The sequence below is a fragment of the Pleurodeles waltl genome, chromosome 3_1 (assembly GCF_031143425.1).
Source record: "Pleurodeles waltl isolate 20211129_DDA chromosome 3_1, aPleWal1.hap1.20221129, whole genome shotgun sequence".
NCBI classification, from domain to species: domain Eukaryota; kingdom Metazoa; phylum Chordata; class Amphibia; order Caudata; family Salamandridae; genus Pleurodeles; species Pleurodeles waltl.
The window spans coordinates 1,419,603,011-1,419,675,099 of record NC_090440.1 but is presented as its reverse complement, the minus strand read 5'-3'; positions in this window follow the sequence as shown (position 1 = coordinate 1,419,675,099).

Below are 72,089 nucleotides of genomic sequence, written 5' to 3'. Positions count from 1 at the left end.
TGGTTTTGGGATGTGTGGGTTGTGTTGGTGGAGTATCTCTGGGTTGTTGGGGTGATGGGTGTGAGGGTAAGGGTGGGAGTATGTGATGGCATGCAGGTGGGGTGGGGGGATAAGGTAGTAAAGATATGACTTCCCAGAGTCCAGTCCTCCTGCTACTCCTGCGAGGCCCTCAGGATGCAGTATTGCCAAGACTTGCTCCTCCCATGTTGTTAGTTGTGGGGGAGGAGGTGGCGGTCCACCGCCAGTCCTCTGTACAGCAATCTGGTGTCTGGACACCATGGAACGCACCTTCCCCCGTAGGTCATTCCACCTCTTCCGGATGTCATCCCTAGTTCTTGGATGCTGTCCCACTGCGTTGACCCTGTCGACGATTCTGCGCCATAGCTCCTTCTTCCTAGCAATGGAGGTGTGCTGCACCTGTGATCCGAATAGTTGTGGTTCTACCTACACCATTTCCTCCACCCTGAGCTCCTTTGTAGAGAACCTGGGGTGTCGTTGAGGTGCCATGATGTGGTGTGGGTGATGTGTGAGGTGGTGTGTGTTGTGATGTGTGAGAGGATGTGTTGTTGTGTGTTGTTTGAGGTGCGTGGATGTTGTGTGAGTGATGAGGTTGTGTGTCTGTGGATGCTGCTGTTGTTTAAGGTAGTGTATCTCTCTGGCCTGCTTTCAATTTCTGGTAGTAAGGGTTTGTGGGTGATGTGGGTGTGTGCTTTATATTGGATTGGGTGTGTGGGTGTGGTCTGTGTATGTGTATCAGGTGTGTGTATTTCGAATTGTCCAATGTGGTTGTGTTTTGTAAATGTGTGTGTATTTTGAGCGCGGTGGTGTGTACCGCCAATGGAATACCGCGGTTGAAAGACTGCTGTGTGGATTTGTGGGTCGTGATAGTGTGGGCGTGTTCCTGTTGGCATGACGGTGTTAGTTTTGTTATCGCCAGTTTATCACTGAACTTTGGTGTGGCGGACTTGTGTGGGTGTCTGGATTATGGCGGATTCCGAGCTGTGGGTCGTAATAGCTGTAGCGGAATTCCGCCGCCGCCTTTGTCTTCAATTTTTCATGAATGGTCGACACAAAACGAAGGGCTTGCTTTTTAGCAGCTACGCGTTTCGACCAAAATGGTCTTCTTCCAAAGCCTCAATCTTAACAAAAGACCCCACCCTATTCCCAGTCTCAAATGCTTTTCCATTATTAAACACAAAAGAAATACTAACAAGTGTCTCCACTACAGGAGATTCAGTCCCCAGCCAGTCCTTATCCAGGACTATTCATTTTTATCTTGATACAGTATAACAAATCTCACTTACCAATTTCTGTCAAATACAACACAAGTAAATTTATGGAAAAATGAATATATCTATATATATATATATATATATATATATATATATATATATATATATATATATATATATATAGTCTAAAATAAAAAGTAAAAAATAACAAATAAAAAATATAAAAATACAGACCCATTATTAAAATAATAATTCACATAACCTGATCCGTTTCAAACCATTTTCCATTTTACCCGAACATTTACTTTCTCTAAATTACATGCTATTACTCCATATCAAACTATTCCTACTGTATCAACAATTGATCAATCCTGATATTGACCTGCTTATTAGGTCGTCGTATTCTGCTATTTCTAATAGTGACATTAAAATTGTACTTTCATTATAATCCTCAGTCCTCAAATCTTGTCCAGCTGTGGGTCGCGTACCTCGGCCAAGTGGCCATTCACCTCCCGGATTTTTATATAAGAGGGGATAACCAACAGAAAGTCAAAATTTATGCTAAATAAATCAAAGCAAGTCATCAAACTAATTTTTAAATTCTAAAAACCCTTCTCTTCCATAAACTAATAACGTCTAGTTAATTTCCAAATCATTGCCCTTAACCTAAATGAACAAAGAGCTCCTCGTCCTTATTGAGACCACATGGGTGTTTACTATTAAGTCGTATTATATACTCAGACTCCATCCTTCTCAGTATTCGCTCCCTATCACCCACTCTTGGTGTTAGTAGTACCCTATCTATTCCAAAGAACAACATATTCTCCACTTTTCCTGCATGTACTAGGTTACAATGACGTGCAACCGGATATGTTATATCATCATGTTTACCGCCACCTACCGCAATTCCTAGATGGCAGCCCGGCGTCATATTTAAGGCATTATGCTAGCCGGCGCTAAGGCCTGGTAAGCATCAAAATAAATGATGCTAACCGGGCAGGGGAGGCGTAGGGAAGACTGGGGGTTGTGCGTCAAAGAATGGGGCTAGTCAGGTTAAAAATATTGACTCTAAAGTGCCTGGTGGCATTTTTGGATGCACAACCCCCATGGACATGACACCTGTCTTAGCAAAGACAGGAGTCATGCCCCCCTGCCCAATGGCCATGCCCAGGGGACTTCTGTCCCTTGGGCATGGCCATTGGGCACAGTGCCATGTAGAGGGGCCCAAGTCAGGCCACCCTATGGCACTTAGAAAAAAAAATTACCTGGACCTACCTTGGATGGGCCCCCCATCCTTGGGTGTCCTCCAGGGGTGTGTGGGGGTGGCAGAGGGTGTCCCTGGGTGCAGGGAAGGGCACCTGTGGACTGCTTCCATGGTCTCTGACCAAGGAAATGATCCCACAGGTCCTCTAATGCCTGCCCTGACCCAGGTGTTAAATAATGGCACTAAACAGGCTTAACGCCATTATTTAAGGCCCTCCTCCTCCCGTGCGTCATTTTTGCACGGAGGGATAAATAAGACCCAAATATCCTATAGTCATTTTTTGCCCGGGAATGCCTACCTTGCATCTCATTGACGCAAGGTAGGATTCCAAGGTAAAATAAATGAAGTTAACTCCTATATTTTGATGCTAGACTGGTCTTATATAAATATGGAGTTAAGTTTGCGCCGGATTTGCATAAAAAAAAAATCTGCAAATCCGTCGCAAACAGAGAATAAATTTGCCCCTCAATCACATCTGCATTCATCTTCATACTGAATCGGTCTCCCTGGGCAGGAAGGGTAGGGTGGCTCTCTCTTTCATTTCAAAGGCCAGTGGCCTGCCATTGCACAAAGGACCGATAACCACCCAAAGGGATCTTGGCAGACAGGACTGGGTCGAAAGGGAAACTTGTGCACTTCAAAACCACTCTTTACTCCACTTTAAAAACTTTTTTTGGGTACATAACTGGGTCTCTGACCCCACCACATCAGACACTTTTGTATCTACACTCTGTCAGAGGAACTGCCTGGCTGCCCTAAGGACTCCTGTGGACTACTTTGCTGAGCAGGACTGGTGCCCTGCTGCTTGCTGGCCTCTGACTTTACCTCTGAAGGACTCAGCCTTCCCCAAATGTGCTCTCCAAGGGCTTGGATTGAGCTTGCCTCCTGTTCTAAAGTCTCAGGGCCAACAAAGACCTCACCTATTAGCTTCAAGCTAGTTCACCGACTTCAGCGACTCCAGCACCAGCTTCAGTGACTCCAGCATCACTGACAATGGCTGACATGGTACCCCTAACTGCTCTGACGCTGTGGTCCTCTCTGCATACAATGACTATGACCCGTAACGCAAGTCTGATGTCTCTGCTATGTCGCTGATGCCATGCAATGTGCTCAGAACATTGAAAAGTCGACTCATCACGTTTTGACCAACTGGATTAATCGACCCCGCTGGGTCACAAGAAACTGAAGTATCACCACCACAACCGGACTGGACCTGCACCTCACCTCCCCTGCCTTGCAGTATGGAACCGATGCCTCACCTCCTCAGACACTGTAAGGGACTGATATGTCACTGGCTCCAGTGGCGCATCATCTCCCTGACTCCGTGTGACGTCTTTGTTTCTTTGTTTTGAAAGGTACTGTGCATGGGGGTCCGTGCGACTCCGTGACAAGCACCTATTGGGAACTACTCCGTCAATGATGCCATTCTAGCCCCAGTTGGAGATTGCTACAGTAGGATTTAACCTTTAAAAATTCATAGCTTTGCTATGTACATTGGATTTTAATTGTTTTGACCTTATTTTATTCAGATAAAAACTATCTATTTTTCTAAACCTGTTTGGTGCATTTTTTAGGTGTTTTCTCTGTTACTGTATGAGTTATTGCACAAGTACCTTACAATTGTCTTCTAAGTTAAGCCTGACTGCTCTGTGCCAAGCTATCAGAGGGTGAGCGCAGGATAATTTGGTTGTGTTGTGACTTACCCTGACCAGGATTGTGGTCCCTACTTGGACAAGGGTGTATACCTCTGCTACCTAGAGACCAAATTTCTAACACTTTCACAGACATGGAGCTGCATGTTTAGCAACTGTCTGTGGCAACAATGCTGGCTCCTGCAGGAGGCAAACAGCCAACTGGAACCACAGCAGCCTTGGGGCTTCCCTTGCAGTTCCATTGCACACTGGGTGCCATGCGGGGTACACAGGACAGATGGCTGGGCCCAGGGGATGAGGTCCCTGGAACCAATACGGTCTGGGGAGAATGGCCATGCGGCCCTCCTTCCCCCCCAAAATAAATATTTTAAGGATGGGATCGGGGGGTTGGGGTCCCCGGGCTGAGGTTGGTGCCTCCCCCTCCATTGAATTGCAATGGGCCCCTGAGGATGGGGTCCCCGAGGTCAAAATCGTCCAGGGGAGCCATGGGGCCCCTTCTCCCCCACACTGGCCCTTCAACGAATGAGGTAGCACTTACTAACTAACCAGTAGAACGTGCTGCAATTGGATCAACATTTTGTGCAAAACCGTGGACTCTTGTTGGATGAACAACCAGATGAGCTTCCATTCTGGACATGATGCTCATTTCATAGAAACTAAATCTCAACAGGAAGGTCTTACCAATATAAATGTACTACGTGCCCCAGTTGAAGCTTGGCGAAGGCAAAGCAAGTGTGTTTACTCTGCGATTCCATATTGAAAAACGATCTGCTTCATGGAGGTGAATGCATCTTTCATTTATTGGCCTACAATCAGACATTTTCACCCCCACTCTCAGACCCACAGACACCCTCTCTTACACCCAGACAAAAACTCTCAAAGTCACTCTCACACTTAGAGACACCGTCTCACACCAATTCTCACACCCAGAGTGACAGGCCCTGCGGCCAACCCTTGGTGCCATCCCACACCGCGCATGGGTGAAGCCCATGTGCTCCAGTGATTGGATTAAAATATAGTAATGAAAATTACTTTACGTAAAAAAATTCACTGAAAAAAACAAATGTTACAGGGATGTTATAGTTAGTTATTTGAATTAAAACAAAACCTTAGAAATTTGCTTAAAAAAACAAAGGGTACAGGGACATTATAGTTAGGTTCTGAATTTACTCACACAAATCCAGAGAAATTCAGCAATTAGAGTTATTTCAAGCAACTTGAGCTTGCAGCCTATAAGTAACTATAACTCGCACCCTCCCCATGCACTGCTAATTACTCCAGGTATTACAGCACTCAAGACAACTTTTAGAACTTCAACAAAAATATCAATGAAACATTTGAAGTCCCATTTTTGAAGAAAAAAATGTGCATGGCAGGGTGCGAGTTCTAGTTACTTTAGGCCGCAAGTTATAGTTACTTGAAATAACTATAACTGCTGAATTTCTCTGGTTTTGTATGAGTAAATTCAGAACCTATAAACTCCTTGTAACTTTTGTTTTTTTTTAAGTGATAACTAGAAATATATATAAATAACAATATATATATATATATATTGATAAATAGACACGACTGGGCCTTTAGTGTGTTTACTACTCTTTTGTTCTTTTGTTACCTAAATGAATGTAGTAACTTTACAAGTGTATTTTTTGAATAGCAATAACCTTACTCATTGGTGTGTGGATGTTGGTAGCAGCACGTTCCTCTCTAAAACCCCCTACTTATTTTTTCCTAAACTTGTCCTATTTAGCAGCAGATACTCCACATTTCCCAACCATTCTCCTAGTCCTTCCCACACTTACTACTAAATAGTAATTTTACATGTGCGGAGATCTCCCCATAGAACGCATTGGAGTGGTGGAGGTGGAGATCTCCTCCCATAGGTTTGTGAAATGCATTTTGTAGTAAGAAATTTGTACTACTGTAGTGCGATTGTGCATGTTATAAAATGTAGCATGTCGACCCAGACCCATAGATTTGTGGATTGCATTTTTTAGTATGTAATCCATACTACTGTAATAATACTTTAAGTGCTACAAAATGTAGTCTGTGGATTGGGTGCTTAGGTTCGTTGAGACCACACACACTTAAGCACTCTATGAGACGGCTTTTTAACTGTACCTGTGAAACATCATGACAGAAGAGAGGCTGGAAAGGGAAATGTTGGCAAACATTGATTGTTGAGGCATTAGAGGCAAAGCCAGAAAACTTAGGCCCATATTTATATTCTGTTTACGCCGGATTTGCGTCATTTCTTTACGCTAATCCAGCTCAAACTTAACTCCATATTTATATTTTGTTGCTAGACATGTCTTGCACCAAAATATTGGAGTTACTGACATTTTTTGCCTGTGGAAAACTACCTTGCGTCAATGAGGTACAAGGTAGGCGTTCTTTTGCAAAAAATGCCTCAAAGGCCCTAGCGCCTTATTTATCCTCCTGTGCAAAAATCACACACGGGAGGAGGAGGGCCTTAAATAATGGCACTAAGCCTGCATAGCGCCATTATTTTACGCCTGGGTATGGGCAGGTGTAAGGGGACCTGGAGGCAGATTTCCATGGTCGGAGACCATGGACATTGCCCACAGGTGCCCTTCCCTGTCCCTAGGGACAACCCCACCCAACCCTACCCACACCAGGAGGTCACCCACGAATGGGGGACCCATCCAAAGGTAAGTCCGGGTAGGTTTTATTTTTGTTCTATCTAACGCCTCTCGGTGGGGCCCTGAGTTGGCCCCCCTGCACGGCACTGGCCCCAATGGCCAGTGCCATTGGTGGGCATGGCTCTTGTCTTTACTAAGACAGGAGCCATGTCCATGGGGCTTGTGTGCCAGGAAATGGCACTACACTGCTTAGAGGCAATTTCTTTTGCCTCTAAACAGTATAGCACCATAATTTGGTGCACAAGCCCCGGTTCCTCCTATGCCTCCCAGGCCCTGTTTGCGTCCTTTTAAAGGATACAAACAGGGCCTTCGCGCCGGTTAGCATTATTCCTTGAATATGGCGCCCGGCTGGTGTCTAGGAATGACCTAGCCAGCGCTATACTTTTTGCTGCAAACCTGCGCTAACGCAGGTTTGCAGCAAAAAGAATAAATCTGCCCCTAAAAGACCAGGAAGCTCAGGGGTTACTATCCTGTTATTAGAAGAAAAACAAGTTAAAGTCCTTGCAAGCACATAAAATATTCAAGCTCATTGACAAATAATGTGTGAGTCATGGCATAACTGGCTACAATAGAAGGTGAACTTAACTTTTACTATAGATGCGGTCCTTAAGGTTAATATTAGTGTTTCTATTTGTTGATGTTGCCAGGGTTAAGTTATGGAAGGTGACAAAAATAACAAATTAAAACTTTAGACTTTAAAAGAAGACTAATATTGATATCTGACTAAAAGTGATTTGCCTTCTTGCCAGTTCCTTGTGAATCATGCAGCAAGTGTTGATGCAGTGCCTACTATAGATTTTCTGCCTGAAGGAAGGTTAAGCACTATGGGCCTGATTACAAGTGGGTCAATTATTTATGGGTTGAGTGTTTTTTAATGTATCAGATAACTATTGGATGTGTTAAATACCTCAGTATTAATTACATTTCGACAGACAAAACCTTCCGGAATTTAACATGCGAAAAGCATACAATATTTTCAGTACCATGTGAATTTTGGTGCATTAAACACCAAAATCTACATGTTATTTCCCACAAACTTGTAATAAATGCTATCTATCACACCATATAAATAACATACCTTATGGAAATGTCTTTTAACAGGTGAAATAAGTAGAACTTGTACTTGTAAGTCTGCTGTTCTGGATCGCCATTGAAAGACTGTCTCATCATGGACATGTCAATGTCAAAATTCATAGGAGGTAATTCATGCTGTTTAAATAAGAAATCTGTTTTATTCCCCTTGGGAGTTTTGCTATTGGTTTACCTAGTTTTTGAATCTCTGCTGTGTGTGGGTTTCCTAAATTGAATTGCACTCACTGTAAGCGTTTGGATCGGATTGATAACCAACAGTGCTTATTTTTTGAAATAAGGTCGAGTGCTGCACAGGTGGGGGAAGAGGGTCTGCCCTTCTGATATTTGAACATTAGCGCAGGTGCAAGCTGAATGAGTTGGACTATTGTCTACCTCAGCCTGGTATCTGCCTACAGATTGGCTATTTCAGGTATGACCATGAACAAATTTAGTGTGGCCTGTGCAGGCCTAATAATTTAATTTGTATAAAAAAAAGAAATATCCCATTTCATTTTGATTATAGTGTCAGTCAGTAGTGCTTTGCTATGAGACTGCCCTACAAGGGTGTAGGCTGCAGTGCTTTACTGTATTCATACTGTAGGTGAAAACTGCGCCAAAACATTACCTTCTTGTTAGAAATGAGGTCTCTGGTTGGCAGTCAGTTCGCAGTCTGTCCAAGCAGGGAACTCACTTTATTCAGGGCAATGAAGGTAAACCCCTACTCACCCACTTGGTATCTTGGCACAAGCAGTCAGGCTTATCTTAAAGGCAATGTGTAAAGTATTTGTACCAACACCTAGAGTAATATAGTGAAAACACTACAAAATGGACACCTCACCAGTTTAGAAAAATAGGTAATATTTATCTAAATCAAACAAGAGCAAAGCACCAAAAATCCAACCTACACAAGTCAAGATACTAATTTTTAAAAGAACAAAAGCCTTACTCCATAGAAAGCATTGAAAACATTGATTTTACACAAAGTACCTGGTTTGCGTCAAAAATAAACCTGCATGGGCGAGCATGCATCGGAAAAAGTCAGCGATGCGTTGATTACTTACTCACAAGTGAGGCTGTTCTCTGGTCGGTCAGTGATCCGTCAGTTTTCTCCCTCACAAGAAATCGATGCGTCTATTTCTGGACAGGGCACATGGGATCCCTGCAGGTTCACAATGACTTTGACTTCTAGCAATGATGCTTGAGAAATCTGGCCACAGGGTGTTGGAAAACCACGATACGTGGGGTTTGCATCATTTTCAGCTGCCGCAAGCAGGTGTTGCTTCATTTCTCTAGCCAGGATGCGTCGATCTCCCAACCGCGATGCAGGTGGAGCATTGATTTCCACCACAAAGTGGGTGGAATTTTTTTTTCAGCCACGTTGCAGGTGGTGCGTCAAAAATTTCCCTGCATGGAGTTCTGTCCATGGATTTCAGTTCTTGTTCTGCCATCTTCACCTTTTAAGGGCCCAGGGACTGGATGGGGCACCACTTGGCAGGGCAGGAGCCTCAGCAGAGAGTCCAGGTGGTGGCAGAGGAAGTCTTTGATGGTCCTGAGACTTCAAAACAGGAGGCAAGCTCAGTTAAAGCCCTTGGAGATTCTTCACAAGCAGGAATATACCACAAAGTCCAGTATTTGTCCTCTTTCAGGCAGAAACAGCAACTGCGTGCCAACCCGGCAATGCACAGTCACAGGCAAAGGGGCAGTTCGCCTCCTCCAGCTCTTCTCCTTGGCAGAGGTTCCTCTTGATTCCAGAAGTAATCTAAAAGTCTGGTATTTAGGGTCTACTACTTTTACTCTGTTCTTCCTTTGAAGCAGGCAAACTTCAAAGGAAAGTCTCTGTTGTTCACAGGATCCTGACATGCCAGGCCTGGCCCCAGACACACACCAGGGGGTTGGAGACTGCATTGTGTGAGGGCAGGCACAGCCCATTCAGGTTTAAGTGACCACTCCTCCCTCCACTCTAGCTCAGAGGGCCGATCAGGATATACATACTATACCCCAGCTCCCTTTGTCTCACTGACTATGGGGAATTCACAAACAACCCAACTGTCAGTCTGACCCAGACAGGGAATCCACAAACAGGCAGAGTCACAGAATGGTTTAAGCAAGAAAATGCCCACTTTCTAAAAGTGGCATTTTCAAACTGACAATTTAAAAGCCAACTTTACCAAAAGATGTATTCTTAAATTGTGAATTCAGAGACACCAAACTCCATTTTTCTATCTGCTCCCAAAGGGAAAATGCACTTAAAAGTTATTTACACTCAGCTCCCATGTTAACCTATGAGAGAGAAAGGCCTTGCAACAGGGAAAACCGAATCTGGCAGTATTTCACTGTTAGGAGATGGAAAACAACAGTACCTGTCCCCCCTTTAACATACACTGCACCCTGCCCATGGGGCTCCCAGGGCCTACCATAGGGGTGCCTTACATGTATAAAAAGGGGAGATTTGGGCCTGGCATGTGGGTACACTTGCAAGGTCGAATTAGCAGTGCAAGACTGCACACACAGACACTGCAGTGGCAGGTCTGAGACATGTTTACAGGGTTCCTCATGTGGGTGGCACAACCAGTGCTGTAGGCCCACTAGTAGCATTTGATTTACAGACCCTAGGCACCTCTAAGATCACTTTCACTAGGGCCGACTAGTAAATCAAACATGGCAATCATGAAAAAGCCAATTACACATATCATTTACACAGGAGCACTTGCACTTTAGCACTGGTCAGCAGTGGTAAAGTGCCCAGAGAACCAAAAACGGCAAAAACAGAGTCCAGCACACAGTCACAACATGGGAAGTAGAGGCAAAAAAGGCAGAGGAGACCACATCAAGGATGCCAGGTCTAACACTTCTTATTGGCTCAACCTGAAGAAGAAAGTAGACTGTCTTCCGATTTTTAAAAAGGTCCTCAGTGCAAATAAAATAGTAATTTGTCCATATTTATGGTCCTTTATAAATGTGTGCTGTTAATTTTCCTGAGTCAGCCCTTGATGAGATTCAGCCTTTGAACTATGTTGCCGGACCACAATAATTACTCTTCTCGCAAGGCAGTAGATCAAAGCCTACTCAGGCAACTGGCTCTGTTGGAGAGGACTAGAATGTTCCAGGGAGAAAAAGATGTTTGGGGAGATACCGGGATGGGCTAACTAACTCATGCTTAGAACAAGATTGGACCTGCCCTTTCTCACAGAAATAAAATAAATAAAAAAAGCAGCCACAACTCTGGCACCACTGAAATGATAGGCTCTATTTTGAAAGTTTTTAAGGAAGAAATCATGTTACTGTGTCATTAAGGGTTTAGCTTAGCTCTTAGTGCTCAAAACCTGAGAGTGGAGGTATGGTGTGGCATCTTTGAACTGGGCAGAAAGGCCCACATTCAAAAACACTCCAGCTCCACTTTTAAACACATGCACAGCTAAGAGACTCAAAAGATGCATTGGAAATTGCAGTAGAAAAGGAGAAATGATCTTGCATGGATGAACCTCTGGTGAGAGTGATGAGCCACTCTGTATTGCACATACACAGTCTCTGCCGCGCCTCTGTCCCTAGGGCCAGGAACAATGTCCTCCTTATTGTAGGAGGCTGGCCTGGCTTGTAGTGGGCACCAGAGGTACTTACACCTTGTGTCAGATCCAGTTATCCCTTATTAGTGTAGAAGAGGTGTTTCTAGCAGCTTAGACTGATAGAAGGTAGCTATGTCAAAGCAGCTTAGGCTGAACTAGGAGACATGCAAAGCTCCTATTATACCACCTATATCATATGCACAATATCATAAGAAAACACAATACACAGAGTTAATAAAAATAAAGGTACTTTATTTTTATGACAATATGCCAAAGGTATCTCAGTGAGTACCCTCAGTAAGAAGGTAATATATATACACAAGATATATCTACACAAACCAAACTTAGGTAAGTAATAGAAAGAAAAGTAATGCAAACAGTGTAGAGTTACAATAGATTGCAATAGGAGCACATAGGTATAGGGGCAACACAAACCATATACTCCAAAAGTGGAATGCGAGCCACGTTATGGACCCCAGACCTATGTGAGCTTGTAGAGGGTTGCTGGGACTGTAAGAAAACAGTGAGGGTTAGAAAAATACCCCACTCCAAGACCCTGAAAAGTAGGAGTAAAGTACACCTACTACCCCAAGAGAGCACAGAAGTTGTGATAGGGGGATTCTGCAGGAAGAACAAACACCAACAGTGCACTGACAACAGATTTCTGGACCTGAGTACCTGTAAGACAAGGGGACCAAGGCCAATAGTTGCGACAGTGTCGAGAGGGGGCAGGAACCCAGGAAATGCCAGCTGAAGGTGCAAGGAAGCTGCCACCAGTTGGAAGAAGCTTGGAGTTCTGCAAGAAAGAAGAGGACTAGGAACTTCTCCTTTGGAAGACGGATGTCCCACGTTGTGATGAAGCTTGAAGAGGTGTTCCCACACAGAAAGACTGCAAACAAGCCTTGCTAGCTGCAAGGGTTGCGGTAAAGGTTTTTGGGTGCTGCTGTGGCCCAGAAGGAATCAGGATGTCGCCTTTTGAAGGAGGAGACAGAGGGGGCATTCAGCAACTCAGAGAGCCCTCACAGAAGCAGGCATCACCCACAGAAGTATGCCAACAGGCATTTAGAAGAAAAGTGAACCAGAGTCCACGTGAAGTCACAAAAGGGAGTCCCACGACGCCGAAGGACAACTCAGAAGGTTGTGCACTGCAGGATGGAGTGCCGGGGACCCAGGCTTGGCTGTGCATGAAGGAAATCCTGGAAGAGTGCACAGGAGCCGGAGCAGCTGCAAATCACGCTGTACACAGCTTTGCAGTCTAGCATGGGGAGGCAAGGACTTACCTCCACCAAACTTGGACTGAAGAGTCACTGGACTGTGGGAGTCACTTGGACAGAGTTGCTGCATTCCAGGGACCACGCTCGTCAGGATGAGAGGGGACCCAGAGGACCAGTTATGCAGTCTTTTGGTGCCTGCGTTAGCAGGGGGAAGATTCCGTTGACCCACGGGACATTTCTTCGGAGCTTCTGGTGCAGAGTGAAGGCAAGCTACCCCCAGAGCATGCACCACCAGGAAACAGTCGAGAAAGCTGGCAGGATTAGGCGCTACAATGTTGCTGGTCGTCTTGCTACTTTGTTGTGGTTTGCAGGAGTCCTGGAGCAGTCAGCGGTTGAAGCTTGGTAGAAGGTGAAGAGGGAGATGCAGAGGAACTCTGGTGAGCTCTTGCATTCATTATCTAAGAATTCCCCAAAGCAGAGACCCTAAATAGCCAGAAAAGGAGGTTTGGCTACCAAGGAAGGAGGATTGGCTACCAAGAGAGGTATGAGCCTATCAGAAGGAGTCTCTGACGTCACCTGCTGGCACTGGCCACTCAGAGCAGTCCAGTGTGCCCCCAACACCTCTGTTTCCAAGATCGCAGAGGTCTGGGACACCCTGGAGGAGCTCTGGGCACCTCCCATGGGAGGTACTGATCAGGGGAGTGGTCACTCCCCTTTCCTTGGTCCAGTTTCACGCCAGAGCAGGGCTGGGGGATCCCTGAAGAGGTGTAGACTGGCTTATGCAGAGATGGGCACCATCTGTGCCCATCAAAGCATTTCCAGAGGCTGGGGGAGGCTACTCCTCCCCAGCCCTTCACACCTATTTCCAAAGGGAGAGGGTGTAACACCCTCTCTCATAGGAAATCCTTTGTTCTGCCTGGACCCCAGGAGGGCAGAAACCTGTCTGAGGGGTTGGCAGCAGCAGCAGCTGCTGTGGAGACCCCGGAAAGGCAGTTTGGCAGTACCCGGGGGATCATGGAATTGTCCCCCCAGTACCAGAATGGAATTGGGGTGACAATTCCATGATCTTAGACATGTTACATTGCCATGTTCGGAGTTACCATTGTGACGCTATACATAGGTAGTGACCTATGTATAGTGCACGCGTGTAATGGTGTCTCCGCACTCATAAAGTCCGGGGAATTTGCCCTGAACGATGTGGGGGCACCTTGGCTAGTGCCAGGGTACCCACACACTAAGTAACTTTGCACCCAACCTTCACCAGGTGAAGGTTAGACATATAGGTGACTTATAAGTTGCTTATGTGCAGTGGTAAATGTCTGTGAAATAACGTGGATGTTATTTCACACAGGCTGCACTGGGAGGCCTGTGTAAGAATTGTCAGAGCTCACTATGGGTGGCAAAAGAAATGCTGCAGCCCATAGGGATCTCCTGGATCCCCAATACCCTGGGTACCTCAGTACCATATACAAGGGAATTAAATGGGTGTACCAGTATGCCAATGTAAATTGGTAACTTTAGTCACTAGCCTGTTAGTGACAAATTTGGAAAGCAGAGAGAGCATAACCACTGAGGTTCTGGTTAACAGAGCCTCAGTGAGACAGTTAGGCATCACACAGGGAACACATACAGGGCACATACTCACGAGCACTGGGGCCCTGCCTGGCAGGGTCCCAGTGACACATAGACTAAAACAACATACATACAGTGAAATATGGGGGTAACATGCAAGGCAAGATGGTACTTTCCTACACTTATCTCATCTGGGGAACAGTAGATGGTAGAATTTCTGAGAACCCTAATGGAGGTGCACTTCTGTGGACTGGTCCTGTTGAAGGCTTCTGTCTCTGAGTGAGACAGCTTGCTTCCTGCTGGAAATGCAGATTCATTGCTATGAAATTGGGGAGTGCAAAAAGGGAATGTAGCCTGGTTTGGGGGTCCATGGGTGCTTTTGAAGAAAGACCCTGTTTCAAAGGAGATAACCAAAAACTCAGACAGGAGGACTGATCCTGGGTATTGCATGGCACCCTGATCCTGGAAGAAGGCCGGTGGTTGCTGGAGCCAGAAATAAGCGTTACAAAACAGGCTGAAGGCAATCTACCTCAGATGGGATTTGATCCAGTGAATAGTAAACAATTAACAGTTGGGTCTGCTTTTGGGAGTTTTCATTATTATGCAGATTAAAACATTCCAGATGCTTTCATCCTTTCAGACCTTTCAGCAGATTTCAACACTGTGATCCACCCAACTCTTCTGTCTAGGTTCTCTGATGTAAAGATACAACATCTGTGCCTTATCTTGTTTTTTCAATTTCTCATATAAAAGACCTTTTTAGAACTCACTTCCACCATGTCTATCTTCCAGCAGACTGTAAACTTGCAGTGTTTCTCATGGGTCCATCTGGTCACCATTCCTGTTCAGTCTACATATAATAAGGGTAGGTTACTTGACTTAGGGGGTCATTCCGACCCTGGCGGTCAAAGACCGCCAGGGCCGAGAATGGAGGAAGCACCGCCAACAGGCTGGCGGTGCTTCCCTGCCCATTCTGACCACGGCGGTAAAGCCGCGGTCAGAAAACCGGGTCCGGCGGTTTCCCGCCGGATTTCCCCCAGCTGGGCAAATCCGCCAGGGCAGCGCTGCAAGCAGCGCTGCCCAGGGGATTCTGACCCCCTTCCCGCCAGCCTGTTTCTGGCGGTTTACACCGCCAGGAAGAGGCTGGCGGGAACGGGTGTCCTGGGGCCCCTGGGGGCCCCTGGACTGCCCATGCCACTGGCATGGGCAGTGCAGGGGCCCCCTAACAGGGCCCCAGCCTGCTTTTCACTGTCTGCCTAGCAGACAGTGAAAAGCGCGACGGGTGCAACTGCACCCATCGCACACCTGCAACACCGCCGGCTCCATTCGGAGCCGGCTTCAATGTTGCAGGCCCCCTTCCCGCTGGGCCGGCCGGCGCTAACATTGTTAGCGCCCGCTGGCCCAGCGGGAAGGTCGGAATGCCGCCAGCGGTCTTTTGACCGCAGAGCGGTCATATGGCGGTTCCCGCAAGGCGGGCGGCGACCGCCGCCCGCCGGGGTCAGAATGACCCCCTTAGTGCCTGATTTAGATATTGGCATACGGGTTACTCTGTCACAACAGTGACGGATATCCTGTCTGCCAAAACCTAAATCCCATTGGAAATAATAGGATTTAGATTTCGGGAGATAGGACATCTGTCACAGTTACCCATCTGCCAATATCTAAATCCGGCCCTTAGACTTTTGAGTTTAGTGTATTTTTGTTCCCTGTCCCCCACTAAACCTCATCTGTTTTAAGATCTACCATTTTGTCCCTCTACCTTGGGCTAAGTGCTCACCCTGTGGCAACTACGATAAATCTCAGTGTAAAGGTTGACTCTTCTATTATTTTGACAAACCAGAAATCTTTTATTATGAAATCCTTGTTTTAATAATTGCATTCTCTGAAACATGTTCTCTGTCTTTTTTCCTTCCTCCCCTAATGTTTAACTGTTGGTTGTCTTTGTGTCAGCTTGCTTGGATTACTGCAACTCAGTGTATTTTAACCTTCCAGAAATTGTGAACCAGATATTTCAGCTAATCCAAAATGATGCTGCCAGTCTGGCAAATAACTTTCATTAAAAGCACAATAACTTACTGCCACTAGCTTTACTGCATTAGTTGTCTGTGAAATAGCAAACGTTTTCTAAATCAATGTGCTTGGTGTGGTGCACAAATCCATTTTTACTTTTTATTGGTCCCCCATTAAACTACAGATTTAAGTGGTATTCTCTCAGCAACTTTCTAAGACCTAAAAACAGGTTTTGTCTGGCTAGTCCTTAGTTTAATCTAAAGACTTTGGTAGTAGGACCTTTTCAATCACAGCAGCCATAAAACAGAATTACTAGGCGCTGTAACTGCACCACAAATCTGGCATGTTGAAATTCAGGAAACTGTTGAAAACTTGGCTATGCTCTGTCCCTCAATTACTATGAGTTGCTTGCTTTGCATCTGATTTCAAAAGCTAGTCTGCCTGCTGATATTGAGTTTCTAGTACCAAGGTATCCTGGTATGGTATATATCGAGCTTTACAAATGCTAAAGTTAAACTAAAATAAACTACAGATCAGGACAGGTCCTGGGAGCTCATCAGAGAGGGGCAGTTAAAAAGAACAGTTGCAATTAAAATTCCATAATTTAGACAACAGGTAGCCTAAAACTATCACTTCAGAGCCATTAGAGCAAAATGCAAAAATAAAAAATCCTGTCCAATTTAGGCAATTAGGCTGGAGGAACTTACCTTGGTTGCAGTTGCTCATGTGAGTTCCTAAGGCTTATGGGCACACCCGTGCATCAACTGGTCCCAGGTGGAACCTGAAAATCACACACAATAAAAAGGCCAATGTAAGCACTCTTGGAGATGTGACTTTTATTTAAAGGTTCTGGGTTGTGTGGATCTTTTCTTTTTCTTTACAAGGGACTGTAATTTTTTTGCAGACGGATTAAAGACAGGTAGAAAAAAGCTCAGATATTACTATATGTTGGCTAATGAAAATTGTATTGACATGCACATTGTTGACTGTACATCATATTTTATTACATTTAAAGGTCATGCTATCTTGAACATTCCAATATATTTTGTACTGCTGTTGATTCTATATTTTACATTTAATCACAGTCGTGAAACCCCGACAAAAAAAGTAGGCTTGACTTTTGATTAATGTGCCACTAATGTTGGTCCAGGTTCTTCGGAGAGTATTCTGTTTTTAGGGTTCTGTGGTTGCTGGTGTGCAGGTCACTAAAGTTGCCTCTAGCACATGAATTCCAGAGTACATTTAAGGGATTACCTGATATGTGGGACCATTCTTTGGTGTGCATGGTGTTGGAGTGTGTCCTTTAAAAGCAATATTAATATGAAAACTTGTAATATATTGTGTGATGAAGCTGCATAGAAAATGTGTTAACATAGAAAATAATGCACACGTTTGAAATGTGCCCACGGGTAGTGGTTACCAAGGTATACGAAGACTAATGAAAAGGCTTGTTAATTCTGAATCTTTTATGCAATAATGTTTGAATTTGTATTAGTATATCATAATTAGGGTTATGTGTTAAGAATTTGCTCCATTAAACAAAAGGGCTTTAACTTAGCAAGGGCTTGGGCCTTGCTGTCTGGCCTCCTATTGAATTGCATTTTCTAACAGGTAGTGTGCTGTTTTTCCTGAAGGACACGAAGTTGTACTTTTCCAGGAGCTATATGTGTGTAGCCGAAGTAAATTCTTTCTCATGAGAACCGGCTTGCTCAAGGCAATGTTCTTGCTAGATGCAACAGTGTAATTCGTAACAGGTGCAAGGTTAACTCTCCTAGGAGAAGACAATGAAGACACTGACTGGAGCGCAAAGTGTAACATTTTCTACCTGACATTCCAACCGTTGAAGACGTCAATAACATGGACCAATCCGTGATATGGGAACTGTGAACTGTGGAAAATTCTAGCAAGGTGCTTGCAAAATTATTGGACAGAGATGATGATGCACCAAACTTTATCCAATGAGGAATTAGAGAATAGTTAGATAGTTTTGTTTTAACGACGTGACCCAAGAAGAAATCATCCCATTTTTTCCATTCTGCCATTTTCCCCGTTCCACTCGAGTCACTTTTCCGGACACTTTTGTCTATTCTCCTGAGTTTACTCTGAGTACTTTAAACTCATCCTCTACCCCATTCTTGCCTGATGCTAACTTCTCCTCTACCCGGAGGAAGTGATCATTCCCTAGCTATGCTATCTTATGCGTCTTGAAAGAGACTTTACTTTGCCTTAATGCTAAAGACTTTGCCCCGTCCTATCTCTGCTGATGGTGAATCGATTGATGTCCTGAGGATGAAGACTGACGCTGCTTGCTGATCTGTTGGATTGGTAACTATCCTATGCAAATTGTGATTGCCTGTTTGCCTTTTCTGTCTAGGTACCAAATGCTATTTTGACAGAGGCCTTAGTTTAGATGTTTTCTAAATTCGTGTTCACTAAATGTTTTACATGAAGCCCAACATGCTAATGCTAATTTGAGGTTAGTTAAGGTGTTCACTAATCCCGTGTGCAAATAGACAAATGATTGAGATCGTGCTTTGTTGATCCATGTACTAATGAGACGCTGCTAACTTGATTCATATTAATGATGTGGATAAATATTGAATGAATATAGTCTATGCTTGATTAAGTTGTGTTCTGATTGCTCATCAGTAGAGTTTTCGGATGAGTTTATTGCTACTGAGATTAATAGACATGATATCAGATTGTAACTAATAGGGAAATAAATATCCTAACACTCAATTAAACTGGTGTGGTTATTCATGACTGAAAGGTCATGGTGTGTTCAAATTTTGATTCTTATTGATTGTTCATTGATTAGTGACTGCCATTACTGATTATTCATTGATACTGTTGGTTGATGATGTAAGTACTTCGTACTGGGAAGTCTCCAAACGTGGTCCAAAGGTTTGTCGACCTAGACGTGTCTCCTTGTAAGTTTACTTATTAAGGCTCTGACGCGCTAACAATGGGATGTTATTCATTGTGTTTCTGAGTTCTGAGTCTTCAGCTAGTAGCACCTCCCCTGAGTAAACGCTGGACTTCCCTGTCTTGCAACCCTGAGAGCCAAGTGCTAAAAAAGATCACTTGGCTTTGAGTTGGGGAGGAGGACAGTACATGGCCCCCCTCGCACCTGTAGTTGAAAACCCCAGTTGCTACTGGTGGTGTTTGCCTTGTAGTTCTCGGACCTGAGTTTCTTACAATGAAATAAAAAATAAAAAAACATTAATTCCTAGCACTGGACTATGACCTTTCGGCAGAGGTTTGCATAGGCATCAACTTACATAACTTGATTTTAAGCACCTGTTTTTTTGACAACACTGTGATTATGTCTCTTTTTTGGTCCAAGAAAATTTGGTGCGTTTTCCAACCCTTTTGTTGGAAAGACGGATGACTCTATTGGACATTCGCTTTGCGGTGGAGGTGGTGAAACTTCGTATGCATTGTCATCTCCTTCAGAGAGAACCAAAATTCACACCTCTGCTCTCCAAGACTTCAAACATTCCGCAAAACAGATGGCGGCTAAAGAAATACAGACATCAACTTGCCACCTTCCTCTTAACACAGTAGGCGCATGCTAATTGTTCCAGTAAGCAGATGGTGAGATCCTAAAATGAGATTCACATGCACATACAGACAAAATCCCTAGAATTGCCTATTATGAGCATTGGGATTAGAAACTCAGTCTCTTGGCCAATTAATTAGCAATTACTGTATTTCAACAACAAACAATGATAAATACAAGCAATCATGTCTTGTACAGGCAATCATTTCTTGTAACCAGCTTCGCCAAGAGAGAACCAAGGATGCAGAGCAACAGGCGGTGAGACTCGACATCCCATGAAGAAGATCACAGTGAGAAAGGCTGATAATTCGGCTCTCGACAGGATAGTAAAACGAGGAGTTATAGCTGTAATATGGGAGTATTGTACAAGGAGCGCTATTTTCAGACGTATATTCCCCCTTAAAATGCCCTTACACTGGTATCTCTCTCATGTCTTATTCATACTGTGATTCAGGTACTTTTCGTATAGTTGCACTGGAGCGGACACTAGGCCCTTGGAAAGAGATAGTGGCTCATATAGGCTCAGATGTGGTCTTCGACGCCTAAGGTCGAATTTCAGAGCTCATCAGTACTTTAAAGGTTTTTTAAAAATATTTAACTCACCTGCATCTTATTTGTAAGTGTATTTTCTAGGGGAAGTGTGTTGGTTTACAGAGTATGTTTGGGATTTGATAAAAGAGGAGGTGAGCAGAGGTTTGGGGACTTACCAGTGAGGGGCTTGTGAACCTTTAAAGTTGTAAGGCAGGAACGAATTAGATCATCCAAGAAGGCAAAGGGAGCGAGCCCAAACTCCACAAGTCAGGCCTGTGTAGGAAGTTCTTCCTAGGGAAGACATTTCTAAGCCTTTCATTCTGATGTTTTACAGACAATTCTGAAAGGACTCCTATAAGATATTCCAATAAGTGCATGATGTACAAAATAGCCTGGCCAAACAAAGGGGTTTCTGGAATGATTCCTCTCTATGCACATACTTTAGATAAGTTTCAAATTAGGGAGCCAAATGATTTACGGGGCAATCGCTCAAACAAATCCCCCCCGCCGTATACAAGAGAACTTTAAAAAAAGAGAGCTGAATGATTTTTAGTCCTCTCTCTCTAAAACTATGACTAAAAGTGCAGAGGTTGGAAACGCAGTTCGAATGATCTGGGTATAGAATATGACTTGTCCTTCCATCATTTTTGTAAAAATTTAGAAAATGGCTCCCTTTCTTTTCCCCTTGTGTCTCTTCTGAGTAGATTATCATCCTTATAATATGACAGTCTAGCACTGCCGGCCGCCACATATGTCAAGGAGGGGGGCAGGGGAACGATGAACGACAGGGTAAACAGTTTTTTTTTTTAAAGAAAAGAAACCACTTACCTTGCGCCGCCTGTCTCCCGTCGCCATCTCCTGCCTCATCGATCCTCTTGTGGTGTCCCAGCATTCTCGTTTGGTGAGAGAATATACGCAGAGTGAGTTGTTAGAGATAACCTGTATGTTTAGGCAGATGCCTGCAGAGCCTTTGTTTAAATGGATGGTGAGTTTGTGGGACACTGGAGCAAAAGATGCACTACAGAATCCTTTTACGTTAGGTCCCATCACAGAAGGAGACCAGTTTGAGCTGGAAATGATAGTACAGGATGATGTAGATGATGTAGTGATGTGGGGCCTATGGCAGAGGCAAGGAAAAAAGAGGGTCCCCTTACTAGGTTGGACAAGAGAAGGAGGGGTTTGCACTAAAGTAGGCAGAGTGCAGGAGTTTACCATCGTGAAGTGGAAATGTATCTGCAGCAGAGTGCAAAACCAGGAACAGCAGGAGTGTCGAAGTTAAAAGAAGATACGCTAGGGGCAGTGGACTTGCAGGCAATGGCGCCTGCACCAGAGCCCTCTGAAATGGAATCCTCACCATTTAAGACAGCCCGCCTTTTGAACGACTCACTGAAGAAGAACAGCAAAATGCATGGTTCACAGATGGTACCGTCCGGTAGTATCAAGGAAAACGACAATGGCAAACAGTCACATTCCAGCCTGCTACAGAAACAATGTTGCTGTGAGGAGGGGATAATGGATCAAGCCAGCTTGCAGAACTGAAGGGGGTAGCAGCAGTGATCGAACACGCCCCCATCGGAGAGAAAACATTTGTGTACACTGACAGTTGGGCCACTTACCAAGGACTAGTAAGCTGGGCCCAACTTGGCGCAAGGATGGATGGAAAATTAAAGGTACCCCCATTTCGGGAGGCGAGCAGCTATGGGAAGAGATGTGGGAGAAAGGGCAAAAATGTCAAATCTATGTGGGACATGTGGATGCCCATTGCCCATCGGATACCTCACTTGCATCTCTATTCAACAACACCGCAGATCAAATGGCCAAAACACGAACGGTGGTCATCAAGGAGGAAGCTGAAGCTGCTTTAGCAAACAGGGCCCATACAACATCCGGACATCTAGGAGAGATTAGCACTTATGCATGGGCACAGCAATGACAAATTCCAGTTACTAAAGAACAAATGCAACAAGCTGTAAAGGAGTGCCCCACATGCAACCAGATTAGACAGATGCCCTTGCAAAAGAAGCCTAGCGGCCATATCAGAAGAGGAACTGTAGCTGCTACGGTGTGGCAATTGGACTATATCGGGCCACTACCAAAAGAAGGAGGAAAAAGCTACGTATTCACCATGGTGGATACCTACTCTGGCCTTATGTTGGGTATGCCCTGTAAGTCTGCAGATCAAAAGTCCACTTTGCGAGGGCTAAACTACCTGATAAAACATTATGGGGCACCTGATGAGATCCAAACACACTTTTGAGGGAAAACAGTGCAGGGCTGGGTGCAGGAACAGGGAATTTGGTGGATTGTGCACCTTAGTTATTATCCACAAGCTGCAGGTATGATTAAGAGATATAACGGATTGGTGAAAGAACAGCTAAAAAAGTTATCAGCACATGACAGAATTGCACAATTGATTTGTGTACAAGCGTACACCCCCCACATTGAAGAAAGATCTGCCCCCCATAACACCCATAGAGGTGAGGGAGGATTTGGAAGCACAGGAAGAAAAGTATGGGTGAACCATCCAGGGAAAAAGCCAGAGGCAGGAGAGATATTGAGTCAAGGGGTGGGGAGTACGTATATTGTACTTTTAAAGAACTCTAATGTACTTGTATTTGTACCTGCAGTGAGACTTACCCCACAGTCATAAATGATGACATCTGCGTTGATGACGTGGTTCCTGTTTGCGATCATTGGGTCCAACCGAATGTAGCAGAGAATGTCGTTACGGACCTTCATGCCACTTGTGCACCTCAAGCCGCTAACCTAACTGATGACCAGGGAAATGTTTCACTTTGCAACGTGAAGGTACCTGGAGGCAAGTGGATGGCTGCCAAATCTGTTACCTGGAAAGTAACTTTACAGCAAATCCGACATGCCAACGGACTGAGCGAGTTGCAGGGGATGCCAGCAATAGTCCAGGCTTTGAGTTATATGCTAAACATGATATGTAAATATTGTGATACCATTGTACCTTTTACACCAGCACAGGCATACCCGTGTAAACCTTATGATTGCTCTGACAAACAAATTATTTTACCAGGACATATGGTGGTTGTTACAATGAACAATGGAACCAAAAGAGTTCGATACTCCAAACCACCAGTCTTAATGTTTTATGTAACCGAAAGACACATGGTCAGCAACTTAGGCAACGTTTCCATAGTTCGATATAGAATAGGATGTAAGCAAGCTCTGCATGCAAGCATAATTAATCGTATTCTGTTACAGATAAATATTGCCAAGTGGAATGCCTCAAAGTATTATCCATTATGTGCACCATGGACACCACAGTTATGGCCCTTGCCAAAGTTACGCATTAGAAGAGATCTAGGGTCCTTGATAGCTGGGGCCACCGGAATTGGGGTAGGGGCCCTGAATTCTTTTGATGTTGAAGCCATTAGAAATAAGCTGTCTTCTACAGGATATAGTACAGGAGAGGCCATAAAAGTAATTTCTCAAGAGGGGCCCACACACTGACAAGAAGTACAAAAAGTGGATTGATCAAACAAATCACAAGGTAGATGCCACTAGATGTGCAGATTGGTCCAAGGGGTGGGTATGTACCCACACTGGACGGGTGCTAGATCCATGTTTCCGCACAATACCAGGAGAATGTGAATGGTTACCTTATCCTATTAATGGCAGAGACTTATATCAGATAGGGACAGAAAGCATATGTTATGTCACTAATCATCCCTTACTTATTAACAGATTTATACAAACCACTGGAGAGCAAGTAATGTGTATGTGCAATATTAGCAGCATTTTTGACATAAGCACTCACATCTTGTACCGACCGACTAAGTTCACCATAAACACATTACAGACGCAAATGCGAGCGCAGTTAGAGTGGAACATCTCGCTTGTTGTTAAGCTACCCAGATTAGAGGCAATCAGACACTACGCACAAGTTACCTTTGCTAAATTTGATATGGCAGCTAAATACACCAAGTATACAGCCATACAGACGACCATAAACGCTAAACAGCTTATGCACACTGCTTCATGCATCCAGCAAATAACTGAGCATCATTGGTATGACATCTTCTTAGGCTGGGCACTAGGAGCTATGAAGACGCTAAATATAGTGTTCCATCGGCTAATTGATTATTTGTGTTACGCTAATGACTATACTATGTAGACTATATGCACAAAACAGCTTTATACTAAGATGCAGGTGCTTAGAATAACGCTGACAAGTATTCGTAGCAACCTAGCTAGCGGAATGTCAAAGTAAATGATATCTGTTTCGCATGCATCGCGCTCATCTAAGGGGTGGAGTGATCAGTATAGGGAAAGGTGCGGAAGACATTGTGACCAAAAGGGTTAATTAGCTTGAGCAGTGTAGATGAGCGGGATGCCTGCTGAAACCCCCAAACAACGCGGAAAAGTTAATGATATTATTTTCAAGCTTGTTTGTGTAGGAGACTCCATCTCAACCTTGAGAACGAGAGTACAGGGAGAAGATGGAATGAAAACAAAGGCTGGGGAAGGGCAGAGCAGCCAAGAGACAAGTGCTTTTAACATAGCTAGAAAATGCCAGAACGAGATAGAATCCAAGCTTCGAGTTATTTAAGCACTGAAGTGCAGGTGAGGGATTTGAAGCTCGCAGATGGGGTTGTGAAAGCTGACATCTTCAGACCCAGTGCTGCCTCCCTGTTTGCTGTTCAGAGACCGTGATGCTTGAGAGGGGGAGAGGTCCAAGCGGGCGGTAGAGGGCTTCCCAGCATTTTGTGAACTAAGTTAAGTTCCACACAGGGATGAAAGGCCTTTGTTTCTCTGCTCTATTATTATGATTGATTATTATGCCTGCACTGTGTTTATAATCTGAAATATTCAGCTTGTTTATATTTTGCTTTCTGAACATCGTAGTGTGAGCTTGCTGCGGTAATTGAAACATGCATTTTGGTGTGCAGTAAATCAAAGCTTATCTGAAGTATTCAACTCAATTATATTTTGCATCCTGAACATCGTAGTGTGATGCATTTTGGTATACAGTTAATCAAAGCTTACATTTGTCAATGAACTCTTTGCTTATATATATGCATAGATGCTCTTTGTAGTGTACTCATATATAGATAGATACTTTTCATTGCTATTCTTATTCTACTATTGTTGACGTGCTAAATGCCTACATTTACCTGAAATTCTAGTAAAGCTAAATTGTGTTTATAATTGGCGTGTGGTCCTTCATTGAGCGTCCTTATTGACTTATACCGAACAGGTGCCAACCAGTCACCTGGATAAGACAGATGTGCACTCAAAAAATGGCAACAATGGGAAAATCCAAGAGAAGTCATTTTAAAGCTTCTGATTCCTGTGTGAACATGATGTTTTTTTTTTGCTGATGACCCAGACAAGAGATACATTTATTGTCTCTAATAAGGTCACAAAGACTTTAAGATCTGCAGGACTTTCTCTGCTAAGACTCTCGGCCTAACAGCAGACTTCTGAAATGGATTAAGACATCTGATCACCCACATAAAGGGAAGAATCTGAGACCAGTTTAATCAAATCTGGTGTGAGGAAAGAAGGAAAAGAACAACCTGATGCAACTGAATCATCAAAGTTCAAACTTAAGCCAAAAAACCTTACTCCATTGAACCTGGTGGAACGAGCACAAAAAGTCTGTAAACAAGTCTGCAGGCACATATCCTGATAAAGAGTCAAGAAAAAGGCATTCCCCAACTTTTCTGCCTCCACCATCATCTCTGCTGATGACTAACCCAGCAAGCTAACCCGCCAATGATAAAACTGTCAACAGTACACTACTGTTTGCAACACTAACATTGATGACAAAATCATCAATTTTACTGTCAATAACTTCACTGACCATGACTCCACTATGAGTGGAGCATCTCCAACTAAAATTCCTTCTCATCCTTGAGATAAGCTTCTGAACACTAAAATGGAAAATAAATTTGATTTAGAGAACTACTTAGGCACATCCTGTAATCCTGGACAAGTGAAAATTAAATGCAGGACAAAGAATAGAAGCAAGACCATTCCGCACAACCACAGCTTGAAGCCCTCCAAACACATTTCCCTCCACAGCACTGGGAAGAAAGTAAATAGTATGATCACTACTTTGATCCTTATGAATAAATACATGAGAACTATAAGCTGGGATCTATGGTGAAGGAGATCTTATGAAAGACTTATAACACATGACAGATGATGGTGTACAATATACATGAATTCTATCAGGTTCACAATGATTTCCCACACTGGCTGCAGCCACATCAGGCAACAAGTTCTCCTGGACCTGCACCAAGAGCATCTATACAGGAACGGGATCACCATCTGCCTCAAAAACCATGTCAGCCAGAGCAGCAATTCATAGATGTACCTCAAGCACCAATCGAGGGTGATGTGTCTGATGATGAATATGCCAATGTGATTGGTGGTGAAATACCCTATCAAATGTACCAAGTGGCGATAAGTGAAATTATTGCATCCTCCTTGTCTCAAATTCAACAACACTTCTGCCTTGGATTCACCTCCAGAATATATCAGTATGTTTCATTCTCTGGCGGATAGGCCGGTGAAGAGGCTTGACTTGCCAGTTACTGGGATGGAAACCGACTGTTTCTTTGACAAATTTAAGAAACCGCCAGAAAATCAGTCAAAGCGATTTCTTGGGTGGACCACATCTGGCAAGCAGAAATAAAACTAATGCAGACACCAGCCACAGTGGCAGCAGTGATACCTCAAATAGATAAATTCAAAATTCTTGTAAATTCACCTCTTTGCCTCCTTGGGCTCCCTTATGCACACTCATTGATCATGAAGGAACCCAATGAGACTATGAATGTCCCACCACTGGATCAGCACGGCCACAGAATGAACATGGAAAAATTATTTTCCTCTGTGGCTGTTGTGTCTAACTGATGTAACCGACAGATGTGGTCAGTTGTAGCCCTATATCTGGACCTATTGCCTCAAGATAAAAAGCGAGAGAAGAATGCTGATCTCCATGAGGGAGAGAAAGCATCAACTGTACTCATAGACTTTGCAATGGACACATCAAATTTTGGTTTTAGACCACTCACTGGAGGAAGTAAAGTAACAGAAGATTCCTGACATGATGCTGTCATGCATAGTGTTAATACTATTATGCACACTGCACATGAACAAAAACAACTGTGCAAGAAGAGCTGAAACATGCAGTGGACTCAAACGTCCCGCTCCACCCCAGACATGAAAGCCATAACTCCAAAAATTAAGCAAGAGCTCCCCTGGTGGGCATCAAGGAATAATAAAAGTTCAGGACACACACTCCTTCAACCACAGTTTCAGCTTGTGGTGAACTCAGATGCCTTAATCGATTAACTGGAAACTCACCTACAAGAACTGTCTGGCAAAGGACTGTGAGTGCCACAAGAAAAACATTTACAGATAAACATGCTCAAACTCAGAGGGGTCAGAAGAGCACTACAATTCTTTCTCCTTCATACCCACAACTCAGAGGTGGTGTTACAAACAGACAGCACAACTACAATGCTTTATATAAACAAGCAGGGTGAGACGCATTCTTGAATTCTGTCATCAGAAGCTCAAAGATTATGGTACTGAGCAATTTACAATGGAATAATGTTTGCAGCGGTACATCCCCTGGGCCAAAGCTATGATCAAGAAGATTACCTTAATAGAATGCTACAAGACTGTCAACAGTCAGTATTGATGGACAGTGCCTTGTGGGAAATACTCTGGAAATATTCTGGATCTGGGGAAGACCAAAATAGACCTCTTCTCTATAAGTGACACCAAGAAATGCCACTATCATGCAAGTAGGCACTCACTGCCAAACTTGTGGGGTAATGTTTTTTTGATAGGATAGTGCAGAATGTTTGCTATTACTTTTACAATGATTCCTCTTTTGCCAAAAAGTGGTTGACAATTAAAAGGACAACCCTTTAGGCTAATCCTCATAGCCCCTACCTGGACAAGAAAATACTGGTCTTAGATCTGCTTCAACTAGCACAGGATCCACCCAGATTGCTTGAGTCAAGACAGGCTATTCTATCTAGATGCCACGGCAGGATCCTTCACCACCATCAGCAGTTTCTCAAATTAGTGGCTTGGCTCCTGAGTTCCATCAACCGTGAAAATATATATATATATACAGAGGATTGTAAAAGTATCCTGGCACAAGCCAGAGCTGTTTCTACAAGCAGAACATACGTTGAGAATTGCAAAATATTTTGGGTGTGGTGTCAGGCTAAAAGATTAGATGCTTTTCATATACAGGCCTGTCAAATACTCTCTCCTGAAACTGGATATGTGGGGACTCAAACATACCACCATTAAAGTTCATCTGGAAGTCAATTCACAGTTTAAAGGACACATAATAAGCATCCATATGGTCAAGCAGGATTTGAAAATGGTTTCTATATGGCCTATTCAGAGTGTTCTTTCCATCTAGGATACTGTCAACAGTTGAACACAGTTCTTTCACAGTTGATGCCAGATCCATTCAAACCAAGTCACACATCATGCCTAAAATACTGGAAACTCAATTTCTCCTGGCCATAACATCAGTGAGATGAGTTAGTGAAATCCATGCCTTTAACATCATGGCAAACAGTTCTGAAATGGCAAGGTAATAATTTTAAGAACTAATCCCAAATTCATATCTAAAGTACCAACAGAATTTCATTGTAGTAAACTGGTAATCCTTCAGTAAACAACAAAGCCAACTGAGAGAGCTCTGCATTCACTGGAACTCAGACAATTGGTCTCATTACAAGACTGGCAGTCCTGCGAACGCTAGCCTCATGGTGGCGATCGGACCCCTGTGGCTGTGGTGGTCCAACTGCCACATTACAAGATTGGCGGGTGGACCCACCTAATGGCTGCCATTCCCGTCATGACCAAGGACCCGACTGAGTAACAACAGTCGGGCTTGTAACCACCCATGGTGTGGCTGATTACAACCCCTCTTTCAGAGCGTGCCATGAAAAGGCTTGTGATAGGCCAATGCTGCGGGCCACAGGGGGCCCCTGCACTGCCCATGGCTGTGGGCAGTGCAGCCCCCCCGCCAGGCCACTCAGAATGTGCACTGACTGATTTGCAGACAGTGCATATTCTGAGGGTGCTGGAGTGTTAGGATATTGGCCTCAGCTCCCTTAACAGAGCAGAGGCCAATATCCTAACACTGTTCCCGCTGGGCAGCCCAGCGGGGACATTCTAATGTACTCGGGGAGAATTTCACTGACATGGTGGTGGTATTCTCCTCTTGAGGTTTGGCGGTCTAGTGATGGGACTGCCAATCTCATAATGAGGCCCTTTATGTCAGGAACTAAGGGCCATATGTACGAACACATTTTCCCATTGACACAGAATGGGAAAAACCCTTTGCTACATCTGGCCCTAAGTGAGTTAGGAAATCCAATCTGCTTCTAGTATCCCTCTCTAGATCATGTAGTAGATTCCCAGTCACAAACAGGAAATGTAAAAATAGGTAGATGCAAGGATGGCTTTCTGTCACAGTAAGACCTCTTACACACACGTTTAAAATCTACTCCATGGGTAGCATAGCATTTGCGTCAGCACTGTTTGCAGGAGTGCCTACAGTAGACATTTGCTGAGACACAACATGAGGAAACAGACACAGTTTCCCATGACACTATTGCTTGGAAGCAGTTGCAGGCAAAATTGCTGAAGTGGGACAGGTGTCATCTGTACATCTAAGGTGAGCCTACCCTGTCCCGCCATCCTCTTCTATTGCACATAATGAAATAAAATGTTAAACCTGCTTATTAGTCAGATTCATGCATGTGAATATAAGGAGGATCCAATGCTGGAGAAAAAATGTTACTTAACTATAATAGTGGTTGCCCAGCATTGGTGTCTTTCATAGATTCCCATGAGGCCCAATCCCCTCCCCAAGTAGAGACTCATCTCAAGCATTGCATGAATGTTTCTAAATTTCCACAATTTTGCTAAGAAATTTCAGGTGTGAAGACCTATAGAAGGATGAGGCAGGGCGTACTTTCACTTCATTGGTGGGAGTTGGATCCTTTTCGAATGAGGGAGAGATGTTAACAGAAGATACTGTATATGATACTTCTTTGCAGTCAGTGTCTTGTACTGTTATGTGAAAGTTACTGAGGAACTTCCACTTCGATGTCAGGGAATGATTCAAGCATGTAACTCTATGAAAGACAACAGTGCCAGAGAACCACAGTTACAGGTACCTTATATATTTTTTTACATACTACACTTAATCTTGGGGAACTGTGCCGATGGGTGTTCTGTGAATACTGGGACTTTTGAAAGGATTGCTCAAGTGTAGAATGTACAATAAATTGACTCCGGACTTCATAACTGCAGCTCCAGGAAAGTCTCAAATTCTTACAATGTTTCGAGACTTTGATGGCCATCTTAGCCAATCACATTAAATCTTCCTCTTGTTTCTGAAAATCCTTGCTATGCAAGCAGCTAATACTTCAACATGCTGAGAATCATCACCCTGAAAACCCTCATGCACGCCCTTGTCACAAGCAAGCCGGACTACAGGAACACCCTCTATGATGCAATAACATTTTTAAAAACCTCATCAAAAGGCTTTAGGCCATTCAAAACTCAATGGCCAGAGTCACTCTGAAACTCCCACGCTGCACTCACATCATGCCACATCTAAAGAAGCTACACTTTTTCCATATACACAAACAAACACAATTCAAACTCCTCAACCACAGTATTGAGCCACAACACAACACTGACCCAGCGTACCTCTGCAATTGCATCTGCTTTCACAATCTTTTCAGATACCTCAGCTCATCTAGACTCCTACTTGCACACATCCCATACATATGGAAAACCAGATACGGTGGTCAAACTTTCAACATCGCTCTTGTACTATAGAAAGACCTACCATTATACATAAGAGACTCTTCTATACTGCTAGAATTTCATAGGCAGCTGAAGACCTGGCTTTTGATGGAGTACCACAAGATCCTAGGTTTGGCTAGACTCACACCTGCTCAGTGCCAAGATACCCTCCCAGGTGATAGAGCACTCTACATATCTGTATATCAAGTTGGTGGAGTGAAAATCCTTGCTTCACTGATTACTGATTTATGTTGGATGCACAGTCTTCATTTTTCACAGTTGCTGAAAGACGTTCTTGTTTCAGAATAGTATTCTGGAAATCAAATCAAATGGGAAAAGGAACTCAAACTGTTTTTGAACTTTGACTTTAATAGACAAAGACTTTGGGGACTGTTGCTTTCTTTTGATTTTCAAATTATTTTGGGAAGAAAATAAGGAAATCTCACATCAAGTATTACAAGTTATGATATGTCTATATTATGGGCACTTTTGCAATTCACAGGTAATACATGTAGTTAGATGAGGAGTCAACAAGTGTTGACACATTTTAATGATTTTTCAATGGTGTGACAGGAAGCCCAGAATCCAAGTCAATTAGTGTCAGAAGGTGCATGTGAAGTTAAAGATACTGGCCCTCGTTTCCTTGTATGAGGAGCCTTCGGAGAGGGAAATATGTTTTTGGGATGCTTTGCGGGGCGAGGCGCTACGGAGAGGGAGAGAGGGCTGGACGTACTCTGGCTAATTTGCTGCACAAGCCTTGGGACAGTAGTTATGTAACTGAAATAGATCATTCGAAAGGTGAGCGTGTGATGGGGACAGATGGAGTCATGCAAGTGTTTACCAATTTTTTTTCGGATTTGTACTCTGCGCCCGAACTACTGCAAGCCGAGGTTATATAGGCTTATTTTTCGGAGATTAGCTTACTCTGGTTTGAGGCTGCCCATGGGGCATATTTTGATACAACTTTTACGCTGGAGGAGGTGAAGGCTGTGATCCGAGCCCTGCCTGGAGATAAGTCCCCTGGCCTTGATGGCCTGACCCCAGCGTTCTATAAAGAATACTGTAATATACTAGCACCTCATGTGCTGGAGGTATATGCAGAGGCCATGGAGAATGGAATTCTTCCTGCCTCTCTTCGAGAGGCAATGATCGTTACGATCCCTAAGCCAGGTAAGGACCCCCTAAGCTGTGACTCCTATTGCCCGCTCTCCATGATTAACATCGATAACAAGATCTTGGCCAAGATGATTGCGACGCGGTTGCAGCCGCTGATGACGAGGCTGCTGCTTCCTGATCAGTCTGGGTTTGTTCCAGGGTGGTCCACGGCGCACAATTTGTGGACGTTTTTTTGCAGTTGCTGGATCGATTACTGCTGATGAGGATGCTGCAGCAGTGTTTTTAGACGCCACAAAGGCCTTTGATTCATTGGTATGGGAATATCTGTTTGCACTCTTGGGTAGGGTGGGTTTGAGCTTGCGCTTTGTGAGCTGGATCTGCCTGCTGTACACAGAGCCTGTTGCTCGACTCCATTTGAATGGAGGTATATCCGCCCCGTTTTGGTTGGCTAGGCGGACAGGGATGTCCTTTGTCCCCGTTGCTGTTCACGACAGCGATGGAGCCGCTTGCGGCCTGTTTGCATCAGCGCTATAGTGACAGAGGGCTACCGTTTCGGCAGCGGACCATCTTGATTTCCATGTATGCCAATTACATTGCGTTGTATGTGCGAGAGCTCTGGCAGAATCTGGATGTTTTGCTGGATGAGATTGTACGGTTTGTTGAATTTTAGGGTATAGCGATCAACTGGCCTAAATCTGTGGTACTGCCTCTGTCGTCAGGAACGGTGGTCTTCTTGTCCCAATATCCTATTGCGTGGGCTGATGGCCCGTGAGGTACTTGGTAGTCTGGCTGAGCTGTGACGTTGAGACACTTTGGACGGTACAGTTATGTCCTGGCTGGATGATAGGATAGAGATGTGGCGCTCCTTGCCACTGTCGCTGATAGGACGAATAGCCATTGCCAAAATGATAGTGCTACCCAAAATATTGTACTTGTTTGTAAATCTCCCCCTGGTCCTTACAGCATGCTTTTTGAGGCGTCTCCGCTCTGCCATGATTCGTCTGGTCTGGGCGGGTCGCCAGCCCAGATTTGCATGTGAGAAGTTAACACTTCCGTTTGAACTGGGCGGGCTTGCCGCTCCAGATATGGAGCTTTATTACTACTGTGCACAGGCCCATTTTGCGTATTATTGGATCTGCCCTGTTTGTTATATGCCGCATCTCGCTCCTGAGAATGACGCGGTTTGACTGGATGACCTGATGCAAGTGTTCGGGGGTCCATCTCGGCCTTGACCTCAGGGGTGGACACTGTGGCGTGCACTGTTGGGGCATGGCGGGCACTTTTGAAGCGATCTGGTGTACGTGAGCCTTTTGCGCCGTCGATGGAGGTGGCTGCTGTAGCTGATGAGTGGCTGTTTCGTGACTCGCGGCTGCAGACATATCTTCGCGACTCAGATTTGTCCCTCCTGGGGGACTGGTTTGTGAATGGACGGCTGATCTCTCCGGAGGTGGCACTGAGAGATGGTTCTGATGGTGCCCTGCATCGGCTATATGTGCTGCGTGTATGTGCGATGCTTCGAGCGCGATATTCTGGTCTTCCGGCATCTCCGGAGCTGTGTCGAGCATTGGTGGTCATATGGAGTGCACAGACGCCAAGGAAGCTAGGGCCAGATGTATGATTCTGGCCCATTGCGATTCGGTAATTGCGATTTTTAAGAAATCGCTATTACTGACTTGCAAAGGGCCATGTATCACATTTGCGAATCGGTAATAGCGATTTCTTAAAAATCGCAAATGCAATTACGGAATCGCAAATTGCGATACTGGCCCCATTCGCAGCTATGGGCCTGTTGGCCCACAGATGCAAATTTTTTTTTGCATTTACAAAATTGAACCAGAAATCGCAATTTTGGAAATGCAAAAGGGCAGGGTGCTGGGGGCCTAAGGCCCCCTCTCCTGCACCCTTTTTTTTTACATGTAAAGTACACACATGCCAAAAGGGCATGTGTGCTTTACATGTTACATTTAAAAATGCAGTTTTACTGCATTTTTAATTTTTGCACCAGGTTACCACCTGGTTGCAGACCATGGTATTTTGCATGTGCAAAATACCATTCTGCGAAAAATCGCAATTTACGATTTTTTGCAGAATTGACTTGGGATCTGGATTGCAAAATCCAGGTCGCAACGCAAAAAATCGCAATTTTTGCGATTTCTATTTTGTGGTCTGCGAATGCCTTTGATGCATTGCAGACCACTATTTTGCACTCGCAAACGGCCGATTTTGCCGTTTGCGAGTGCAATTTTTTTTGATACATCTGGCCCCTAGTCACTAAGCTGTAAGGATGCATGCAGGATCAGAGGGATGCGCTTGCAATGTCTGCTAAGGTTAAATGGGAGGCGGATGTGAGAATGGCAATCTCTGATGAGACGTAGAAGAAGTGCTGTGCGCATATGAGGGCACTCTCGCCAAACTATCGTCTGCGATTAATCCACTTCAAGTTTCTGTAGAGCCTTTATTACACCCCCTGGGGCCTGTGTGCTATGGGGTTGAGGGCAGATGCTTCCTGTGAGCGATGTCATGCCCCGGATGCCGACTTTTTTCACTTGGCGTGGCAATGTGGAGAAGTGCATGATTTCTGATTGGAGGTTGCGCAAGTGATTGGTGAGATGACTGGGCTTAAGCTGGCTCCCTCTCCTGTGCTGGTGTTGCTGGGTAGTGTAGACTCAGTTCCGCCGGCTCAGCGGAAACTGGTGGGCATGTTGCTGCTTTTGGCAAAGCGCAGAGTTGCAATTTGTTGAGGTCGCGGCCGTCCTCCTCGGGTCACTGAATAGCTACGTGATGCTGCTTATTGCCGAGAACAGTTTGAGACGTTCTGGGAGTTGGCGCCTCAGGGTTCTAGACCGTGAGATATTTGGGCGTCTTTGTGTGAGTACGTGGAAACTGCTTATTGAGCGACGTGTGCTAGAGTTGATTGACATGCATTTTGGGATGACTGTAAGAAGATGCGAACTGTGGATGGTTGCCAGTGTCGTCGGGCCTGCTCCGGCCGCCTATATTTATGTTGGTTGTCTTTGTTTTTACTCCCCGAATACAAACAGCTGTTGTTCATGGCCCCTACAACTTATCTATTGTGGTTTATTACTTTATAAAATTGCCGAATTCTGTTACACTAGAGTCGGGGTCTTTGGTGATAATGCTGTTATAGAAAGGGGATTGTTGTTCTGGTTGTACTTTCGAATTGTATAAAAAAAAAAAGATATTGGCCCTCATTATGAGATTGGTGGTAAATCACACTTACCGCCACGCTGACTGCTGCCAACTTACCGCCGCCGCCAATATCCGTTCACCATATTATGACGCACACATACCAATCCATCAGTATTCAGCCAAATACACAATCCCGCCAAACCAAGGGTCAGTGATAAAGTGGCGGTATCAAAATCCATACCGTTACGCCAACAGAACAACGGCCATCATATTATGACCCACTAATCACCACGGCGGACATTCAATGGTGTTAAACCATTGGCGGTACATAACGCCGCGCTCAAAATGGACACACACATGCAAAACAACACCACATTGGATAATCCACACAACACACACCTGACACCCATACACACACACCACACCCACACACCCACACCACTATAAAACACACACTCACATTACCCACAGCCCTTTACGATTACAAACCATAGGCACGAGATGGACACCAAGACCACAGACAAAACCAGAGCCACACACTACCAACACCTATACACCACCCACACACCCCACATCACACATCCCAACACATTACTCTACACACCCTCACCTACACACCTCACACAACACCCATGGCACCACAAAGACACCCCTGATTCACAGAGAAGGAGATAAGGGTCATGGTGGAGGAAATCACCAGGGTAGAACCACAGCTATTTGGAGCACAGGTGCAGCAGATATTGATAGCTAGGAAGATGGAGTTATGGCTGAGAATTGTGGACAGGGTCAACGCCGTGGGACAGCACCAAAGAACTAGGGATGAAATCAGGAAGAGGTGGAGGGGGAGGAGCCAAGATGGCGACCGGGAAGGACGCTTAATAAAGCGCTCCGTCTCGGACTCGCCGCTAAATAACAGCGGGCGCCCCAGGGACGCTAATATCCCGGAACGAGGGAGAGACCCGTTTCGGGAGCCTCTCTCCCCTTGCTGGCGGCTCCGGAGGCGTCCGCACGTCCGAGAAGGGAGGCTGATGTCCAACAACGCTGCATCGAGAATCGCGGCCACCATCTTTCCTCGCTGCAAGGCTCGGAGCTCCGTCCTGGAGCCCCAGAGGTGAGGTGGGGGTGTGGCGGCGGGGGGACCCACTTTGCGGGAGGACAGCGGGCCCGCTGCTGAGCCCTGCACCGCCTTGGGCTGCTCCCCTCTCCCCCCCCACCTCTATTGCTGGAGATTCCTCCCCACTGCTGGCGTGGGGGGGAACGGTGAGGCGGAGGATTAACGGATGGGGACCCCTGGGGGTGCCCCCTACGACCCGCAGACCGGCAGCAGGACATGCCCCCCCTCGATCTAGGGGGGCCACAAAGAGAAATCCACAAAGCGCCTCCGGGGCGCAGGTGACTCGGAAGTGGAGGGGGGGTCTGCTCCCTACGCCCCCTGCCTGTATTTGGTGGCTCCAGCAATCTCTGAACGCCCGTGGGCCACGGAGGAAGCGCCCTTTCAAGGAAATTACATCCACCAACCACCCGACACGGGATTTGAACCCTGCATGGCAGCTTAAAACAGAGTGGCGTGCACGCGGCGCTGACGTTGAGGGAGTGGGGGGCCCTCGCCCAGGCCCTGGGTTGCCCCGGCCGGCTGCGGTATTACTGGGGGCGCGCGGGCCTCGCCCCCCTCCCGCCATCCATCTCCCTCCCGCCCGCGATGGCTGAGGGGCCTGGAGGCGGGTAGATTTTGACCGCCTGAGCAAGAATCCACCCCGAAAAATACCAGGTGGGCCGAAATCTAAAGAACTGTAGCGTACACCGGCGTGGACCCGCGAGAACACACAGCCCCCCTCGCCCGTCCAACCCAGGGAACGAGGGAGTCCGCGTGGGTGCAAGAGGAACAGGGGCCCACAAGTAGAGACAAAATGGCCGGTAGATCTAAATCAGCGAGGAGCCAGGACCGGAATGCGCATGGACTAGCGTCTGCAGACCAACAACCCATGCCTACCCTACAGTCGCTGGAATCCACACTTCTGGCACACTCCTCGCAATTCGAGAAAGTGCTTCAAGCAATCATGGACACTAAAATTTCATTGGAGAACAGAATAGACACAGTATCTCAAGACCTGAATATTCTTAGAGCAGACCACAGCAAATTATCCAAAAAAGTGAAGTCAACGGATGAGGCGCTAATCGAACTGAACCCCAAAGTAGCGGACAACCAAAAACAAATTCTCCGCCTAGACCTAGAGGTAAAAACACTGCTGAGAAGAGCAGAGGAGGCGGAGGGCAGGTCCCGCCGTAACAATATACGGTTTCTCGGATTCCCTGAAAGTGCTTTTGTTGGAACACTGGTTAACTAAAGAGGTCCTGAATGGAGCCCCATCGAAATTTTTCTCAGTTGAAAGAGCACACAGGATTCCTGGACGTCCCCAGTGCCGGGCCAGCCCCCAAGACCGCTGATAGCCAGGTTCCTGAACTTTAGAGACCGGGACGCGATACTGCAACAATTCCGCAACAAAGGCCCATTCCAGTACGAGGACTCAACTGTTCACGCCTATCCAGACTTCACTCAAGAAGTGCAAAGACAACGCAACTCCTTCGCCCAAATAAAGCAACGTCTCCGCGAACATGACATAAAGTATGCTTTATTATTCCCCGCCAAATTAAGAGTACTAACAGATGAACGCACCCACGTGTTCACCTCGCCGGAGGACGCCTGGACATGGATGCATGCCAAGGGGATCGCCCATCCCCGTGAAGCAACCGGAGTCGACGAAAACTGGTCAACAGCATCCTCACAGAAACGCTCCAAGAGGCGCCCAAGGGGTCAACCCACGGAGAAACAGGCTGCGGAAGAAAGAGCTAGGGCCTTGAAAGAAACTCCCCTGCTGACACATAACTCTTTCGAGACTCTCAGGACCCCCCAGGAGGGGGGCTCGGAGTCAGACTCGATAAGTTCGGATTCCACATTAACGGAGTCGCTGAGGGGCCCGGAGATCACCCCCCGGTCCGCAGATACACTCTGAACAAGCGTCGCCGACCTGTCCCCGCGGCGGGACCCGCCGCCACAGCTGGAGAGTAGAACTGAACATTGTGTGCTTCACTGGTAGTGGTTGGACACACCGTCTGAACTTATGTATCCTTTTTCTTCTGCACTTAGAAATAACTCCTTTATTCATACTGTGCGCAATCGGCTGCGGTGCGTGGCTGGGGGGGCGGATTGCTGCGTCCTGGGGGCGCCCCACACCACCCGCAGACCGTGTCTGCAGAAGGATGCGAGCCCCTACAATGAGCCGCACCCGGATAGTATTATTGCTCCCCCGCAGATATCCACATGGACATAGGTCAGGTTGCGCCCCCAAGGGGGGCGCAGTTCCTTTGTTAGTTCACAGTTGGGGACGGGATCCAGTTGGGGAGGGAGGGAGGGTAATCACTAGTTTGTACACCACGGGACTGCGCATAACACAGGATACATGGTTGGGAGCGGGGACCGGGCTGCTGCGGCGGTGGGGGATGGGAAAAACTGCCTGGGCCCTGTCGGAGGACAGAAAGCCAGACGTGCCCTCACAAAATAAATATGGCTCAACCTACAGCCTATAACACACACAAATATGACATAGTCACCTGGAATGTCAGGGGACTCGGGAACCATAGCAAAAGGGCCAGGGTGCATGCACGACTTAAACGCCAGGGCACACATATTGCAATCCTACAAGAAACCCACCTGCGGGATCCAGACTTACAAGAACTGCAGAGCAAATGGGGAGGACCGATTGTAGGCACATCTTATTCAACCTTTGCGAGACGGGTCCTTATATGGATAGCAGGGAGCGTCCCATTTCTCCAAACATCATATAGGACAGATCAGGAAGGCAGATATGGGGTGGTGGAGGGTAAATTAAACGGCAAACAATTATCACTTATAGGGGTATATGCTCCCAACACCGCGCTACCCGAGTTCCTGAGCACGCTCACCCCAGCATTATTAGCGAACCCCGGAACACCCACAACATGGGGTGGAGACTTCAACAACACGCCGGACCCGACACTGGACAGGTCTAACCCCCCCACACATCTAGCGGCCAACAGATGCCCCAGGCGCCCATTATCAACATGGGCCAGTGACAAGGGCCTTCATGATATATGGTGTATGAAGCACCCACAACATAGAGAATATTCATTTTACTCAGTACCACACAAAGTGCACACCAGGATAGATTTACTATGGGGAACTCAGGAAATTTGCACAGTAACCAGCGGGATTGAATACCTAGCCAAGACACTATCAGACCACTTGCCGCTTAAAATAACTCTGGACTGGGGCAGGAGGTGTCAAGCGATCCCAACTTGGAGGCTACAAGTGCAAGCACTACAGGACCCAGCATTCACAGACACACTGAGAACAGCACTAAAACAGTTTTGGGAAATAAACGCTGGCACCACAAACTTGAGAGCAGTGGAGTGGGACGCACACAAAGTAGTGATTCGTGGGCACTGTATTGCTACTACATGGGGGGTGAGACGCACACTCCATGCAGAGGTTAGCAAGCAAGAAAAGAAACTAAGAGCACTAGAAAATGCAGTAGCCCGTAACGAAACGCCATACACGTCATTAAAAGATGCGCGTGCAGAATACGCAGCCGCCGACGCCACATTACGCCTTCATGACTACAAATACCACTTGACTAGATTACAAGCGGAAGGCGATAGATCGGGCAGGCTGCTCGCATGGCTCCTACGGGAGGAACGGCAATGCCCTCCAATTGGGGCAATAGGGATAGGTGCAGGCGTACTAGTAACCACACAGGAAAAAATTAACGTGGCGTTCAGGGAATACTACACACAACTCTACACTACACACACATCATGCACTCCCCAACAACTCAGGTCTTTTCTGGCAGAATCCTCTCTGCCCCAACTCACACACACTGACAAAGAGACACTAGAGGCCCCCATCACACTAGGTGAACTCAACCAGGCCCTCGAACAATTACCTAGAAATAAAGCCCCAGGGGCAGACGGTCTGCCATCAGAATATTATTTCACCTTTGCGTCACACCTTAACGCACACCTCCTAAAAGTAATTGAAGAAGCAGAGGTTAACGGAACTCTGCCCCCTACGATGAGAGAAACAATGATAGTGGTCCTTCCGAAACAGGGGCGCGACCCCACTGACGTTAAGTCCTACAGACCCCTGTCTTTGCTAAACCTAGACTGCAAAATACTTGGTAAAATCCTAGCCAACAGGCTAGCTCCTCACATGCACACTTTGGTACACGAGGATCAGAATGGATTTATCCCAAAACGCAATACCTTCCTCAACATTCGTAGGCTGCTGAGCGTAATGGGCGACACCCCCCGAGTGCATATGAGGAAGCGGTGATCTCACTAGACATTGAAAAAGCGTTCGATACACTAGAATGGGACTTTCTGTTTGCCACCATGCAGCGAATGGGTATTGGCCCAAAATTTATAAGCTGGGTGCGCATTCTGTACACTAACCCACAGGCCAGGGTGAAAACAGGGGGAGTCATATCAGAGAGCTTCTTGATTAGCAGGGGAACAAGACAGGGGTGCCCACTATCCCCCCTTTTGTTCGCCCTGGCGATGGAGCCACTGGCCACGCGCGTCCGTGCAAAAAAAGAAGAATGGGGGGTGGAACGGAGCGGCACCTCCCACGCCATATCATTGTACGCAGATGACGCCTTGATATATATATGCAGCACCGAGGAGGTGCTGCCCTCGGTGATGTCACTGCTGTCGGAGTTTGGAGGGATCTCGGCTTGATAGTTAATTGGGGGAAATCCTGCATATTCCCGTTGGTCAGCTGGCCCTCAGCGAGACGAGAGAATACCCCATGAGGCCAATTAAAATGGTGCTTCAACACATTTAAATACCTAGGAGTCAACGTCTACCATAGAGCAGAGGACCTCAGGGATGGCAATCTGGGGAGAGCTGTGACCTCTATAAAGAGCTCAGTGCGGTTCTGGAATAAACTACCACTCTCACCACTGGGAAAGGTTGCCATAGCCAACATGCTGGTACTACCCAGGCTGCTGTATTACTTCGCGGCCCTGCCGATCACTATCCCCAGAAGCTTTTTCAACAGTTTAAATTCTGCACTAGTACAGCTGGTGTGGGGCGAGGGCAGAAGGCGGGTCTCACTCACTACACTACATCACCCGGTGGCGGCGGGTGGACTGGGCGCTCCTAATTTCGAGCTCTACTCCGCGGCCGCACAGCTGCAGTGGATCTTAAATTGGATCCATAGACCCAGCTCAGCGGAAGCTACCTGGCTGAAAACCCGACTTCAGGGAGTCCCCCTACTTGAGTGACTTATGGACAAGCACATCAAAAGCATACGTGTAAACCCACTGATGGCAGCAGCACACGCATGCTGGAAGAAGTAAATCCAAAAAGATGCCAAAAAACTTCCCTACTCACCGCTCCTACCACTAGAAAGGCTCCCAGGATGGGTGGAAGCCGGATCTTATTCGTCCACAACTTGGACGGAAGCAGGCATAAACACAGTGGGAGAATGTTTTGAGGAAGGAAAACTAATGTCCTTCGAAGCCATACAGGCCCTTACAGAGATCAGCCCAGAGCAATTTCTGGCATACCACGCAATAAGCCACGCCATTAGAAACACATGGGCGTCTGGGGACTCCGAACCAAGCACCTCCACTACTCTGCACCATATGCTGACCTGCGATACACAAGTAAAAGCAGTCTCAAATACATATAAACTTCTGAACAAGCCCCCGGAATTAAATTTGCAGAAGGCTTGGGAGAGGTGGAACGCCGTGCTGCCTGCCCCGATCTCAGAGGCAGAATGGCCAAAAGCCCTGAGTCACACACGTGCAGTCTCAAGAAACCCCAGATTCAGATACACGCAGTTTAATTACCTACATCAGACATACTTGGCGCCAGCCAGGATTAAAGGTATGTTTCCCGGGACGGACCCAACTTGCCCCAGATGCAAAACCCCGGCAGCACAGTTTTATCATTTGGTCTGGGAATGACCGCGACTGCGGGGGGAGTGGGCTGGGGTGACCACAGTACTGTCGGAAATGACTGGCCTGGACCTGGACGCGAATCCCAAATCCTGTCTACTTGGCCTCAGGACAAGGACGAAAAGAAGCAAACATATGCACAGATTCGCAGACTTGGCTTATGCAATGTACAAAAGATTGATAGCCATGAACTGGAAGGCCCCCAAGGCACCTGACCTCGGGGCCTGGCTCACTCTCACGCTCCTCTGGGCACGTGCTGGATATCAGGTACTAACGAAATTGGCATGGGGGGGACTGCGGCACTCAGGCTGCGAAGCCTGGGGCACTTTGGTCTCCAAACTAGAGGCAAAGAATGATGAAAGACCCCCTTGAACCGTAGATAGCTGCGACTACCTAGATAGCCGCGGGCTTAGCTCCAGCGACAACGCGACAGTAAACCAGGGGATGCGCATACACCTGCCAACAGTGCCTTGACATTAATATTAACATACCATATTTCCGAGCACACGCAAGTCAAGTAGCACACACAGATCACTACGCCCAACTAACAGATATAGGTTCCACGGAACAACAGGAGACCCCCCCTTCCCCCTCGCCCCCCTCTCCCCGAGTGGGAGCCCCCGCTGCTCGAAAATATAGACCAAACTGCGCGGTCCTGGAGGTGTACGAAAGTTACTAGTTGTTTGTTTAGTTTAATCATCGAGAGTCCAGCAAATTACTGTAGCTGACAACATACTAGTATTGCTGCTAACTGTGTGAATTGAAATGTATGATTCTATCGAAAACTCAATAAAAACATGTTAAAAAAAACAAATCAGGAAGAGGTGGAATGACCTACCAGGAAGATACGTTCCATTGCAGCAAGACAACAACTCGCTGAACAGAGGACTGGCAATGGACCCCCACCTCCTCCCCTACAACTTACAGCATGGGAGGAGCAAGTCTTGGCAATCATGCATCCTGAGGGCCTGGCAGGAGTAGGAGGAGGACTGAACTCTGGTAAGTCAACTCTTTACTACTATCACCCCCCTACCTGCATGCCATCACATACCCCACCCTCACCCTCACTCCCATCACTCCACCACCTCCCACACACCCACCATCACATCTCACTCATTCCAATGCCAGGCCCTGCATGCCATACCAATCCATGGACACCACTCACAGCCCTGCATGGACACCTATCGCTAAAGCATGTATACTAGAGAGAATCAGCTATCCCACCATATGTCAACTTACACAAGTGAAAGCTGCCAGGGCAAATACAAACAAAGAGGGTAAGCCACAGATGCACAATATGTCAGACACAGAAACAATAACACATCATTTACATCCCCACAGGTGCCCCAGCCAATGTCACCGGAGAGGAGGTGCCAGCACTATCCAGTCCGCAACAGAAGAGGCCCACAGTGATGACAGCAACTCTGGTCTTCAGGATCTGGATGACCAACCTGGCCCATCAGGGACCTCTGGACAGCCAGTTACCCAGGCCCAGTCACACACCACCACAGAGCCTCCCCCATCAGGAAACACCACCACAGTACCCACCTAGCGTACCCATACCTATGTCACCAGGACACGTCAATCAGCAGTGTGTCCACCTCTACAGGTACCCCAGGCCACACCTCTCACACAAGACAATCTGGGACCTGTGGTCAGGGGCAGTGGACTCAGAGTTCAGAGGACAGAGGCACAGGCCAACAGGGACACTGGGAGGACTCCTGTGTGCCAGGGGGAGGACAGGCCCAGGGAACCGACTCTCCAGGAGGCACTTGCAGAGATCTTGGGAGCGTTCCCAGAACACGATGGGCCAGATCCTGGACAATGTGCAGGAGAACAGGTGACTGCAGGAGGGACAGTACCAGATGAATAGGGAGGACTTGCAGGCCATCAACACCACCCTGGTCTCCATAGCAGGGATGCTGGCAGACATGGCCAATATAATGAGGGAGGCAGTCACACAACAGCGGGGCCCTGCCACTAGCCAGACATCTGAGCAGCCTTCCACCTCCGCTGCCGCTAGTGGCATAACCCCATCCCATTGCACTTGCCCCTCAGTATTTTAGCACTTCAATAAACACCCTTGCAAAATAAAAGAAGCATGGAGTATGTCAATTTTTTCAAGTATGTATTCATTTAAACAGGTACAAACATTGCAATTCAACTGTACAGAAAATGAGCATACGTAAATGACCTGTAGCTGGCTGCAGTGATCACACCAGGAGCATATGTGAGGTAACATCTGCAAAATGAATTGCCAAATGGTGCAGTAAGTGGGCATAGAAGTGGGAAATAACAGCATGCCAGTGCAACAGAAATTCCAAATAATGTCATTGAAATGTGAAGTAAAACTGTCTTAAGTATGTGTCATTGGAAGTATCGTCTGATGACTGATGTTCTGCTGTCCTCATCCTCATCTTCTCCCTCCTCATCTTCACTGTCCACAGGGTCCACTGTTGCCACACAGGCATCTCCAGCCTTCTCCGCCAGCAGAAAAGGCACATGGGGTCTCAGGGCAAGGTTGTGCAACATGCCTCATGCCACTATTATCTGGCAGATCTTCTTGGGTGAGTAGCACAGGGATCCACCTGTTAGATGGAGGCACCTGAACCTGGCCTTTAGGAGGCCAAAGGTCCTTTCTATTATCCTTCTGGTTCACCCATGTGCCTCATTATAACGTTCTTCTGCCCTTGTCCTGGCATTCCTCACAGGGGTCAGCAGCCATGATAGGTTGGGGTAACCAGAGTCACCTGCAATATTGAGGGACAACATTTAGTCACACACTATCCCATATGGCCCACACCATACCCATACACCAACATAAACTGGGTGCGGACCAGGGCTCACCCATTAGCCACACCCTGTGCCTCTGTAGTTGGGCGATCATATTTGGGATGCTGCTATTCCTCAGGACAAAGGCATCATGCACCAACCCAGGATACTTAGCATTGACGTGGGAGATGTACTGGTCCACCAAGCACACCATCTGTACATTCATAGAGTGGAAACTCTCACGATTTCTGAACACCTGTTCATTTTGACAGGGGGGGGACAAAGGCAATATGTGTTCCATCAATCGCCCCAATTATGTTGGGGATATGACCCATTGCAGAGAACTCGGCCTTCATTGTGGCCAAATCTTTAAACTGGGGAAATACAATGTAGCTGCATATGTGTTTAATCAGGGCAGTCAACACTATGGCCTGCACGTTTGAGAACATTGGCTGTGACATCCCTGCTGCCAAGCCCACTGTCACTTGGAAAGAACCAGTTGCCAGGAAATGGAGCACTGATAAAACTTGCACAAGAGGGGGGATCCGAGTTGGGTGACGATAGCAGATATCAGGTCAGGCTCCAATTGGGCACACAGCTCTGTGATTGTGGCCCTGTCAAGTCTATAGGTGAGGATGATATGCCTTTCTTCCAATGTTGCCAAGTCCACCTGGGGTCTGTACATGGGGGTATGTCTCTGACTCCTATTCATCCGCCGAGGTAGCAATCTATGGGGCAAAAGAGTGAGGAGCCGGTCACAAACTGAAAAATGAGGTTACAATAGAACTTTGCATGCTGTGAACTTGTAATGGGTAAGTGTGAATTGTCCAGTATGTCCAAATTTAACCAGTGACGCAGCAAATATCCAGGGCCTGCCCCCCCCCCCAAAATAGCATCCACCTGTCCTGTGTGGAGGGACAGGTGGAAGTGAGGTAATTCCGCTGACGATGTGCGCTGTTGTGGGAGGCGGTCGTGAACCACTGTGCAGCTCCTCATTGGTTAACATTGGGCCCTATGGGGTACAGTGGCCAATGGTGATGTACGCCGGTGGTGACGGTATGCACCGCCACGGACGTGACTGCAGTTTTCTATCTGATTCCTCACTTGCTACCTGAACTTCAATATGAAAGGGCCTACACTGCATTTGCTGCTGTGACCTGTGTCTGGAACATACCATGGCCCGTGTGACTGGGGAAAGGGCCCCAACCTTCATTTCGGCGGAGTCGGAGAGACTAGTGGATGGGGTCCTACCCCAGTATGGACTGCTGTATGGGCCTCCAGACCAACAGGTGAGTACACTGTCGGCACAATGCATGTGGCATGAATGCATGGAGTGGTGTGTGTGAAGGCCACGTGTAAGGGGGGTTGGGGGACGTCCTCTGGGTGCTGTATTGGTTGTGTGCTGGGCCATGTGTGTGAAAATGGTGATGTGAAGGGGTATGGTGGGCCATAAGTGTAACAGGCAGGACTGTTTGTCTAATACTACTTTCCTGTGTATATTTCCTCTGCAGGTCAGTGCCCATCAAAAGAAGGGTATATGGCGTGCCATCGCCAAGGAGTGCGGACCCTGGGGGTCTGCGGCAGGCGAAGTAGCTACTGTCACAAACAGTGGGAGGACCTGGGGCCCAGCTGGTGATGGCCTCCCAATGAGCAAGGGGTGCCCGTCGAACCCTGACCCCCCCTGATGGCCCATATACTGGAGGTGGCCTATCCAAAGCTAGATGGGCGCTTGACGGCATCACAGAAGCCACAAGGGGGTGAGCACAGTGCCCATCAGTACTACTTACGCCTGGTGGGGTGGATGTGTGTCAGCGGGTGCCCCTAGGCCAGGCCTGACATTGCAGTGCACATCCCCTGGTGGCTAAGGTTCAAAAGGGAAAATCCTGCTACCTAGCTCGTAGGCATCTACTACTAGTCAGGGCTGCATGGGTCCCAGGTGTGCTGCATTTGCCGGTATGTGCCCCTCCCCATCCCTTGGTGACTAGCAATTTCACTGGTAGTGCAATGCATAGTGCTTAGGCCTGTTCCCTATGTGTGAGGGTGCTGTGTACGCCAACGGTGGTGTTGGTGCAGCCATTGACCAAGTGTATCCTTTGTCTCTTCCCCCACCTTCTTGTTTTGTCACCCTGTCCTTATGTGCATTATCATCATCTGGCGGAGGAGCAGAGGCACCAGCAGCCCTCAGGACCCAGAAGGCAGAGTCCACCGACGCTGAGCGCACCAGTGGGACGGAGGGAGAATGGAGCACCACGGCGGAGGCTGGAGGGGACAGTTCTGACACAGATGCCTCCTCCGATGGAAGCTCCCTGGTGGTGGCGGACACCTCTGTGAGCACCCCAGCTACAGGTACAGCCGCCACCCCGTACCAGCACCTCCCTCCCAGCAGCCCCTCATCGAGTTGCCCGTGCCCGATCACCCAGGAGGATGGACATCTCCAACGTCCCAGGCACCTCAGGCCCTGCCCCATGGAGCCCTGCTGCCCTGAGTGAAGAGGCTATTGACCTCCTGAGATCCATCTCTGTAGGGCAGTCAACCATTGTGAATGCCATCCAGGGGCTGGCAGCCCAGATGCAACAGACTAATGCATTTTTGGAGGGCATTGACACTGGCTTGGTGGCCCACCAGAGATCGATCCAGACTCTGGCCTCCTCTCTGATGGCAGCCATTGTTCCTGTTTCCACCCTCCCCCCTCCAACTTCCTCTTCCCAATCCCATTCTCCTCAACCCCAACCTATCCCAAGCACACAGGTAGGCGAGGATGCACACAGGACAACACACTAGTGGTACAGGCAAACACAAGCACCACACTTCATCCCACAGGCACTCACACAAACACCATCCAGATGCAGACATACCAACATCCACAATTTCCACTGTCTTCCCTCCTCCTCCACCTCCCTCCCAGTTCCATCTACACTCCCATGTGCATGCACTACATCATCATCCACTGCCAGCATCACCACCACACGAGCAGAACACACACCTCACTGGCAGACACCTCCACAACAGCCATGCACCCCTCCCCTGTGTCCTCTCCCACTGTGTCTGCCCCCCCCAAGGTACACAAACGAAAGAACTCAGATACCCAACAGCCATCCACCTCACAAAAGCATCCAGCCCATGCACCTGCACTCAAAATCAGCAGACTCCTCCTATAACCTCTCCCTCTCCCTCCACTCCCAAACCTTCTCCCTCTTCCCACCCCAATGTCCCTAAAAAACTGTTCCTATCCACCATTGACCTCTTCCCTCCCTCTCCCCCCATCCTGCACATCTGGGCAGGGTGGGAGGAACCCAGCCAAGCACCTCAGACACCCATTCCGTGGGCCCAGTCTTCACCACATCCACTTGTGATGGAAAAGGATCCTGGGCACATGTCCTAAGGGTGAAGAAGTCTGCACCAGGCAGCCTCAAGGGAAAGGAGCCTCCCACAGCTACCGGAAAGAGCAAGGAGGCTGCCCAAACTGCTGCAGGAAGACAAAAGAGCCTGCCCAGCTGCTGCCAGGAAGACAAAAGAGCCTGCCCCAGCTGCTGCTAGGAAGGCAAAGGATCCTGCCCCAGCTGCTGACAGGAAAACAAAGGAGCCTGCCCAGCAGCTGCCAGGAAGACAAAAGAGCCTGCCCCAGCTGCTGCTAAGAAGGTAAAGGAGCCTGCCCCAGCTGCCAGGAAGACTAAGGAGCCTGCCCACACTGCCAGGAAGAGCAAGGAGCCTACACCAGCAGGCAGGAAGGGCAAGGGGCCTGGGGCAGGAACTGTGACGGAGCCCCCACCACCAACCATGGCTGTGCAGCCATCCGAGGTTGCAGGGGACGGGCAGGTGCCTCCCCCCACCAGCAGCAGCACCACCACCACCACCAGTGAGCAGCAGTCTGAGGTTGCAGGGGATGGGCAGGAGCCTCCCCCACCAGCAGCAGCACCACCACCACCAGTGAGCAGCCGTCTGAGGTTGCAGGGGATGGGCAGGTGCCTCCCCCCACCAGCAGCAGCACCACCACCACCAGTGAGCAGCCTTCCAAGATTGCAGGGGATGGGCAGGAGCCTCCCCCCACCAGCAGCAGCAGCACCACCCACCACCAGTGAGCAGCTGAGTGAGGTTGCAGGGGATGGGCAGGTGCCTCCCCCACCAGCAGCAGCACCACCACCACCAATGAGCAGCCGTCGCCGTCGGCAGACGGTATGTAATCCTGCCTCCATGGGCTTCTGTGGGACCTGCCCCCTGCAAATCCAGTGAGTATGACACCCACCTGAGAGACTGTGACCTTGCACTCCCCAGGATCAAGTGCTCAGGGCATGATGACCCCTCTAGAACCAGTGGAGAGACACCCACCTACACCAGACTCCCCAGGATCAAGAGCACAGGGCACGATGCCCCCTCCAGAACCAGTGGGTAAGACACCCGCCTACCCTAGGTGCCCCAGACTCAAGAGCACAGGGCACGATGCCCCCTCCAGAACCAGTGGGTAAGACACCCACCCACCCCAGACTCCCCAGGATCAAGAGCACATGGCATGTTGCCCCCTCCAGAGCAAGTGGGCAAGTCACCCACTCGAGAGACTGTGGCCTTGAACTCCCCAGCACAAAGCACAGGGCATGTTACCCTCTCCAGAGCAAGTGGGCAAGTCACCCACTTGAGAGACTGTGACCTTGCATTCCCCAGGACCAAGCACAGGGCATGTTGCCCCCTCCAGAGCAAGTGGGCAAGTCACCCACTTGAGAGACTGTGGCCTTGAACTCCCTAGCACCAAGCACAGGGCATGTTGCCCTCTCCAGAGCAAGTGGGCAAGTCACCCACTTGAGAGACTGTGACCTTGCACTCCCCAGGACCAAGCACAGGGCATGTTGCCCGCCTCCAGAACCAGTGGTCTTGTTCCATCTGCCGGCTGAGGTGCCCCCGTCCCCTTTACCCTAAGGTGCCTGCCTATTTCCCAACTGATGCCCTTGCAGTGTTCTCTCCATGTTGAGGCAGGTTCCATATTTGTCCTTGGACTTTGGCCTGTGGCCATGTGGACATTGTACATTGTGGACTGGGCTGTATCCCTTTTTATGTTCATATGTATATATCTTTTATCTTGCCTCACTTGTTTATCTTGATGTGTTTCTCTCATTACATTCACTTATTCAAAATCGTTTTGTCCTTGCATTATTCATCTGAGGTTCTGGGTAAAAATGTTTTAGTAATGCTGCTGATTGTATGGTGTTGGGGGGGTGGAGCGTGTGTGTGTCACTCTCTTTTTCCTCCCTCCCTCCCTTGTGTGCTAGGAGTCTGTACTCACCGTCTCCACACAATAATTTATTTGTACTATGCACTTAGGCCCATATTTATACTCTGCGCCGGATTTGTGTCAATTTGTTTACGCCAATCCGGCGCAAACTTAACTCCATATTTATATTTTGGCGCTAGACATGTCTAGTGCCAAAATATTGGAGTTAACAAAAATGTTTCCCTGCAGAAAACTACCATGCATCAATGAGATGCAAGGTAGGTGTTCCCGGGCAAAAAATGCCTCAAAGGCCCTAGCTCCTTATTTATCCTCCCGTGCAAAAATCACGCGCGGGAGGAGGAGGGCTTAAATAATGGCGCTAAGCCTGCTTAGCTCTATTATTTAATGCCAGGGTGTGGGCAGGCATAAGGGGACCTGGAGACAGATTTCCATGGTCAGAGACCATGGAAATTGCCCACAGGTGCCCTTCCCTGTCCTCAGGGGTACCCCCACCCACCCTTACCCACACCTGGAGGTCACCCACAGATGGGAGACCCATCCAAAGGTAAGTCCAGGTAGGTTTTTTATTTATTTTTTCTATCCATTTTCGCTCGGGCCCCGAATTGGGGCCCCCTGCACGGCACTGGCATCAATGGCCTGGGCATGGCCATTGGGGTGGTGGGCATGGCTCCTGTCTTTAATAAGACAAGAGCCATGTCCATGGGGCTTGTGCGCCAGAAAATGGCACTTCACTGCTTAGAGGCAATTGTTTTTGCCTCTGAGCAGTGTAACGCCATATTTTGGTACACAAGCCCCGGTTCCCCCTACGCCTCCCAGGCCCTGTTTGCGTCCTTTCAAAGGACGCTAACAGGGCCTTAGCTCCAGCTCGCCCGACCGGCGTTTAGGAATGGCGATAGCCAGCAATATACTTTTTGCTGTAAACCTGCGCTAACGCAGGTTTGCGGCTGAAAGTGTAAATCTGCCCCTCAAAGTTTCCAAATAAAATTTACTTCAAATAGACATTGGGGATTATTCTAACTTTGGAGGAGGTGTTAATCCGTCCCAAAAGTGACGGAAAAGTGACGGATTTACCACCAGCCGTATTACGAGTCCATTATATCCTATGGAACTCGTAATACGGCTGGTGGTATATCCGTCACTTTACCGTCACTTTTGGGACGGATTAACACTCCTCCAAAGTTAGAATGACCGCCATTATTTTACAAAAGTAGTCAGACTCACTTACTCTTCAACCTGAAAGCAGCATAACTGAAATACCATGAATTCCAGTTATGTGTAGCCCCCCTGAAGAATCCACGACTGATTCCAACTCCAATATTCTGTGTGTTACAACCCCTGTCAAAAGGTGGATTCGGAATAACATGCCTAGTATCTGTGGTTTCTTTCCTTTCTGTTTCCTCAAGGGAAGCATATAAGAAGAATAGAGTTTATTTTCTAAATTCACTGCATTAAGTCAAATGAGAACGCTGATTATAGCACTAGTGCATTGTCTGGAAATGCAAATTTAATTAGCACTTGCATATGTAATTGTATCCTCAATATAGCAGTGTGTATTCGCTTATCTTGGACTTCAACACCCTGAGGCTCTGCAGATAAGGTGTTCACAGCATATGCAGCCTCCACGTCTTCGCACGCCACGTCTGCACAGGGCATTTCAAGGTCAGCAGGGTTGGGGGCAACCAAATCTGAATGTTAATAATAACCTGGCTATTAGGCGTTAAAATGCCTGCTTGAGATAGAAGGCAGCGCACATGGCTTGTTAAGCAGTCTTTTAAATGTGTAAGTGAATTATCTTCTTGTTCTAAGAAGAATATTGTATATGCTGTGAAAAATGTGTGTAGTTTGATTTTGCGTAATTACGCAGAATTTCAGTAAAATCATGCGAAATTAGGCGTACATCATTAAAATGCTAGGGCCATATTTATACTTTTTGACGCAAAACTGCGCCAACGCAGTTTTGCGCCAAAAAAATTAGCGTCGGCTAACGCCATTCTGAAGCGCCATGCGGGCGCCGTATTTATTGAATGACGTTAGCCGGCGTTAGCCGCCGGCGCTGTCTGGTGTGCGTTAAAAAAAACGCCGTACACCAGGCAGCGCCGGCGTAGGGGGAAAATTGCGTATGGGCGTCCACAAATGGTGCAAGTCAGGCTGAGGCAAAAAAATCGCCTCAACCCGATTTGCGCCATTTTTTTACGACGCCCAACCCCCATAGAAATGACTCCTGTCTTAGCAAAGACAGGAGTCATGCCCCCTTTCCCAATGGCCATGCCCAGGGGACTTCTGTCCCCTGGGCATGGTCATTGGGCATAGTGGCATGTAGGGGGGCACAAATCAGGCCCCCCTATGCCACAAAAAAAAAAAAAAAGAAATACTTACCTGAACTTACCTTAATGTCCCTGGGGTGGGTCCCTCCATCCTTGGGTGTCCTCCTGGGGTGGCCAAGGGTGGCAGGGGGTGTCCCTGGGGGCAGGGGAGGGCACCTCTGGGCTCATTCTGAGCCCACAGGTCCCTTAACACCTGCCCTGACCCAGGCGCTAAAGTCCGGCGCTAATGCGGGTTTTTTAGACCCGCCCACTCCCGGGCATCATTTTTGCCCGGGAGTATAAATACGACGCATATGCATCGGAGTCATTTTTTAAGACGGGAACGCCTACCTTGCACATCATTAACGCAAGGAAGGAGTTCACGCAAAAAAATTACGCTAACTCCATGAACTTTGGCGCTAGACGCGTCTAACGCCAAAGTATAAATATGGAGTTAGTTTTGCGTAGAATTTGCGTCGAAAAAAACGACGCAAATTCGGCGCAAACGGAGTATAAATATGCCCCCTAGTCTGTCATTTAGTGCTATATTATAGCACAACATGTGTTCTCATCTTGCTGTAAAAAGTAGTGCAACCAATACAATTGCCATGAACAACATTTCTGGTTATTTGTATTGCTTCACTCCATAATTTTGTAATAAACAATGGCGTAATGATATGTTCTAGTGTAATGTTGAAATTTCAGGAATATCGCTTCATAAGCAAAAAGTGAAATTCCCCAAATTATATTAATTATACTAACATGCTTCCAATTTTACCCTGGCCTAGTTCTATGCTGGATAAGTCAGGTGGAAAACACTTTGGGGCATATTTTAGAGCCCTTAGCGCCATCTAGGTATCACTTTTTGTGACGCTCCGGTGGCGCAATGCCCTTCGTCGTATTTACAAGGTGGTGTTAAGTAATTTCTTGTGGCTTAACGACACCTTGTAGATACAGCCCCTTCACACGCAGCACTTTGTGTGGAAGCAGCATGCAATGGATGTTTCTGTGAGTGGGTCACAGCAACACTCACTGCATTTTGACACTGCCTCAGAGTTTTTAGTTTTTCTAAACCTGACGCAGCGCCAACATCTAATGCCACCCCAAGGGTGGCATTAGCATAGCACAACTAGGAGAAATGTTTTCATTTCTCCTCGTTTTTTGCTCTTTCTAGCACTTCGCATTTCGCAGCACACATAGAAAGAGCAAATCACCATTTAAGATTGTTTTTGTGCAGGAAGGTGTTCCTTCCTACCCAAAAACTATCTCCCCCTCAACGCAGCCATCCTTGCACCATGGTGCAAGGATTGCTGCATTGGCACCAGCAGCAAATTCAGTGCCGGTGCAGGGGGAAACACAGGGGTGCTCCACATTCTAGGAAATATGTCATGTCGCTGCATTTTGGAAATAGTGTGAGATGCTGCCAAATTTGGCGCAGAGTCACACACCATCATTTTCTATTAAATCTTGCCCTTCAGATCATAAAATCAGATGGGACAGAACACAAATCAAAATTGGGTGTGGCTTCGAGTTAATCATAGATTGGTCACCAGGCTTGTAATGAGTCTCAATGAATTTGAGGAGGGACTGTAAGTCGTGGGCTATGTACCAAGTCATGAAAGTCTTGCAAGAGAATACAGACATTACTAAAGCTGAGGGACGTGCTCCAGGAGCAACTGGAAAATGGACCAGGAAATGGATTTGGGCACATGTCTTTGCAAAGGTCACCAGGGGTTTGTGGAGCACCAAGTTATGGTAGGAGTCACGAAAAATGGGTTGAATAACAAAGGTGGGAGTCACAAGAAAACTTATGACTAACAAAGGTAGATTGTACTTTGGAAAAATGATCTAGCTAGGAGGATTGTCCAGGGATTGGAGGATTCAGCAGAAATGGCTGTGGGAGAGGTAGTTGGACTTTGAGCAATCTCCAAATCACTAAATTGTCATCAGATGGACCAGTCACTGGAACTGAAAGTGATTTTTGAGCTTTAAGGGATCTTTAGTGATTAGATGCATCACAGGGGCTCTGGGATTACAGAATGCTTGGGGCAAGTAGCCAGCGTTTAATGGTAGTATCTTCAGTGAAGAGATTAGAATCAGGGAATTGGAATAGGCATTTTGCAGAAGAGAATCAGATGAGTTTCTAGAGATGGGAGAGGTTTCTAATATCCGGAGGAGTCAATGCCAAGGAAGCACTCTTGGAAAGATAGGATTGGGCATTCAGATGTTGCAGTGATTTAGCTGTAAAAGAATAAATGCAGATGCCCAAAGCTCTGTTCAGATGCTAGGGCCAATGCTATTAAATGTCAGTAGGCTGAATACCAAAGCTGTGTTGTCCTGCATCCACCTCCTACCTCTTTAGTCCGATACCAGACACTCCTTGCCCCAATATCCCACTCTTGCAGGTTCCTGCTTTCCCACTGTTTGAGTTTTTTTCATCTTTCTCTTGTTCCTTCTTTTCCCTTTGTGTATTTTTCATTCTCTCACTCTCTGTAAATGTCCAATGAGAAACAAATGAGTGCCAGACCCTAGTATTGAGTGCTGGTGGCCCCACCAGCAACCACCAGCTCAATCTAAGAATTGAGGAGTTGCCATTTCTTGGAGGAGTCATTGGGATTGAGGAGGTGCTTTTACATGGAAGAGTTGACTGGGCCAGGAAGCACTGCAGGGGTGGAAATGTGCAGCAAGTGCTTATGAGAAAACTTGGAGTTTAAAGAACCAACCTTGGATGGACATAAACACTGGGCTAAGTAAAAATGCTACTTTAGGAGGAGGAACAAGAGCTAGGATATGTAACCAGGTACAGGATGAGTTATGATGTCTCCCCTTTTTCACCTGCCCTTGGTCTTCCCATTAGATGAGACAATCTTCCTTGTACCTTTCTAAGTCATCTGAATATTGCTCATCTGTCTTCCTTGATCTTAGTTAACTTCATTGAGAAGTCTGTGATAATTGATCTCCATAATCATATGGACTTATTCATTTCCAGAACTTGCATTTGGATTTTGTTCTTGGAACAGAATGGGAACAGCCCTTTTGATGCTCTGAAGAGATTATATACAGGTAGCCAACCACATTGCTCAGCCTTCAACATGGAAGATGCTGTGATCCCATTATTCCGCCAGGTTAGGGTTGTACAATGAAGAGGAGTCCTTGATAAGGTACTAGGGGCCACATGTATGTACCTTTTTTCTCGTCGCAAATGGCCTTTTGCGACGAGAATAAAGCATTTTGGTATGTACAGAACCATTTTTGCGATTCAGTAATCTATTTACCGAATTGCAAAAAGGGTTTGTGAGTCGCAATTAGAAAGAGGCGTTCTCTTCCTAATTGCGAGTCGCAGTCCGATGTATGATTGTTTTATGACCGTCAATGCAGTCACAAAACAATCAAATTTAGCACCTGTCTCAAACTGGTGCTAACCCATTCGCAAAAGGGAAGGGGTCCCCTTGGGAACCCTTCCCCTTTGTGAATGCATGCGAAAACATTGGTCCCACGGACAACTGCCTGCTCTGAAGAAATAAAAAGAAAACTTGTAAATTTTTGTTTTTGAAATGCATTCCATTTCCCTTTAAGTAAAACGGGCTGCTTTAAAAAAAAATACTGCTTTATTTAAAGGCAGTCACAGACATGGTGGTCTGCTGACCCCAGCAGGCCACCATCCCTGTGAGTGCCACCATTCCCAATGGGGTCGCAAATTGCGACCTGCCGCATGAACATTCATGAGGTAGGGCATTTGCGACCCCATTGCGAATCGCAAACAGTATGAAGTACACTGTTGTACATACTGTTTTGATACTCGCAATTTGCTACTCGAAAATGAGTCGCAAATTGCGAGTCGCAAAACTCCCGGTTGTACATCTGTCCCTTATTGTCTACCTGACCACACCCCTTGTAAATAGATCTCTTTTCATTGCACAAATCATTGCTTACTTTGGAGCACATCAGGACTCCCGACATAGATATTCATATTTTCAAATTTTACCGTCTACTCTGTGACTTGCCAGTATAACTGTTACTATTTTCACATCGATCATAGACAGTTGTCCGCCTGCCTCATAGGTCATTTAAACAATTGAAATATGGGATCACTGTCCCCATGGCCTAAAACCAGTTAGTTGTTCCTCAGTCAAAATGGCATGGAAGTACTGCTCATGAGAAGATGAGAAAAACTCAGACATTGCAAAATCTCCAGTCCCATTTATTATAGCCACCCCCTCTGAAGATCATACTGAGTAAACAGTAATGTCAGCCTTCCTTTGAGAGGCTCATTTTACCTCCACTGGGGCCAAAAAAGAGTCCCTGGTCTATCGGAGCTCTCTGGGACCTTGGTAAATTCCTCACATTCCACTCAGCCGTGACAGCACAGGTCCATCATTTTTATTAAATATTGTAATTCACATTCAGTGACACCAAAACTGAAAGGCTGACATGGGGGACATCTCTATATTGCTCCATCCGTTATGGGTGACTAAAAAAAAAGCTCATTGATGTTGCTTTGCTTTTGCCTCTGAGGGTAAGATTTACAGACCTTTTGTGTTGAGTTCGTATCAAAAAAGTGACACAAACCTCTGTAAAATGTTCATTGCTGGTTTTCCTTTCCAGAACATAGATAATGCATTAATCTGTGTCAAGGGAACGTTACAAAGGTGGTTCATGGGTGTGTCCATGCTACCACTCGTGCTTTTTGAAGTAAAATCGTATTTACTAACAATAGCAGACAGGATTTTGTATAAAAAAAATACTGGCACTTTGAAACAGGCGTTAGAAAAGAAACACTTTTATGTCTCGTTTCTTTTCCCAATTTAAATGTGTGCTGCGCTGCAAAGCACACATACAAAAAGAAAAAAGCTTGTCTAGGCTTTGGGTTTTGTACTGGAAAGGTACCATTTCAGTGCTAAATCTATGCTAGACTACGCAGACACCCTTGCACTATGTTGCAAAGGTGTGTGTTTGGCGCTCGGCAGCCTGATTATTACATTTATTTTCCTCAAGGTAAGAAACTCTTTGCCGGGGACGAAATATATTGGAAGTTTTAACAAATAAAAAATACACCCTCACAAGTAAACCAAAAACAGTAGCGACATACTGCGGCACTTGTTAGACAAGAAGGAACTTAGAGGCAGACTGCAGCTAGGGATTAAGGCTCCATGGCTGACTGGCACAGATGCCAGCCAGCGCGCCGGGACAAGTCGGAAAGAGAAGACAGCCTCACAAAAAATATTTATCTGACAGTCCCAGAGCACACATGGATGAAGGCTAATTATCTTGGCGCAGTGGGGCTCGCTGTACCACCAGAAACACGTCCCCTGCCAGACTCGAGGGGCTTTTGATAGCAGGGATCAAAGTGAGTTGTGATCGGTGATTACTGTGGTACCGAGGAGAAAAAAAGTTCGCTTAAAGCAGCATTCTCTTGAGGTTGCCAGCGCCGCTGGCTCTCAGGAATTTCAAAGTTAACTTTCTTGTAAAACAGTTTGCTTTTAAAAAGGGGCAGCAGCCAAGAGACTGCCTGCACGAAAAATCCTCTTGGTAATGCACTCCTGCTGTGAAGTCGTGCAGCTGTGTTTTTTTAGGCATACTGGAGATGGATTTTTAGCACAAAGCGCCACGCTCACATGAAGTTCTCCGACTTTCCTCCTCTCATACTGCGGAGTACGACCACTCCTACTAAAACAACATTACCTGGCCTAAATGCACACAAACTTCACAAATCATCTGCAATATGCATAAGCTGAGCAAGCGCAAATTCTACACCACACATACTAAAACGCCGAGAACATACCCAACTGACTTAGGCAAGCTCTGAGATTGCGGGAAAGTCATGGGGAATTTAGAAACACATCATACCTCCAATTTGCATCATTTCGAAAAACACTTTTAAACAATGGTCCCTCGTCCTAGGGCCCCAAAGAGCCTAAACCATCGCTCTGCTACCAGAGCTGTTAACGCGTCCCTTTCTTGATAATTTATTCACTCTGGGACCCGTTTTAGGCCAATGAATCTTTTGACCCTGATTGAAGACACCTTAGGACGGAATAACTAATCAAGATGTCAACCAACAAGTCACTAACGTCATCAATAAGACTCAGAAACCACCATGACCTTTCAGTCATGAATAACCACACCAGTTTAGTACGATTATATGAAGTTTATTCCCTATTGATTACAATTCTACTAGCAAGTTTATTAGTCTCAAAACCATGAAACACATCAGCATTGTCATAATATGGCAATTCGAATAAGATTTCATCAAAGCAAGGGTCACAAACATTAGAACATAGCACGACGTCAACAGAGGTTAACCTTAGCAGAGTATCATTAGCACATCATTCAACAAAGCATTGAACCAGTCATTTATCTAATTGCGTCCGCTTTAGTGAACCCCTTATCTAACCTTGAATTAGCATTGGCATGTTGGGCTTCATGCTAAATAATTTGGTAACACGAATTTGGAAAACATCTAACTATGGTCTCTGTCAAAAGAAGCAGTTGGTACCAGAAAGGAAAGGCAATCAGACAATTACAATTTCATCATCATATAGTTACCCTCCATATTGGGTCCGCATACAGATTCAGTCTTCGTCCTCAGGACATTAGTTTATTCGCCATCAGCCAGGGAATTCAGCAAGAACGGGTAAGAAGGGACACTTCCCTCATAAGGAGGAAAAGTATAAGACGGGCAAGGCAAGGATGGTTTGAAGAACCAAACAGCAAAGTCTCTATGCAGAGTGCCAAAGTGTCTGGGTCATAGCAAAGTTCGCAATGGCATCTCCTCTAGGCTCCTCGTGTCAAAGGTTTTTATCCCTTTTCTGTTGTACAGTCCCCTAATTCTTGATTGGTTAGGGTTGGCACCCCACTATCTTCATCCAATGGGTTTACAGTGTTATTATCAAATTTTGTCACCCCATAACAGTTCTCACGTAGTTTATTGGTTCTTGTGATTGATGTCTCCAGCGGGCAGGATGTCCGGTATGATTTCATACTCTTGTGGTCCTTTTCTCATCTTCAGTCAGTAGGTCCATTGTCTGTACCGGTTCAGGCGACCTTGTACCTGTTACTAGTCTACAGTGTTGCATTCAGCAAAAATGTTTCTTCTAGCAAGTTAAATTTCATGAGAACGGATCTACTATGGTTCCACTCATCCTTTAGCTTTGAAAAAATATGAGTACATGTCCTTCAGCAAGTCAGCACACTGCTCGTTAGAAAAACACATTTAATATGAAAACCGGGCAGCTAGGCCTCAACTCATGCTAACTAAGGCCTAATGATTTATTAGCAAAACTCTCACATATAACTCTTAATATTAGTATAAAATCATATTTCAACATATCATTATATCATTATTAGTCAATTTCATTAATCCCCGTATATATTGGCGGCCACTCCCCGTGGGCACCTTTCAGCACACGTTTAGTAAAAGCGCATTAATAACTTTTCTATGCAGCATTAGTTCATAAACATTTCATGTTAATTTTGAGTATAAGTGCTACGCTCTCTCAGTCCCTCCTCTGATGACACTTGTCATCACACAAAACCTTTCCCTTCACAATCTTTCACTTTCTTAGGCCACGCATTTCAATTTCTTCCTCCCTGTGTGATTTTTCCCAAATTGCTTTGAACATTTTCTCCTTTTTCTTTTCTTCTTTTCTTTTATTGCGTTTTGCCAATTTTCTTTTAATTCTTTTACTAATTTTGCATGATAACCATAGTCCGAATAAACAAGTTAGAACAATCAATATAGCCCCTAATATTTTTGCAAGTACCCCATTCCAAATACTACTAAACCTATTCCCTACCTTAGTAATTCCTATTCCAACCTTTTCCCAAACTCCAGGTTCCTTCAGCTCCCTCAAATCTGCACTATCTCTTGTTAGGTTAGTAAGCATACCTCTAATCTTATTACTATTATTAGGAATGAATGCACAACAATGGCGCTCATTAAGCATTTTACAGACTCCACCACTTTTCACTAAAAGAATGTCTAAAGCAAGCCGGTTTTGAAGAGTCATAGCCCTCTCCGCAATAAGTTCAGTATCCATCAGGAGTATAGCCCCTGTGAAGTTTGTCAGCATGTTATCCACAATAGTAGACAACTTTCAAATCTATATGGAGTTTAAGATAACCCCTACTGAAGAAATTATGGCTCCAAATATGTCACCTACGACAGCAGCCGCTGTCTTTCTCTTTTGTCTAGTATGATGTAATTCAGACATTTTAGGAACTTGCTTTAAGTCATCAATTTGGTAGATCTTTGGGAAAACTATTCCCAAATAACATGTCCGATACCATCCCTTTGGAAGACGGTAATAAGCATTAAGTCCCATATATAATAGATCCCAGGGATCACTGGATCCTGTCCATTTAACATGAACGTCCATTTACTCTGAAACAAAAACACATGGCTGCACTCACTCGTTCCCACAAATAAAGTGTCATTATCAGATTTTGGCCTATATATACAAAGCCTTCCTACTTGTATTGCATCCATAGATAATTTACCCTGTGTCTTTATTGCACTATACGCATAATCATTTGCAAACGTTTGTTTTTCTAATCCCTTTTCTAGCCTTTCTTTTAATGCTTTTCTTCTATCATCAGTGTGATCTAAGAAGCTCTTTTCTACAGGCGTTAGTAAGCAGGTTAGATTATTGCGGTGCGCATATGCTGTTCCAAATTTCAGTGTCTGCTCAAAGAAACCCCTAACTATTTTTATGTTATGTTCCTTAGCTAATTTATTTAGAAACTCAATTACAGGCACAAAAGAAAACACTACATCCAGATTAGAGTAGAAGTATTGAACATGTTCTTGATCATAGAATCTTGTTAATAGAAAACTACAGCTTATTCCATACGTAAGTGGCAGACTATGGTAAGTAACCCCTTCTTGTACTGATGAAGGAATCTTTGTGCACACATAGCAATTCTTTGCATCCATTGTGTCAACATACTCATTCAGCAAGCAATAGAAGACATTACTAGATATTTCCCTTTTTGAATTAGTTGCCTCATGCAAGTACTTTGTATCCTGCTCAAACCTCTCCCATGGTGTTAGAGTAGCAGTCTCAGGAGTTGAAGCATTGTTAATCGCACTCTTGTCCACCAATGGCAATATTGTTTTAAGGGGAATGGACGTGTGGCTCCACTCCCTGACACTCTCAGGACCCCGGAGATCCCATCCCCTGGGGCATATATTTTTTTGAGGAGAAGGGAGTGCTCGGCTGCACTCCCCAAGACTTCATGGCCTCGGGTACTCTATTCCCTGGGGCCCTTATCTTCTTTGAACCCCTTCCCCGTCATTGACGTAACTACATCCGGTGGCGGGGCACTGAGGCGCCATGGACGTCACCATTACGTCCTGCTAGAGGCCCTTGGGGGGAGAGCTAATGGTCCAGGGCAGGGCTGGAAGAGGAATCGCTTCCCCTTCCATCCGACCACCCCTTTCCCCCTATGACATCTCATGACGTCAGCACGCGATTGCGTGCTGACCTCATCAGAGGTCGCCTCCCATCGCGCTGAACAGATTTGGTTCTCCTCGGCACGGGGGCAGGGAAGGTCAGAGAGTCATGAAAAGGGAAGGGAAGCCTTTTCCTTCCATTTTTATGTCTCTGTGAGCATTCCTGCAGCACGATCGCACAGCCAATAGACACCAGGGAGTTTGTTGTTTTTGTTATTGGCATATAAGGGGAGCGACCCCCTTGAACAAGTTTTGCTCCCCTGGGGGGCATTTTTACTAAGGCCATTTCTGCCCCCACGGTGACAGATTGGCCTATATTAATTAGGCCGATCAGCCCCCAGGGGAGGCAAAAGCCACTAGACACCAGGCATTTATTTTCTTTTGAAATTGGCATAAGGGGAGTGACCCCTTTGGCAAGGGTTGCTCCCCAAGGTGGGACATTTTTTTCTAAAGACATTTCTGCCCCCCTTGGGGGCAGATCAGCCAATATTAATTAGGCCGATCTACCCCAGGGGGTCAGAAGCCACTAGACACCATGGATTGTTTTTATTTTTGTTTATATTGATAAGGGGAGTGACCCCCTTAGGACAGGGTTACACCCCAGGGGCAATTTTTTAGTATGGCTTTTCTGTAACCTCTAGGGGTAGATCGGCCTATCTTATTTATGTTGATTTGCCCCCAATGGTGGCAGAAACCACCAGGCACAAGGGATTTTCTTTTTTTGTTTACAGATGGGGAGCGATTTAGGCAAAGGTTGCTCCCCTGGGGAGAAAATTTATTTTAGGCCATTTCTTCCCCAAAGTTGTTCTGCCCACTACAGTAGTGGGCAGATAGGGCAATTATCCCCGATCCACTCCCCAGGGAGGTAGAAAGCCTACTAGATGCCAGGGAATTAAAAAAAAAGTGGGGTGGTGCCCCCACTTAAAGGGAAGGGGGGGTAACAGTCTTTCAGCTCTCCTCCGCACATTAAACATCTTATCCCATAGCAAGCAAGAGGACATTTGATTATTTTGGGTTTTGGTTTTACATTTGGGCCATGAGAGCATGTCTAACTCTCAAAATCGTCCCACTTGGAATGGTGAGGGCTCCACTTTTTGGACTTTGGGAACCTGCCATGTAGAGAAATCTATGAAACCTAGACACATCTGAAAACAAAACATCTGGGTGAGTCCAGGGGGGGTGTGCTTTTCAAGCATCCCTGAACCATTTTCTTACCCACTATGCCCTGCAAACCACCAACTTTGCTTGAAATCACAAATTGTTCCCACATTTTTGTGATGGAACCTTTCGGAATCTGCAGGAATCCACAAAATTCCTACCACCCAGCATTGTCACATCTATACCAATAAACATTCTGCCCCACTTGTCAGCTTAAAAACATTTTTTCCAAACTGCCTCATTTTCAACCTGTTTTTGTCTCTTCCCTGTCATAGGCACTTGGCCCACCTACACAAGTGAGGTATCATTTTTATCAGGCGGCTGAGGGTAATGTTGGGTGGCAGGAAATTTGTGCCGGTGCAGTGATCCCACACAGAAATGTGGCAAAAATTGATTTTTTAGCTAAATTTGAGGTTTGATGACGATTCTGGGTAAGAAAACACTGGGGGACCCACACAAGTCTCACCTCCTGGGACTCCATCGGGCGTCTAGTTTTCAGAAATGTCTGGGTTTGGTAGGTTTCCCAAGTTGGCTCCTGATCCCAGGACCAAAAACGCAAGTCCCCCCCCCCCCCTCAAAAACAGGACGTTTTTTTGTTTGATAATTTTGATGTGTCATCGTAGTGTTTTGGGGCATTTCCTATTGCGGGCACTAGGCCTACCCACACAAGTGAGGTATCATTTTTATCAGGACACCTGGGGGAATGCTGGGTGGAAGGACATTTGTGGCTCCTCTGAGATTCCAAACTTTCCATCACCGAAATGTGGGGAAAAAGTGTTTTTTTGCCAAATGTTAAGGTTTGCAAAGGATTCTGGGTAACAGACCCTGGTGGGAGCCTCACAAGTGACCCCATGTTGGATTGGATTCCCCTAGGTTTCTAGCTTTAAAAACAATGCGCAGGTTTGGTAGGGTTTCCCTAGGTGCCGGCTGAGATAGAGGCCAAAATTCACAGCTAGACACTTTGCAAAAAACAGGTCTGTTTTTTTCGGAAAATGTGATGTGTCGATGTTGTGTTTTGGAGCATTTCCTGTTGCAGGCACTAGGCCTCCCAACACAAGTGAGGTACCATTTTTATAAGGAGACTTGGGGGAATGCTGGGAGGAAGGAAATATGTGGCTTCTCTGAGATGCCAGAACTTTCAGTCACCAAAGTGTTTTTTTTGCCAAATTTTGAGGTTTGCAAAGGATTCTGGGTAACAGAACCAGGTAAGAGCCCCACAAGTCATCCCATTCTGAATTTCCCTAGGTGTCTAGTTTTCAAAAATGTATAGGTTTGCTAGATTTCCCTAGGTGCCGGCTGAGCTAAAGGCCAAAATCCACAGCTAGGCCCTTTCCAAAAAACACATCAGATTTCAATATAAAAATGTAATGTGTCCGTGTTGCGCTTCCTGTCGTTGGCATTAGGCCTACCCACACAAGTGAGGTACCATTTTTATTAGGAGACTTGGTGAAACACAGAATAGAAGAACAAGTGTTATTGCCCCTTGTCTTTCTCTATATTTTTTCCTTCCAAATGTAAGACAGTGTGTAAAAAACACGACTATTTGCAAAATATCCTTTAATTCACATGCTAGTATTGGGATCCCAGAATTCAGAGATGTGCAAATAACCACTGCTTCTGAACATCTTATCTTGTGCCCATTATGGTAATACAAAGGTGTCCTTGATACCTATTTTTCATTTTTTATATTTCACCAAATGATTTGATGTATACCCAGTATACAATGAAAACCCATTGCAAAGTGCAGTTCCTTTATTGGCTCTGGTTACCTAGAGTTCTTGATGAACCTACAAGCCCTATATATGCCCGCAAACAGAAGAGTCCAGCAGATGTAATGGTATATTGCTTTTGAAAATCTGACATTGCAGGAAAAAGTTACAGAGTAAAACGTAGAGAAAAATAGCTGTTTTTTCACCTCAATTTCAATTTATTTTTATTTTAGCTGTTATTTTCTGTAGGAAAACCTTGTAGGATCTACACAAATGACCCCTTGCTGAATTCAGAATCTTATCTACTTTGTAGAAATGTATATCTGTCCGGGATCCACAACTGGTTTCACACCCATTTCTGTCACTAACTGGAAGGAGGCTAAAAGCACAAAAAATAATAAAAATTGGATATTTCCCAGTAAAATGCCAAAATTGTGTTGAAAAATGTGTTTTTCTGATTCAAGTGCGCCTGTTCCTGAAAGCTGGGAAGATGGTGATTTTAGCACCACAAACCCTTTGTTGATGTCATTTTCAGGGGAAAAAACACAAGCCTTCTTCTGCAGCTCTTTTTTCCCATTTTTGTTTAAAAAGCAAAATGTTTGCTGTATTTTTACTAATTTCTTGGTCTCCTCCAGGGGACCCCAGAAAGTCTGGGTACCGCTAGAATCCCTAGGATGTTGGAAAAAAGGACACAAGCTTGGCATGGGTAGCTTATGTGGACAAAACGTTATTGGGGCCTAAGCGCCAAGTGCCCCCTACTAGCCAAAAAAAGGCTTGGCACATGAGGGGGAAAAGACCTGGCAGCGAATGGGTTAAAAGGAGGGGGATGCAGCCTCCGGCCCGACCCTCTAGAGGCTCAAAGGATGCCATCTCTGGGAACCTTTTTTTCATAAGTTGAGAAGGCATGTGGCCCCTACCCTAGGCCTTTATGGCCTCAGGGATCCCATTCCCCAGGGCAAAATAATTATTTAGAGGTGGGCGCACACAACCCCCCTCTCCTAGAGACACAGCAGGTCCCTTGGATGCTGACCCCGGGCCTTTATTTTTAATTAAGGGGAGGGGGTTTACGACACAGCTCCCCATGCCATTATGGGTCCCAGGGACCCTATCCCCCAGGGTTTTCATTTTGTAATACGGAGAGGGAATGCACAGCCCACCCACCACAAGCCGTTAAGGGCCCTGTTGACCCCATCCCTTGGGCCTTCACTTTTAATTACGGGAAGGGATGACACAGGCTCTCCTCCCCAAGCCAAAAGTGGCCCCAGTGCCCCCCTTGTCTAGGGCCTTAGGTGCTGATGGTGTGTGCCCTGCCGCTGACCTGAAGCACCCAGGATGATGCAGCTATTTGTAATTGCTTCCAACAGACAGGAACAATCTGACTTTCTAAACATAAGTCTGTTCCCACCTGGCGGGAGCAGACCTGACTTCCTTGCCCACTATCCTGCAGGCATTGAAACTACTGTGTTCCGGGGATGGGCTCCCCGGGACACAGAGTGTGAGTCAGCCCAAGGGACTGGGTCACCAGGGACTTTCAAGGCTCCAAGAAGGTGCTGCACACTCCCTCTCATAAAAAATATATTTAGGTCACAGGTAATGGGGGTCTCTGGCTTATACAAACTCAGGAAGGAGGGTCACCCACCCCTTCCCAATCCAGCTGGGCCAAACCCCGAGGCTGTTGACACTAGGCAGTTATAGTTAGGAATACATATCAGAAGACATGGATTGTTTGGTTTCGTAATAACTTTGGCAACATTAGACGAATCTTCACAGAACTTTCCAAAAATTAGCCTGATCGACCTCAGCTACTTCCTGGAAAGTTTTGGGATGATACACCTAGCCATGGCAGCGAAAAATGCAATTTTCCATTAAAAAAATAAAAGCAATTGAGAAAAATAGCTGCACAGAATTACACCAATTTCAGCACAATGCTAGATTCTTAACCACAAAGTGTGCTTTTTGTGATTTGGTGTAAACCCATTCAGTGGCTTTTGAAAAATTGAAGTTCAACTTTTATGCATACTCCACACCTCTGTATCACTGTGAACCCACCAGGAAATCTGTGGTCCTGTGAGGTCAAGCTATGTGATCTGATTGGCTGGCGGCAACCTGAGGAAAATGTTGCAGCTACCTTGCTAGAACTTGGGGACTTGATTCCTGTATCCTAAAATGATTGTTTTAAAAAGCATAAGGAGTCAGTGCAGGAGGATCCCAGAGGGTCCATTCCATATATCCAAATTAAAAAAATAATGTTTGCCTGATTTGAGATTGTGACTCTGCACCTAGGTGTGAGTCTACAGTCCGAAATGGTGAGAAGCTAAAAAGTGTTGTGTTACACTTAGGTTTAGTAGTAAATATACACATGAGTAAACACGCATGTGTATTTACCTATGGGCTCATTCACTTCTGTTTTCATGGTTGGAAGATTTAGAACCCAGTGTTCCCTGAAAGGAAGTCAATGCAATACATGATTTTAATATGGAAAAACATGTAAATGCTCATCCACTTGAGCTGAGAGTTGTGCTGGCGGCAGGACATGAACATACCGAAATTCTGCCATCAGTAAAGTATTATTGTTGCCCTTGAATGTACAAAAAGATGCATTTAGTAGTTTGTTTTAAATTTCCCAAATGTGTTGATTGTCTCCAAACATCTGGCACATGACAGGTATTTATTTCAATTAAAAACGAGCCAGCTATTTTGACCTTCAAAAATATTTGCAGTTAAAATGACTGGTTATACTGGCCATCATTTCTATAGCAAGCGATTTTCGGCACACTTTTTCCAGGTTCAGAGCTTGAAGTGATTGGCAACGCTGCTTGATATTAGGTGAACACTGATGTTGGCTGAAAGCATTTTGGACTCTTCTGCATGGTCTTGCCGCAATACCGTGACCTTACCCGCAACTTTTCTTTGTTAGAAGAAGACTTTGTGATTTTTAGTCAGCATTGTGTGACCTTGCACTCGTGGCTAGTGAGTTAATTGCTGGTGTGCTGTTAAGCTCACAGTCTCTTATATTTAAACTTCAAGGTGAAGGTGGGCCATTAGCTTCCAATTCTCATGTTTTAGGTACAAATTTAAAAGGTTACAATCTAAGCATATAACATAACATGCATTTGTAATACACACATTCACACCTAGGATTCTTGGCGCTGAAATAAAAGATGTTTATTATTACCCAACTCAATGATAATCATTTTATTAAACTCAGAAGAATAAAAGACTGAGTTGACCTAACAAGGCGAACAGGTGACTACCGTGTCAGAAAAAGACTCCAAAAGCAGATGCATTAGTGTACAGAGCCACCTGACCTTGAAATGTTTTATTTTGCTCCAACACTATAAGACCCTGGACCAATAATATGTACTTTTGGCCAAGCACTGTGAGATCTTGGTGAAACATGTTGTCTTGAGACGGCAGTGCCTGGGCTTGGCCCACCTCTGTTCAATCTTTGTATGGTGATGTATGTGCTTAATCCAGTGTTGTCTGATCTTAAGCCATTGATGTGTCAGTTTAGGCCAACACAGAGCGACATAAGGCCACTGCTGTGCTATTGTTATCACTTTGAGATCTTGGCCTAGCACTTTCTAATTTCGGCCCAGCCGTTTCAGATCTTGACCAGGAGTTGGTTGTGTGTCACTCAATTTACACTTCTTTAATGAAGCTCAAAGTGGCAAAACGCAGTCTAGTGTTTCTGGAGGTCTTGTGTAGTTTGTTCTTCACCTGGTTGTCGAGACTTGACAATTCAGATTTTTACAGACCAAGCGAAGTTTGCATGTGGCAGATCTGTCTAGATTGAAAATGTGAGAAAAAATGATGGATATAATGCAGCTTTGGAAAATTGTCAGCGGCTGAGATACGCTCAAACATTTCACTTAAAATGTTTTTGAGTGAAATGCCCTAAGTGTAAATGGTATGCCGAGACATGGATCCCATGTTTACTTTTCTAATTAACTGGGGTTACTCACTGATGCAGACCAGAAAGGTAGAAACTGTTCATAAATTGCTTGTGTTACTGTCTTGATGGCACCTGGTCAGGACTAAGTCTGATTTGCATATGGAAGGTCTCTGTGTGGAGTGGCATGGTGGGCTAAAAATAAAGAAATGAAATGCAGCCTGAATAGTTACCAGTGGCTGAGATAAATTCAAGGGACAGCAGCACAAATGACCTCGATTTCTGCATTCCTATTCTGCAAACTCTGCCATAAAGAAATGTACAACAAGAAGAAATGCCAGTAAATCTGTTCTGCTTCATTGGTTGCAAAGTCTGCATTTTAAAATATCTTACGGGGTTAAGGCACCAGCTAAAGAGATGTTTGTGTGCCCAGTCGGGCCGGCTTTAGCACTCGTGGTGCCTGGTGCAGCAATCTTTTTAACCCCTTCGCTGCCAGGCCTTTTCCCCCTCCTGTGCCAGGCCTTTTTTTGCCTATTTGGGGCAGTTCGCGCTTAGGCCCTCATAACTTTTTGTCCACATAAGCTAACCAAGCCAAATTTGCGTCCTTTTTTTCCAACATCCTAGGGATTCTAAAGGTACCCAGACTTTGTGGGTTCCCCTGAAGGAGGCCAAGAAATTGGCCAAAATACAGTGAAAATTTCGTTTTTTTTTTAAAAATTGGAAAAAGGGGCTGCAGAAGAAGGCTTGTGGTTTTTCCCCTGAAAATGGCATCAACAAAGGGTCTGCGGTGCTAAACTCAGCAGCTTCCCAGCTTTCAGGAACAGGCAGACTTGAATCCGAAAACCCAATTTTTCAACACAATTTTGGCATTTTACTGGGGCATACCCCATTTGTGCAATTTTTTGTGCTTTCAGCCTCCTTCCAGTCAGTGACAGGAATGGTCATGAAACCAATGCTGGATCCCAGAAACCTAAACATTTCTGAAAAGTAGACAACATTCTGAATTCAGCAAGGGGTCATTTGTGTAGATCCTACAAGGGTTTCCTACAGAAAATAACAGCTGAAAAAGAAAAATATTGAAATTGAGGTGAAAAAAACATCAATTTTTCTCTACTTTTTACTCTGTAACTTTTCCCTGCAATGTCAGATTATCAAAAGCAATATACCGTTACGTCTGCTGGACTCCTCTGGTTGCGGGGATATATAGGGTTTGTAGGTTCATCAAGAACCCGAGGAACCCAGAGCCAATCAATGAGCTGCACCCTGCAGTGCGTTTTCATTCTATACCGGGTATACAGTAATTCATTTGCTGAAATATAAGGAGTAAAAATAGCTATCAAGAAAACCTTTGCATTTCCAAAAAGGGCACAAGATAAGGTGTTGAGGAGCAGTGGTTATTTGCACATCTCTGAATTCCGGGGTGACCATAGTAGCACGTGAATTACATGGAATTTCACAAATAGATGTCTTTTTTACACACACCACTATATTTGGAAGGAATAAATGTAGAGAAAGACAAGGGGCAATAACACTTGTTTTGCTATTCTATGTTCCCCCAAGTCTCCCGATAAAAATGATACCTCACTTGTGTGGGTAGGCCTAGCGCCCGCGACAGGATATGCCCCAAAACACAACGTGGACACATCACAGAAAACAGAGCTGTTTTTAGCAAAGTGACTACCTGTAGATTTTGGCCTCTAGCTCAGCCACCACCTAGGGAAACCTACCAAACCTGTGCATTTCTGAAAACTAGAGACCTAGGGGAATCCAAGGAGGGGTGACTTGTGTGGCTCGGACCAGGTTCTGTTACCCAGAATCCTTTGCAAACCTCAAAATTTGGCTAAAAAAACACATGTTCCTCACATTTCTGTGGCAGAAAGTTCTGGAATCTGAGAGGAGCGACAAATTTCCTTCCACCCAGCATTCCCCCACGTCTCCCGATAAAAATGATACCTCACTTGTGTGGGTAGGCCTAGCGCCCGCGACAGGATATGCCCCAAAACACAACCTGGACACATCACAGAAAACAGAGCTGTTTTTAGCAAAGTGACTACCTGTAGATTTTGGCCTCTAGCTCAGCCGCCACCTAGGGAAACCTACCAAACCTGTGCATTTCTGAAAACTAAAGACCTAGGGGAATCCAAGGAGGGGTAACTTGTGTGGCTCGGACCAGGTTCGGTTACCCAGAATCCTTTGCAAACCTCAAAATTTGGCTAAAAAAACACATGTTCCTCACATTTCTGTGGCAGAAAGTTCTGGAATCTGAGAGGAGCCACAAATTTCCTTCCACCTAGCGTTCCCCCACGTCTCCCGATAAAAATGATACCTCACTTGTGTGGGTAGGCCTAGCGCCCGCGACAGGATATGCCCCAAAACACAACGTGGACATATCACAGAAAACAGAGCTGTTTTTAGCAAAGTGACTACCTGTAGATTTTGGCCTCTAGCTCAGCCGCCAACTACGGAAACCTACCAAACCTGTGCATTTCTGAAAACTAGAGACCTAGGGGGATCCAAGGAGGGGTGACTTGCGGGGCTCGGACCAGGTTCTGTTACCCAGAATCCTTTGCAAACCTCAAAATTTGGCTAAAAAAACACATGTTCCTCACATTTCTGTGGCAGAAAGTTCTGGAATCTGAGAGGAGCCACAAATTTCCTTCCACCCAGCGTTCCCCCACGTCTCCCGATAAAAATGATACCTCACTTGTGTGGGTAGGCCTAGCGCCCGCGACAGGATATGCCCCAAAACACAACGTGGACATATCACAGAAAACAGAGCTGTTTTTAGCAAAGTGGCTACCTGTAGATTTTGGCCTCTAGCTCAGCCGCCACCTAGGGAAACCTACCAAACCTATGCATTTCTGAAAACTAGAGACCAAGGGGAATCCAAGGAGGGGTGACTTGTGTGGCTCGGACCAGGTTCTGTTACCCAGAATCCTTTGCAAACCTCAAAATTTGGCTAAAAAAACACATGTTCCTCACATTTCTGTGGCAGAAAGTTCTGGAATCTGAGAGGAGCCACAAATTTCCTTCCACCCAGCGTTCCCCCACGTCTCCCGATAAAAATGATACCTCACTTGTGTGGGTAGGCCTAGCGCCCGCGACAGGATATGCCCCAAAACACAACCTGGACACATCACAGAAAA